The following is a 70,447-nucleotide window of genomic DNA, read 5'->3' on the forward strand; positions in this document are numbered from 1 at the left end:
AAAATTGTGGGGAGGAAAAAAGGGAATAATATTGTTTTGGATGAAGGAATGTCTTAACACAGGTTAACTGAGGTTGGTTGTGGCTGATGGATGGTACAGATTTTTGTTACACCATCAGGTGGAGCATTAGGAACAAATTGCATATTTGACACAATGTGTCAAATTAATTGAATAAAACCTGGAATTATACAGCATAGGAACAGTAAGGTGGCAGTTGCACATAGCAAATACAATATTAATTGTTTGACCCACGGTGCCCCTGGTAACCAGGACCACAAATCACCGTTCCAAGCGCTCCAGGTTTGAACAGGGACATGGGCTATTTTCCTGGTATCTTGGATCAATTGGAGAACTACTTCTCCCATGTCATCGTTTCTAGACAGCAGTTAGAGATATTTAATTTTCCACACACCCCTCCCTCCTCAGCCAGTAAATAATCTAAAACCATGCGGTGTTGAAGGATTGCCGTGCGCATTTGTTGAGATTGTCGAGTTAATAGGTATGGCATCAGCGGTTTTGGTGGTGATAATTCTTGAGATGTCCAACATAAATAGGTATCATTGGAAAGTTATTGGGTATATTTTCTTAAATAAGCACACACACATATACGTGCTTAGACATGCACCAGACAATTAGATGTCTTTGTACTATTGCATAAAGACTGTAGTGCACTGAAACATCTAATACTTAGCCTGTTTGACATAGATATTACATCTAGAATTATTCATAGAGCTGCAATGAAGTACAAACATGTATGCACACATATGGACCACCAATTATAAAAGCTGATATACACAGTGGAATATTCTAATGGGTTGGTGTCCCTGAGTTAAAATGATCCAAAGTAGCAGGTGCATCGTGGTCATATCACCGCCCTTAAAAAAACAGAAATGGGAACAAACTCGCTCCTTGGGTTAGAAGGAGGGAATAATCCATTTGGTGTGGATTTTGTCGGTTCTCCCACTGGTATCTTTCGCTTTCCATGTATATTTGTTTAGCGGGGGTATCTAATATGAGAGGCACAGCTCCCACGGTGGGAAGCTCGACCAGAACCGGCTGGCTGGGGGAGTAAGATGATGCACCAGGGCAAGTGGGGTTTCGAGAGACATGTACCATGGTTGGCGCCTGTGGACAAAATGCCACAATTTTCGGGCACCTGCTTGTACCCCAGCGATTATTGACATTGGCCACTGCCTCCCCCACCCGCTCGGCCCATCCCGGTTGGGGGTTTCGTAGATCTCCCTTATTATTACAGGTGAGTTGTCTGATAAAAATCCGCCCTCCGCCTCCCCCCTCACCCTGAGGGGGCGGAGGTCTTAGTTTCCCGCCACCCTTTCATCCCCCTTGAACTCCTCCTCCTTATCCAGTGCCGGCACGGAGGGCGCGTTTGGTTTGGGAGAGGGTCCTTGCCCGGACCACCTCCGCACCAGGAGCTCTAATTTTTTGGTGGGGAGCCCATCCATTAGGTCTCGGGGCACACCCTTTTGCAGTCCCTTCTGCCACAATTCTTGTCGGAGCAGGGGTTTTTCCCTTTTTGTTGGGTCGGGGCTTGCCCCCGAAAAAGCCAGTGGTTTATTTGCCAGCTCCGCTGCCCGCACGGCCCTAGTTTCTACCTTTTGGTAAGTCCTGCCTACTGGCCCGTATTTCCTCCCATAGTTTATTAGTTCCTGAGCTATCTCCCCCCAGGTCCACACCTTCCTCCCCCGCTGCCGCTGTTCCGGTGTTACCGTTCCCTCCAGGGCAGCTGCAATTCGCTCTTCGTGAGGCACATTTTGGATTCTCCCCTGTAATTGGATCCCGATAGGTTTTAACGAGTCGGGGAGCCCTCTTATTAGCGGTGTCAGCCGCTCGGGGTCTACCGGTAACAACATCGGAGAGCTTAAATTTGGTTTAAGTTCCCGGTCGTACATCATTTGCAGGCATGCTGCCTTTTGTACGTTTTCTAGTAGTTGCTCAACCAAACCAGTTATAGCCAGGGGATCCCCCCTTTCTAATGGGTTCAGCCCCCCTGCCCAATATGCTGCCCTCTGGGTCAGAGACCATGGGGCCCGGCGATCGCCCGTGGTGAGGAAGACGCTGGGGCCCCAATACCCCTCTGCTGCTTTTTCCGATAGCATGATCCCGTCCCCCCCCGACAGGGATATCCTCCACACATATTCGGTTTCGGACTCCCTTGCCGTCCTAGCAAAATCCTTTCGGAGTTTAGCCAATTCGGTGGCGGTAAAAGGGATTTCTTTGGTTACAACTTGGGGATGGTTGTCGCTATCGTCCTCATATATATATTCCGTTTTTACCAGCGGGCACATATGGGGGGGGTTATCCACCGTCTCCCTTAATTGCTTTAGGTCTTTCTGGGGGTAGATTTGGCGTACCCCTTTCTCCTCCAACATTACCTCCGCCTCAGTGAGGGTGTCTGCCTCCCTCAGGAGCTGAACCCTCAGCTCCTCCTTCAAAATCATATTTTGGCGCTTCTCCTCCTCTAGCGCCCGTTTGGTCTCTAGTAGTTGCTCTCGCAGCGGAGCTATTGCCGCTTGCAACGCAGCGGCCACAGCCTCCGCTTGGCAGGGCGCTCGTTTCTTGTCCTCCACCGCCGCTGCCAGACACGCTCCTAACACAGCACAAACAATAGCCTTCCCTTTTCCCTTCTTCGCTCTAGCTTCTTTATGCAAAACCGCTATTCGGTCCATAACACTTTGCAGTTGGAACCAGTGGTCCCGTGCCCAATCTCGTCCCGGGGGTGAGGGGCGAGAGCGGTATGTTTCTAAAAACTCATATAATTTCTCTGTCTTTTCACAAAAATCGCCTGCCTTTTGGGCGACCATATCCTACAAAGGGGAGTTCGTTCCGGGAGGGTCAAACCTTAAAAAACCCCCAAGTTTCCCCTATACTCTCTCAGGAGGCCAATCTGCACACTACTACAAGACGGAGACGAGCCTACAAAGGGGATATCGTCCTGAGGGGGTCACACCGTACAATCCAAACTTCCCCTATACTCCCCCAGGAGGCCAGACCATAAACTAGTATGAGACAGAGCAGAGCCTACAAAGGGGATATCATCCTGAGGGGGTCACACTATAAAATTCAAGTCTCCCCTATATGCCCTCAGGAGCTCAAATCACAAACCATGGGACAGAGCAGAGCCTACAAAGGGGATATCATCCTGAGGGGGTCACACTATAAAATTCAAGTCTCTCCTATACGCCCGCAGGAGCTCAAATCACAAACTGCTACGCGCGTTTCAGTGCAAAGGTCTCAACACCCACTCCTTCCTTGCGCTTCGTTCGGCTCCGGCTGCTTCCCTCGCGGGAGAGCAGAACCGCGGATCGGAACTCCGCACTCGCTTCGTACTTATTTGTACGTCTCGTTCACACACACTCACTCAGCACACCGTAAGGTTGTATGACACTCTCGTCTCAAGGGATCCTGTCCGTGACGCCAATTAAATGTCCCGATCCAATGTCAGGGGAGGTTTCGATACGGTCCCAAGGACGAGATTAAGACGCTGGAATCGGTCAGATGTCGTACAACCTTTCACTTTTATTGGAGGGGAGAAGAGAACGGAGGGAGGAGGGAGGGCAAGGGAGGAGAGGAAATGAATAGGGGAGAGAGAGTTAGAAAGAGAAGGAGAAGGAGGAGTTTGTCACCACCACTTCGAGTCCGAGGATCTTCCGCAGGGTCTTCGGTGGCCTCAGGCTTCGTCGGGGACCGAAGCGGGGGGGGGGGAGCCTTGAGGGTGCAGGAACGGAAGGAGTGGTCTCGCGCGCGCCGCCGCTGCCCCCGCCGAGGGGCACGTGTGCTTCTTATATAGGGGCTCCCACGCATGCGCGGATCACAAATGTGTACGTGCGGTTTGCCACGGACGTGCTGCCCCCGCCTCTGCTCTTTTCGCGCCTTTTTGTCCCCGCCTCGGCTCTTTTCTCACCTTTAGTCCCTGTGCAGGTGCACGAGGTTGTTTTTCTCAAAACTGTGGAGAAGATGGTCTTCTCGAAGCGCGACGCTGGATGGCGCTACAGCGGCAATGTCGAGACAAAACCACATTTGGTACCGGTTCTCTACAATAGTTTAAGTTCAGACCTAAGATTTTGACCTTAGTTTAGACTATTGCTTTCGGATTCATCTGTGCAGAGCACCTCTGATAAGTCACCCCCTTTCTAATCTTTTCTTCCATTGGCCAAGAGGACCATGTGTTCATCTGGAGGAAGAAAGATGGTCCATGGAGGAAAACAGGTGATTCTAGAGTGATTTCAGCTGTCCACATTAAATGGGACGAGTTATACTTCCTGAACACCTTTGGCGGTATTCCGGGAGTATTTCTTCCTCCTGAAGCAGAAGTGAGGCTAGATGATGAGGTCAGGAGGAGGTGCTGTAATAAAGATGTCTATACTTGGACAGAAGAGAACCCCTCTGTCAAGGAGCAGCAAGAGCAGAGCTGCTCCCTACAGGCAGGTGAGCCGGGAGCTGAGGGAGACACCATGGCTGGCAGCACAGGTGCCTCTCCAGCCAGGCCCCAGCCCTGCAGTATCTGAGCAAGGCAAGCAGGAGATGGTGGCCTGCAGTCAAGCCAGGAAGTCTGGCTTAGGGTGAGGTTCAGGTCCAGTGATCACCAAGCAGGCCCACAGCGATAAGGCAGTGCCAAGATCAAGCCAGGAAGTCAGGCTGCAGTTGGGGTCCAGATCAAAGGGCTCTGTGGCCAGACAACAGCATGGGCATGAACACTGGCATGGGCATGGGTATGGGAGAGTCAGAGGCCGATCTGGAGACCAGTACTCCTACAGCATAGGGTAGGGTAGGGACTTAAGGCCTGGAGCTCCTAGGCCCATGACTGTGGATGGAGGCCTCAGCTGAGGCTGATCAGGGTCATTTAGGTTAATTAATTGCCTCAGGCCTCTGACACCCTCCAGACTTCAAGAGGACTTGAACTGAGTCCATGTAGCTAAGCAGAGAACTAAGCCTGAGGGGAGATAAAACAGAAGGATCTCCTGATGTTTGTTTTGCTGAAGACTCGGAAGAAGACAAAGCACTTTTGACCCCCTGAGTAGCCAGTGTCACCTCAGTCTCAAGGCCTGGAGAAAGAGTCTCTCTGACCATTCTGCTCCTCAGAAGTCTTTGTATCCAACTTGGGACTTTATGGCCTGCATGGTGTACAAGACTGGATGAAAAACTGGCTGGATTAGTGGTCCCATTGGGCAATGGGGAATGGTCCATACTCTACCCAAAGTCCAGCTACAAACAGAACTCTTTGGGAGTCTGCTCTGAGACCTCTCCTGTTTAGTAGCTTTACCAATGACCTGAGAAGTGTACGGGGTTGACCTCATCAAGTTTTTGGATGACACAAAACCAGAGGGAGGCAGTCAATTTGTTCAACGGGCAGACTGCCATTTCAAGGGAGCTAGACAGCAATGCCAATTCCTCTGGTGTTTGAGGAACAGGCCAAAAAGAAGTGTCCCGATCTGTCCTGACAGAAGGAAACATGGGACAGACTAACCCTTTATAATGATGACAGAGGAGACTGACTGGCTGGGTAGAAACATCTGCATCTGGAACCCCACCACCCCATACAAGAAAGACACTTCTAAGCTTTCATGAACTCAGCAGAGACCACTAGAGCACCTGAGTTGTGAGGACAAGCTGAGGAAAGTGGCTCTTGTTTAGCTTGATGAAGAGACAGCTTAAAGAGAAGGTACTAGCAGCCTTCCAGCACCTACCAGGAGATTACTGAAAAGACACAGCTGGGCTGTTTACAGAGGTGCATGGCAAAAAGACAGAAGACATGGTCATAGCCTGAAACAGGGGAGATTCTGACCTGGAATAGGGAGAACTCTGACCCTGAGGACAGACAGACATTGGACCAAGTTGCCCAGGCAGGCTACGGAATGTCCATCCTTTGAGGTTTTCAAGACCCCACGGGACACAGCCCTGACCACCAAGTCTGACTTCACTGGAGACCATGCTCTGAGCAGTTGCTTACCACAAATGGCATACCAGGGTCCCTCTCTCCCTTTGCTTTCAGTGGAGAGACAAGGAAGCCTACTTGTCATGAGGTGCAAATCAACAGAGGTGGGAAGTGTCATGCCCTCTTGCTCCCCTTGACCTAAAGCCAGAGCAAAGGAGAACCCCGTGCAGCATTCCTTCAGGAGGGTGGAGTCCTAACTGGCAGTCTAGATCAGTAGCTGAGCTCACTTGAGCCCCCAGCAAGATAGGCACCTTTGTGGCTAGGAAAGGTTTGGGTTTCCTCTCTCCTCAACAGGCAGAGCCTGGCACCCCTGAGGGTGATCCATCCTGGCCCACATTACCAGCCTCCTCAGCTTGGAGGAAGTGCCTCCTTTCTCCCCACTGACCATTCAGGGAGCCTGGAAGGAGAAGCTGTGGCACATATCTCACTGTAGTTTTGCTCCATGAGTCTGAAGAGATCACGGCTCATTCCCCTGGCTCATTTCCACTCTTCCTAAGAGCACAGAGATCCAGGGGAGGGCAGCTCAGGGCTTTCATCCCCACAGGGCTTCAGCTGCACAGCGCTCACTTTCGGCGACACAAAGAGAGCCTTGAGCTGCAGCAGGAACCTTCAGGAGACTCTTCTATAAACCCAGGAGGCACTGCAGAGCTGGTGACATTCAGGAGCTCCTGAAGACTCACAGAAGGAGATGCTGATAGTGTGCAAGAGCAGAGCAATGACTGAGTCACGGGTCAGAGTCTGCAGGCAGAATTGGAAAGGGGAGGATGGAATGGGGAAGAGGCAGAGGATGGCACCCAGATCTTGCCTTTCATCCTCCATTACCCTCAAAGGAAAGGTTATCACATCCTGCTGGGGATTACAGGTAGGTGCTGGATTTGCTGAGGCAGAGATATAGGCAGCGTGGTTGTCAGTACAGTCAGAGCTGTGGGGGATAAGCTAATGGGCACTCACGCACCTCAGTGGACATGAAGAGGTTGGGGCAGAGTGTGTGGGGCCAGTGTGCCAATACATGTCCCTTATTTCCTCAGCTCTCTTCATCTCTCTCTGTCTCTTTCTCCTTCTTGCTTCTATCTTAGGGATCGATCTCAATCCCTCACCTCTCTCACAGCTGTCTCTCAGCCATCCACATGGGATGTGACTTACTGGGAGCAGTGAATCTGAGGCACCCTCCCCATAGAAGCACCTTCAGGAACAAGGCATCCCAGTGTATGCTGGGTGAATCACTGAGTAAAAGGGCTCCTCCATCCCAGGAACTCTCTGGGCTGCCTAGGTGCCTGCCTTGGTCATCTCCAGCTCTCTGTAAATGGTATAAAGTTTTGACACAGGGAATCATCAGGCACAGTGTTTTGTCTGACCTTAGCATTATGAAAGCCCAAGGAGGAGGCGTGGGCAAAGTGCTCTCTCTTTCAGCCACGGATGTTCCCTGGGCAGGCAATCAGGCATGTATCAGGCATGTACTGGAAACCTGTGCTTGATGATGATGCTGCACTGCCCCAGCCCCACTCACCCTCAGGACACTCCTGTGTCTTCATTGCAATGCTGAGCAGGGAGCCCTGAGAACTCAGATGGGAATACTGAGGTCCAGGTGCTGTGCTGCTGCAGGGAGGCAGCCCAAATGCATTCAGAAATTGAAGGTGAGGAGGAAAAGATGTTCAGAAAATGATCATAGAATCATGGAATCATAGAATTATAGAATCATAGAACTGTTAACGTTGGAAAAGACCCTTAAGATCATCGAGTCCAACCATTAACCTGGCACTGCCAAGTCCACCACTAAACCATGTCCTCAAGCACCACGTCACCCCTGTCCTTTTCCCCTCCTCCTCATGCAGCATCACTTTTCCTCATTTGGCTTAGACAGCTCAGGTACCTCGTCTCTGGAATTCAGTTTTCCCTGCCCTTCTCTCCCAAGTTCCCATCTGCTTGTACATCTCCTGTCTAACAGACCCTTTGCAGTGCCTTCAACTACCGAGCTGGTAACTCCTGGCCGCTCTTGGTCAGTGGAAAGAGATGGACTGTCCAGGGACAGAATTGTCTCATCAGAAAGCAACTGTTTCAGGGAGTTGAGACCACTAATCCTGTTCAGGGTCCATTCTTCCCCAGAGTGAAGAAACAGTCTATGGCACAATGTGTTCCCTTAAAGGCTTTTTCGCATGATGGGGCTTTTCTGTCTGGCCCATCTTTCTGTTGCTTGAAAGCAGGACTTGGCTAATGCCTATGCTGGGTACTACTGGGAAGAACTTCATGTGTCATCATCTAATGTGAGCAAATGAACATTCTCTTTTATTCCACAGAAAGAGGTGCCTCAATGCAGTAACTCATCTCCCTAATCAGAGGAGATTCTTCTAAGAAGAGCAGTTCGGGTCTCTTGAAGAACCTGTTCCTGCCCTTTCACTAGGAATGGAGCCCCTAAACCAAGTGGGAATTCAGTCAGATGAGGGAAAACCTCCATGTGGTCTCTGGCAATGACTTCATCCCAATTCCTTTTTACAACAAACACAGAAGCGCATGCCCTTCCTCAGGTTCCCGTCCTGCCAAGTGGGGAAAAGAAGGTCCTACAGCACTTCATGGAGAAAGAGGAATGGGACAACCAGACAACACCAGTGGAGTTCCTCCTGCTGGGACTGAGTAATGTCCACAAGCTTCAGATCCCTCTCTTTCTCCTCTCTCTCATGATCTACATGGTGACTGTGTTTGTTAACATCCTCATTGTTGCGCTGGTGGTGGCAGATCGGCATCTTCACACTCCCATGTACATCTTCCTGGGGAATTTCTCCAGTGTGGAAATCTGCTATACTTCCACTATCCTGCCCAGGCTGCTGGCCAGCTTCCTAACCAGGGACAGAACCATTTCTGCTCAAGGCTGCATGACACAATTCTTTTTTTTTGCCTGTTGTGCAGGTACCGAGTGTTATCTGCTGGCCATCATGTCCTATGATCGGTACTTGGCCATATGCCACCCCTTGCTCTATGCCAGCCTCATGAAGCAGAAGCTCTGTTTCCAGCTGGCGGCTGGGTCTTGGCTAGCAGGATTACTAATGTCTACCGTAGTCACTGGGCTACTTTCCAACTTACACTTCTGTGGTCCCAATGCAATTGATCACTTCTTCTGTGATTTTGCCCCACTGCTGGAGCTCACCTGCAGTGACACCACCGTGCTTAGACTGGTTACTTTCATCATCTGCTTTCTGGATGTGGTCTTCCCATTTGTGTTCACCTTAGTATCCTATATCTGCATCATAGCTGCGATCCTGAGGATCCCAGCCACCACGGGGAGGCAGAAGGCCTTCTCCACCTGCTCCTCTCACCTCATCATGGTCACTGCTTTCTATGGTACCCTCATCGTTGCCTATATGATACCCAGAACAGCCTCACTGAGGCAGCTCAATACAGTGCTATCCTTTTTCTACACCATCCTCACGCCCATGGCCAATCCACTCCTCTACAGCCTGCGGAACAGGCAAGTCAAGGGGGCTCTTGGAAATGCCCTCAGAAAGACTGTGGCCTGCATCGAGAGCTCCTACTAGTTGTGACCCACCAGGAATAAACAGGTTGCAGTTGTGTCAAGTGTGGACAACTCAGAAGGGCATATTTTGTGTACCAGGTATATCTTTAGAAGTGCAGAATCTGGGGACTGTTTGGGGAATGAGAAGCGGGAAAAGAGAATTTGTGTCTTAAGGAAATACAGGTCTGGTGTTGAAGAGTGTAAAAAACTTCCCTGGCTTTCTTCTGTCTTTAAAGTAACCACAATTGTGATCCTGCAAGTGGGAGCTGTTGAAATGCCACACCTGCCCAGGAGTGGCAGAAAACTTACTCTAAACATGCTGTTTTCTCTTCCATTACCCAGCCAAGCTGAGGGGTGGGGGTCCTGCCTGTCTGGGATTCCTCAGAACATCTTCATATTGTCAGTGGGAAGGGGGAAGTTGAATCAAGCCCTTCCACTGGACATGTCTGAATCTGAGTAGATGAATCCCATCCCTCCTGTTCTCTGCGCTGTCTAGCAGAGAACTGTGAAAGCTAGTCTGATAGGGCCAGCCCCTCTGGAAAAAAAAAAAAAAAAAAGTAGATCCTTCTTCAGAAGAAGGGTACATGAGCTGGGTCTCACCTTCCCAAATTTTTAACACAGAAATCATTACTTTCCATTTCTTTCCTTCTCCTAATCTGACCCCCCTCCAGCCCGCTTCCCTCAGTGTAATTACTTACTTGTTTCCCACTGGCTGACTTCAATATTGCAACCTGAGTCCTCCTGTTTTCTTCTTTCTTGCAAAAGAGAGCAAGGTCATGCTCATGGGCCATGACTGAGCACATCCACCCCCAGCAGCGGGCTTTCCCCATTTCCTAAGCTGAGGCACGCGCACAAGATGGAAATGTCTCCATCATCCCTGATTTGCGCAAGGGCCTTCAGCCCTGACATACTCCCACAACACACTTATTCCTCCTCCACCCACAGACGTAAATCCCTTCCCACTTCCAGGCTCAAATCATGGTTGCAAGAATTTGATGCATTTCAGAGGAGGCCTTGAGCTTCTTGGATCTTCTTGGTGCTTATGGCAATGTTCCTGGCTCCCTCCAGATTCAATGGACTTCCTGTCTATAACAAGGGCTTTCTGACAAGCTTTTATGAAATGTTTGTTTTTCTGTCATTCCTGTGTGTTGAAAGAGTAGACACACAAAAGAAAGAAATATCCACCAAAACAGATGCTGAGTGAAGTGCCAGTAAGAACCAGGTGAGGCACTCCCCTGGCTGTGGCTTCCTGGCAAGAAGTCTGTCCTGAGAAGGGGATCCAGCCTCTGCCACTCTGGAGTGGGGAATCAGCAGTGTCCATGCCACCTGGCAGAGACTGTCTGTCCAAGCAGAGTTACTGTCTTCTCAGCTTTGAGTGCGAGCTTGAAAATGCTTGGCTGCAGGGGTAGTGCCTGCAGGATTATCACTGCTCCAAAAGAGCGGTCCTTCCAGGTCTTTCTTGAGCAAAAACGGGAGAGTCATTGCTGAGGATGGGCTTTGGGGCCATGTGTGCAAAGCAGAATCGATGAGCAGTCCATCCCCTTAACTCCACTCAACCACTCCAGAAGGTCACGGTGACTGTGCTCTGGTTTTGATTCCCCTAAACCCTCTCTGCTAGGCAGGGGCCCAGCAGGGAAAAATCTATGGCACTGGGCAACACAATTGCCCCAGCTGTACCACCCTGAGGACACCATCCCTGCGTGTGGTCAAACTATCAACCTTTGGGTTAACAGCTGAGCACGCTCACCCACCCTGCCACAGGGACCCCAGCCAGGGCTGTCCCCGGGCACTGCTTTGCTGTCAGGACAGACATCAGTGCTGAAGGAATGGGAAGGTCCCTGAGCCCAACGCCCATCCCCAGCCCCATGGAGATGGAAGCCTGCTGTTCACCTCACCTGCAGGGCTGCTGGGGAACAGAGGGGTGCAAGGGGAGGCCCGGTGCCTGGAGGACAGGGTATAAGATTTCTGCCTCCATGTGCCCTCCACGGCATGCCCTGGGATGCCATTGGAGCCTGGGGGCACATCAGTCCAGGGAGGGCATTTCCCTCACCCTGTTGCACTGCTGCTGCTGCAGAGTTGGGGACAGATGTGGCACAGATGGCTGTTGCCCTGGGTGGCAGAGAACGCTCAGGGGAAGGGATTTTCTCCTCTCCATTGACCCATCCCGGAGTGGGCCAGAGTGTGGGAGCAGCACCTGCAGCAAGAGCCTCCTTCTGCCCCATTGCCCTGCAGAGACCTTGAAGGGGCAGCGCTCTGCAGTGCAGCCCTGTGCCAGGATCAGGCCCCAGCAGAGAGGCAGTCCCAACTTGCCCCACATCACAAGGATTCAAGTGCTGTTTGCTGCAGAGGGTCCCTGGGCACCCAGGGGAATACAGGACTTGTCACAGGCACATCACGGGAGGAGAGTGCCTCTCCTGCTGGCAGGTGTCAAGGGGATGTAGCTCAGTGGCAGAGCACCTGCTTCGCATGTGGGAGGTCCTGGGTTCAATCCCCAGCATCTCCAGGGGTACTTTTGCCCTGACTCCCCAGCCTCAGGCAGGTGCGGGCTGGAGCTCGGGCACTGGTCCTCTCCAGGCCCTGTGGGCCCGCCCTGCCCACCCAGGGCTTGCCTGTGAGGTGAGGAGGGCTGTGTGTGCTGCCTCTGCTGAGCCCCCTCTTGGAGGAGAAGCAGGCAGCTGTGCTGGACCTGAGCTCAGGTCACTGCCCTGCACCACAGACCCACCCCACCGCCCAGGGACAATGCTTGGCAGTGGAGTGTGGGGAGACCTCAGGGAGGGGATAGGTGTCAGCAGCACACTAGGAATCATTTCTGGCTGCACTGAGAGATGTGGTGTGAGGGTGCTCTGACATTGTCCTGTTTCCATACCACATGGGAAGCACTCCTCTGTGCCAGCAGGTAGGGCTGTCTGAGTTGGACGAGCCTGGGCAGGGCTGTGGGACTCCCAGCTGGAGGAATGACATTTCTTATCCTGACCCTGTCTCCAAGTGCTTCTGCTTCCACCATCAGCACTGGCTTAAGCAGAGCCTCAGCTCAGGGCATGTGGAGCTCCTGAGGCCAGACACAGCCCACAGACATGGGGCTGGTGCCCACCTCTTGTTCCTGGGGTGTTTGGTGTCTCTGTTGATGCTGCACTGGTGGGATCAGGGAGGCACAGGCCTGTCCACAGCCGTGCACAGGTGGGAAGGGCCAGATGGTGCCTTGGCTGGTCTCCCAGCTAAAACACCCGCAACCAAAACGGAGTGTGAGACACAGCCTTTCACTGCAGGGTGCTCAGCCCCCAGGAACAGTGAGCCCAAACTAAGAGAAATAAGGCTGCCCTCCTGTGGGCTTTCCACAGCCATGCTCTGCCCAGCGTGGGGCAGCAGTGCTGAGAGTTGGGGGTCTGACTGTAACCCCCCTCAGGTAGGTCCTCAGGAGCTGCAGGAGCAAGCACAGATCTGGGGCACAGTGACAATCCTGCTTTGCAGTAGAGAACGGACCCCGCCCACAGGGCCAGACTGTTCAGGTCCCAAAAATGCCATGAAATGGGCTCTTTCTGCTCAGGTCTGCTGCTCCCTCAAGCACACCAGGCCTGTAGCTTACCTCCCTGAGGAAGAGGAGGCAAACCTGTACCAGGTGCCAGAGTAAGGGAGAAATATGATACCTGTGTGAGGGCAGAGGTGGTGGGGAGGTGCCATGGGACAGGCACTGGGCTCATCTCCCTGATCCCCACTTGGGGCACCTTGAGTCTGCAGGTGAGTCTCCATACTGCCCATAGGACCCACCATCCTGTGTTCAGAAGATAACACTCCCCTCTTCTTCTTTACTTCACTTTTATACCTTATTTCTCTGAGATGCAAGGCTGGAGCTTATCCCAGTGGAAGTTCTCCAGGGGATGGAGGCCATGTTTGTCATGTCCATGCATATCACCAATCACTGTGGGAGTCTCGCCCTGGGAACACTGCTCTCCCGTGGCAGCTGCCAGGAGGAAGGCTCCAGGGTATGGAGCAGAGGGATGTGTGAGCCTGGGCTTCCTCCAGATTCCCCCAGGGTCCCCCCAGGGGTGGAGGAGCTCCCAGCAGGGAATGGGGCAATGCGGAAGTCGGAGAGGATGTTGGCGACAGCCGCCTCCTCCCCTCTTCTCCTCTAGGGCCAGATCCTGCTGTTGGCAGCAGTACTGAGCTGCAGCAACTCCCCACAGGGAGCCAACCCACCTTCCAGCCTGCAGCAGAGGAGCCTTTTAGGGAAGAGCTGGAGGGGCGTGGACACCCACCAGTGGGAGCAGGGAAGGCAGTCTAGGCTCTAGGTCCTGCCCAAGTTTCAAACCTTCTCCCCGCCTGTCTCCTGTGTAAGAGGTTTTTCTGTCCATGGGCGCAGGGGCTGGCAAAAGCCCCAGCCAAGGGAGAGGGACTCAGGCTCAGCTCCCGGCAGCACCTGTTTTAGGGGAGGGACACAAAATCTCCTCTGCCATGGGAATGTGCCCACATGAGCATCCTCCTGCATGGGCCCTTCTCCAGGCCAGGGGCCAGACCACGGCTTTTGGCTGCAGCACACGTTTCGTGGAGATCCTTTCTCCATCCTCCGCCCTCCAACAGTGCTGAGGGAAAGATGCCCTCATCCCTCCTGCCCCCATCCCTCCCGTACCTGCAGACAAGTACTGCCCCGACACAAATCCAAACTGACACCCCTGGTGAGGCAGCAGGAGGGCAGGGGTGGGGGCTGGAGGGGAGCAGGAGAAGGGGGTCCCAGGGCTGCCGTGGGGCCTTACAGCCCCTGCTCAGGAAGAAGGCAGCTCTGTGCCTGTGACAAGAGTGCTCGGGGTCTGCGAGGGCCCAAGGCAGCAGAAACAGCCCATGGAGACTGGGGTCCTGGCAGAGCATGAGGAGAGGGAATTCCAGCCCCGTGTGTCCCAGAAAGTGGCTCTGCACCCTGTGCTGGGGCAGTGTGGAGCAGAGCTGCCTCTTAACCATTGTTAGAGCCATTTTGACTTGAAACTGCCTGTGGCCAGCAGGATGGAAATGGCTCTGTCAGCAGGATTATTCCCCAGGCACCAGGGGCTCTTGCAGCCCCACAGCCTGACCCCGAGCCTGCTGTCCCTGAGACGCGCCCCTTCCCTACCACTGTGGCTTTGTTCTCTGCTCCCCTGATCAGCCTCAGGGAGATGACCCGACACCTGGGCAGGCAAGCAGCAGCTCTGGGTTAAAGCCCCCAGAGACTTTTAATAGGAACCAATATGGATGCACAGTGTGAAAATGGGAATAAAAATACAGGAAACTCCCAGCCAGTTCTGCTGCCCGTGGTAAAGGGAGATGGTTCCCTGGTGCTCACAGCTCTCCCAGCTGCACAGGCCTCTCCTCCCTCCTGCCTGCACCCAGCTGCACAGCAGGGATGGGCTCTCCTGGCCTGGGGCTCAGGGACTGTTGGGCACCAAGCTCCACTGTCACAGCCTTTGTGTCCTCACGGGGATGTGCCAGAGACGCCTCTTCAGCATCATCATAGCCCATGCTCCCCAGGGACACGGACGAGGTGTCTCCTTCAGCTCCAGGGACCCCAGCACTTCTCCGGGAGTGCAGGCTGCTCCCTGCAAACAGCAAGGCAGGACATCGCAGTTTGCCGCATGGGGTCTGTACATCACTTTCCTCCCCACTCCTCCCCACATTCAGCTCCTTCTCCCACCCCAGTCCCTCCAAGGAAAACTCCTGGGTCAGGTTTCCCCTTCCCAGGAGCTTTGGGTGTCAGTACGGTAGCGACTTGGGTGGCACCACTTGGGATGGTCCCCCAGGAACCAGCAGCGCTATCTTTCCCTCTCACCTCTGCATGTATTCCTGGGCCCTGCTCCGTCCTCTGGTGCCCCGGGCATTTCCCAAGCTCCCTGTCCAGGGGCACGATCCTCCCCAGGGTCAGAAACCTCCCTGGCATCATCATAGCCATCCACTGGGTCACCTCCGGGCAGGACAAGAACATCTGAAAGGAGAGGGCAGCTGGTGACAGAGAGAAGACACATCCTGCAGAGCAGAGGACAGCAGGATGCACAGGGACACAGGGCTGACACACTGGTGGTGGCAGCACCACAGGAGACGCCCATGTCCTCCCCATCTGTGATGGTGACACTCAGTGACACCTCTGTCCATCACATGGCTGCAGGGAGATCAGCCCCTTCCTGCCTCCATTACCTGGTGCTGATCCCACACCATCCTCCTCCTCCTCGCTGTCCCCAGGGGAGGGCTGCAGCTGGGTCAGGGACTCCTCTGAATAGGAGCCTGGCGAGATGCACAGAGGGTGTTATGGAGCGAGCCCCACGGACCTGTCTCATGGTCAGCGCTGCTGGGGAAGGGGGACCCAGAGAGCTGGGGCTGCATGGGGAGGAGGGCTGGGAATCTACCCTGCTCCCCCGGGACAAACACCGTCTCAAAGGTGCTCCCAGAGCTGCCCCAGCACAGCCCCTTCCCTCATTCCTTGGGTGTCACATGGGGTGCAGGAGCAGGAAGAGAGGGGCTGTCCATCTGGGATGGGCAAAGCTGGTTGGGAGGAAGCTCCTCTCCTGGGCCCAGGACCCGGATGCTCCCCCCACAGACCACACGGCCCCAGCGCTGCAGGGACCACGGGCTGGGAGGCTTCAGGGGATCAGCCCTGTGTTGGGGCCAGGGAAAAGGGTCCTGCAGATGGGCCTGCAGGGAGGACCCACACCCACCTGAGCGACCAAACCTTGCCTGCTTCTCCCACACTGGGCTGTAACCAACCTCCTCATACACGGCCTCGGGGAAGAGCTCCTGAGCCCTCCTGGAGCCTGGGGACAGAGGAAAGGCTGGCACAGGGACAGGCAGAGGGGCGATGGGACCCCACTGTGCTCCCCCAAACCTGTTCCTTTGGCCAGCCCAGGACTGGTCCGACAGCACAGCCCCATTGCACTGTCCAGGCACGGCCGCCACATCCCCAGTGAGGGCAACATTGCTGTGGAGATTATCTAGGGCAGCGTCACCCTCGCATCATCCTTTCGGAGACAGCGCTCATGCCCCTCTGGCCCCTGCGTCATTCCCCCCTTGTCTGACCTTGGAGCAGCTCCCATGTTTCCTCTCCACCCGGAGCTGCCCCTTATCTGCCCCATGGGCCTATAGCAGGGCCCCTGCCCTGCTTGGGGATGGGCGAGGATGGGCAGAGGGACAGCTTGGGGGCCTGACACCATGGAGATGGACTCTACTGCCCCATGCTCCTCCTGCCATCTCCCTTGCCCCAGAGCCCCCTCCAGCACTACCCAGAGCACTGCCAGCCTTGGCCATCCCCACTCTGCCATTTCTCTCCTCGCCCCATCACTACCTCCCCCCGCCTCTGGGCTCTCTCCACCCCTTGCTGCTGGTGCCCCATGGCCAGGCACTCAATGGGGTGGTGCATGGGACAGCTGGTAGCACACAGTCTCATCCCCCCAGCTCTGCCTGTACCCCTCAGTGACACCCCACAGAACCCCACAGCCCTTCCAGGAGGCATGGTCCCTGGGACTGCTATGGAAGGACCCACCTCTGCGCCCAGCCCTAGTGCTTAGCACTTGCCTGGCCAGGAGGGCCAGGAGCAGGCAGAGAAGGGCCCCCAGGATGATGCAGATGATGACGGGCACTGAGACTCTCCCGCTGCTGGTCAAACGACCCCGGGTAGGATCTGCATGGGCAAGAACATGGAAGGGGCAACACCAGGCCTGGGAGAGGTGGGGGCAGCACCAGTCCTGACTCCCATCGCTCAAGGCAGCAGAGGCTGGAAGACCCCAGGGCTGAGTAATGGGGAAGCTTCCACCCTGCTGAGGAAATTACAGCCCTCCCCAACTCTCCCACCACCACCCCAGTGCCTCCTCCTGGGAGCTTCACACCCCAGCAAGGAGCCCCTTCCATCCAGCTGTGGGTCACAGCCTGGTGCTGGGGATACCCAGCCTCGGGCGGGAGGACAAGTTACCTGCTCAGGGTGGGGATGGTGCTGTCCTGGCTGGAGCTGCAGAGGAGGAAAAGGAGAGCTGGGCTGAGAGGACGGGTGTGCGGGTACTGGGGAGCCTCCTTCCCAACACGCCCTGGGTGTGTCTGGAGATGTCCCTGACACACCCCACCCAAATTGCCCCTCCAGTAGTGCTAGAAAGGGAGGCCGGGACAGGGCCCACAGCCTCTGCTCTGGGCAGCAGGCAGGATGGCACAGGCAGCCCAGGGGACAGCCCTGGGGCTGCAGGGCCCCACAGGCAGTGGCCTGAGGACACCCAGCTCCACTGAGGCTGCTCCCCACCTGGCAGGCTCCTGCAGTCTGCAGGAATGGTCTCGCTCTTGGGAGGTCAGGGGCCATGCCAGGACCAAGTGGGTGAACGGCCTTCTCTAGCTCCCTGCCAACACCTGAGCAAGAGGTCCCAGCCCTGCCACTCACCTGAGCAGCGCACAGCAGCGTCTTCCTTATGCCGGCAAGCACCGCCATCCCCGGGACAGGCCCAGCCGTGCTGCAGGGACAGCTCTGTCCCCCGGCACTCCACCTGCTCCAGCCAGATGGGGCCTTGCCCCATCCCAAATGCGGACTCATTCAGGGCAGACACCGCAGGGCCACAGCCCAGCTGCCTGCAGGCCACCTCGGCATCCTGCATGTCCCAGGAGTCGTTGCACACCGTCCCCCAGGAGCCGCGGTGCCAGACCTCCACTCTGCCCGAGCACCCGTCCTCGCCTCCCACGGCACGAATCTTCTCCCTGTCTGGAGAAGGCAAAGACCTCCCATGGCACCCAGACAGCAGGCAGAGCCCTGCCAGACAAGAAGGGTACACAGAGGAGCAGCTCAATACCTGTGCAGCTCGTGGAGTTGGGGCATGGGGCCAACGGGGCCGGGGACATTTCTGGGTGTCGCCCTGAAGAAAGAAACCCTGTAGTGAAGGGGGCTGGGATTGTGCAGAAGAGAGCGAGGCTGAGCTCCACTTGTGCCTCCCTGTACCATCTTGGTCATGGCAGCATCTGCATCCCAGTCAGTCAGGGGACACGCGCAGGTCTAGGGGGACCCTGGCTGCTCAGCCCCTAAAGGTCCCTGGTTCACAGAGCAGCAGTTGTGTGTCTGTGGAGGGGAGACTCTTCTGAACCCTGTCTGCTCTCTTCTGAGACCTCACCTGGAGATGCCTCTGCCTTCCCCAGGCGCTGCTGGCAACCTGGGTGGCAACTGCTGCTGGACGTGTGTGGCTGGGGTCACATTTGTGCCACTGGCAGGAGTAGGGTCTGACATGGAAAGAAAAGCCCCTCCAAGCTCTTTCTCTGCCTTTGGCTGTGCCCAGCGGGGAGCAGGAGCTGGGGTGACACTGGTGCCCGAGTGTCTCAGGGTTACCATTGCAGGTGATGTGGATCTCATCTCGCAGGTCTTCACATGACTGTGGGTCCCAGGGAGTGGAAGGACACTGCCAGAAGGAGCTGGTTTTCTCCCCACACTGCACGTTATCCAGCCACGCAGGGCCAGACAGCCTGCCATAGGGCAGGCGTGTTTCCAGGGATCCTCCATCCCCGCAGCCCAGTTCTTTGCATGCCAGCGACACCGTGTCGAGAGTCATCGAGTTGGAGCAAATGCTCCCCCACGTCCCATTGTAGAAAACCTGCAGGCGCCCGGAGCAGCCGTCGCTGTTCTCCAGCCTCAGGGCCACGAACTCTGGAAGGAAAGGCACCAAGGGGAACAGGCTGGTCTGGGGCTGTGGGAGAGGGGACGCCTCTGCACCCCCCGTGCCCTCAGCCAGGCAGGGGCATGGCCAGCACATCCCTCTTGCACCCAGGGGCAGAGAGAAGTCCCTGATGCACTGACACCCCTACACTTCCTGCTATCACTCGGGGACAACTGAGCTCACCAGTGTCCCCCAGCGGGACTGAGGGTGCCCGTGCATGGGTGACTGCAGCATGGGCTCAGGCAGGAGTTCAGAGGCAGCCAGGGACAGCCTTGGACATGCCCAGCTCTCCCCACGTCCCGGCCTCCCCAGGAACCAGCGTCCCACCACAGACCTGAGCAGATGACTCCTGCGTCCTCTTTGTGCCCGCAGTCATGCTGCCCCCAGGGCCTGGCAGGGCAGTCCCAGAGAGCAGCTTCATCCCCGGAGCAGTTCGTGCCATCCAGCCAGATCTGCCCAGAGCCTTCCCCAAACCGAGCGGAGCCAGCCGCCTCCACTGCCCCTCCACAGCCCAGCTGGTGGCAAACGACGGCAGCATCAGACAGGTCCCAGCCATCGTCGCAGACGGTCCCCCAGCTGCCCTGGTAGTAGATCTCCACTCTCCCCGCACAGCGCCCAGCCCCATTCACCAGCCGGACCTGCCGGCTCCCTGCAGTGGGGAGAAACCCCAGTTGCTGTCAGGGGCTGGCTGCCCACCCACCCCATCATCTGGGGGGCCTGTGCAGTGCCGCTCACCCCAGCAAATGACTCCCACATCCTCCGCAACCCCTGCCGCCAGTGCACTCTCGGGCAGGGAGGTGTTGCATTGGGTCAGGTTGGCCTCGTGCCCTGCGCACCGGACCCCTCGCAGCCCTACGGGGCCCGTCCCTCGCTCAGGCTTTGGGGGGTTGTAGGCTGTCTCCGCCTGTCCACACTGCAGCTGCCGGCACACCACGTTGGCCTCTCGCACGTCCCACTGGTCATCCAGGACTCTGCCCCACGTCCCATGCTGGAAGATCTCCACTCGCCCGTTGCACCGGCTTCCTCCACCCACCAGCCGCAGGGATGCAAAGCCGGCTGAGCCTGGGGAGAGCAGAGATGCTACAGCCACTGGAGGCACCGGGGAACATGGCACCCTTCAGGGAGGAGGGCAAGGGGGAATTCTCCAACCACACAGGACAGGATTGAGGCTTGTGTTGACAAGAAGCAAGGACAGAGCCCTGGCCTACTCTGCAGCTCATACCCAGGTCTGCTGCTGCTGGGGGCACCCAGGCAGCTCCTGCCTGGGTGGTGGGAGGAGGCTCTGCAGGGCTCTCTGTGGGGATGGGATGTGGTTGTCTGCAGCTCGAGGGATGGAGCAGAGCCCTGCAGCCCTGTCCTGGGCTCATCCCACAGCAGAAAAACACAGGAGCCCAGGCCTGCCAGTGGCACCAGGGCCTAAGCCGCTGCCCTGGGGGCAGATGACTGCCTCCGTTCAGTCCCCTCCTCTCCCACAGCAGAGCAGTCAGTGTGAGCAGGCAAAGCCCTCCAGAAGGCTCCTGGGGAAGCAAGGGTTTCTCCAGGGAGAAATTCAGCCTGGTACTGCCATGGGACCCATGCTTCGGGTGGCCGTGTTGCACACAAAGGGCAAATGGAGTTAATGCAGCATTTTCCCAGCACTCACCTGAGCAAATGACAGCGGCGTTGTTCCCATGGGAGCACGGTGAGGCCCCCAGGGTGATCACTGGGCACTGTCCCAGGTGGGCTTCAGTCCCGTCACAGTGGAATGAGTCTCTCCAGACAGGGCCAGTCTCTCTCCCAAAACGCTCTCCTCCAGGAATGGACTCAGCAAACCCGCAGTTGAGTTGATGACAGAGAACGTGGGCATCCGAGAGATCCCAGCGGGAGGCACAGAGGGTCCCCCAGGTCCCCAGCACCTGGACTTCCACCCTCCCTGCACACGCCGTGCTGCCGTTCACCAGCCTGAACCCTGTGTACTCTGGGGACAGAGAAGGAGGACTGAGGGTGGATTGGTGCTCTTGTACCCTCAGTAGCTGGTGCAGAGGCCAGAGGGACAGCATGCCTTTCTTCTCTTGCACTATTTTCATGCTGCAGACAACCCATCACCCCTCCTGTCCTCACACCCGGCCCAGCACAGTCTTTGCTCTGTTCCCCGACCCCTAGCACAGCTCAGGTGTTCAACACCCCACCCTGAGTCCTTACGTGTGCAGGTGACAATAGCGCTGTTTGCATGGGTGCAAGGCCGGTCCCTGGGGGACCCCCTGGGGCAGGAGGCGAGGAGGGATTCATTCCCCACACACTGCAGCTCTCCATCCCACATGGGACTCATCCCTTCTCCAAAGTGAGCTGCCCCAGCCACAGGCAGGGCCACGCCGCACTGCAACTCCCTGCAGACCACGTCAGCAGCTTTGGGACCAAAGTGGGAGTCACAGACAGTTTTCCACTGGTCCTCGTCATGGATCTCCACACGTCCTGAGCAGTGGCTCTTCCCTTCTACCAGCTGGACAAATTCTGGAAAAAATAAAACAACTGAGAGGTCTCTGGCAGTTCCCACCGCCTCCAAGCAGGCTGTGACCAAATGACCCATTGCACATCCCAGGGGAAGCTGTTGGGGGAGTGTTGGTGACACAAACACATCCAGGCCCCCTGCACCTCTTCTCTACACCATCACAGCACTAGAGGGTATGTGTCTGTTGCAGACCCGCAGCAGACCCTGCAGACCATGTTGATGCCTTTGGGAACAAAGTGTGAGACACAGTTTTCCAAGGGTCCCCGTCATGGGTCGCTATACGTCCTTAGAAGGGGCTATTCCCTCTGACCAGCCAGCAAGATCCCTCAGCAACCAAAGACCCCCGAGAGTTCCCACAGCCCTCTGGCACTCCCCTGACCACGTCCCACCTCATCTCCAAGGTGGCCAAAGGCAAAAAGCCTCATGACCACCCCAGCTGCTCTCACAGGGTGCTGATGGCAAAAAGAGAGCAGGGCCCGCCTGCCGCTCCTCAGAAATCAGCCCAGCCCTTGTGGGCTTGCTTCCCTCCCAAACCCACTGCCACAGGCACTGCTCAGACAAACTGCTGCTGCCCCACAGACCTTGGGCTGCCCGGCACTGGTCCCTGGGCACTGCAGCACCCAGAGCACTTGGGGTCCAGGGAAATGAGCCCAGGCGCTCTTGGCTGCTGCAGCTCGCTCTGCCCCACTGAGCCCAGGGCCAGGCATGAGGAACCTCTTGGTGCCACCAGAAACATGGCCTGTTGCCAGGGGGGTCTTGGGCTGTTGGGGCACTGCTGTTAGATGGGACATGTCACAGGGCACAAGTGTAGTGAGGCTGAACCTGCAGTCGGTGTCTGTGCCAGACCCCTGCTCTGGCACCTGCTGGGGAAAAAGGTCCTCAGTCCTGGCCAGAGTGCACTGCTGGATGCTCATGTCCCTGGCCAACAGCCGGGCAGAGGGCAGGATAGCGGACAGAAGAGCAGCCCTGGGCTTACACAAGCTCCCAGTGCAAGGGCAAGCACAGAGGAGAGCCAGTCAATGCTGGCAAATCCAGAAGTGCAAGGCAGGCAGGGGCTGGGACAGACATGAGGCTGGGCAGCAGGTCAGCACTCCTGGATGGGACCGTGTCCCCACGGGCAGGCTCTCATGGGGTGACCCTGGGAGAGGTACGAGGTGCCACATGCCACCCTGCTCCAAAGGCCAGGCCAAGCACTCCTCCTCTCCGAGCAACCCCTTTGCTTCAGCCAAGGGACTTGTGCCTGCCAGGGAGCACAACCCCAAAGCAGCTACCATCCCATGCCCTTCCCCAGTACCGTGGGTGGCCACATGAGTCACTCTTGGTGCCCCTGTCTTGGAGGGACCTGGCCCCTGGCACTGCCAGGCAGGTCCTGGGTGAATATGAGGAGAAAGATGGGAATCAACAGACAATGCAGGGCAGGGTGGGGGATTCATCTGGGCCAGCTCAGGGGCCAGGAAGAGTGTGGGCATCCTTGGGTAGGTTCCCACTGGGCTTTCCTGAGGGGAAATGACAGTCCCAGCTCGGCAGTGTGACTGGCCACATTGGGCAATGCTCTGCTGCCCACTTGTTGCTCCCTGAGGGCACAGCCAGATCTCTTTCCCTGTCCCAGCCCCAGAGGTGGGGAACAGGCTGTCCCCTTACCTGAACACATCACTCCAGCGTCCTCAGCATGACCACAGTCATTTTCACCCCATCCTCCGTGTGGGCAGTCAGAGAGGGCAGATTCGGTGCCATTACAGTCAACATCATCCATCCAAATGGGGCCAGATCCTCGCCCAAAGTGTGCATACTGAGGGGCTCCAACAGCAGACCCACAGTCCAGCTGTTTACAAACCACTGCCGCATCGTTCATGTCCCAGTCGTCACTACACACGGTCCCCCACTTGCCCTGTTGTTTCACCTCCACTCTCCCAGCACAGGGTTTGCCGCCATCCACCAGCCTCACCTCCACAGCACCTTCAAACACTGACATAGGATGAGTCAGGACAGCGCCGAGCCCCAGCACTGTGGCTTTGGGGGAACCCCTGCCCGGGTGCAGTCAGAGGTGCCAGGGTGGGAGCCCACTCCCCTCCAGGCTGTCCCCGGGGCACTGCAGGGGCCCCTTCTATCCCCATGGGCTGTGTAAGGCTGGGGATGCCCAGCTCCGGTCCTGCTGGGTCATTTGTGGCCCCACACACTTTGGCACTTCCTTCTACCACAATGGCCCCTTGCAACCTGCCCCCGGCCCACACCCACCCAGGGCACACACCCCTCCCCAGACAGCACCCTGAGAAGAGACCTGCCCCCACCAGGGCTCCCCCAAGCACACACTGCTGCTTCTCCCCAGGGCCCCGAGATCCCCTGCACCACAGCCTGCCCTGGGCATCTCCCAGCTCATCCTCTACCCGCAGTCCTTTCTGTGTCCCCTCTGGTGCAACATGATGATCCCAGTGAGCGCTCCCAAGCCATGCCCCTTCCTTGTCCTTGGGCATCAGCCCAGCCCTGCCCTTGTCTAGGATCCCCCAGGAAGGTCACCTCTCTGCCAGCCCATGGGAACAGACACCCCAGGTCCCTTGTCTCCACAGGCACAACCTGCCCCCCTCAGGCTGGAGCTCACCCCAGAGCTCAGCACCCCACCCTTACGTGTGCAGGTGGCAACAGCGCTGTTCATGTGGGTGCAGGGCTGGTCCCTGGGGGACCCCCTGGGGCGGGAGGCGAGGAGGGATTCATTCCCCACACACTGCAGCTCTCCATCCCACATGGGACTCATCCCTTCTCCAAAGTGAGCTGCCCCAGCCACAGGCAGGGCCACGCCGCACTGCAACTCCCTGCAGACCACGTCAGCAGCTTTGGGACCAAAGTGGGAGTCACAGACAGTTTTCCACTGGTCCTCGTCATGGATCTCCACACGTCCTGAGCAGCGGCTCTTCCCTTCCACCAGCCTGACAAATCCTGGCAAAAAACAAAATAACTGGGAGTTCCCAGAGCCCTCTGACAGATACATGGCCACATCCTACATCACCTCCAAGCAAGCCGTGACCAAATGGCCCATTGCACATCCCAGGGGAAGCTGTTGGGGGAGTGTTGGTGACACAAACACATCCAGGCCCCCCTGCACCTCTTCTCTACACCATCACAGCTCTAGAGGGTACGTGTCTGTCGCAGCACCAGGCACTGCTCAGACAACCTGCTGCTGCACAAGGCATCCTGTGCTGCCCGGCATGGTCCCCCCAGCACTGCAGCGGTGCGAGCAGTTTGGGTCTGGGAGAACTGGCCCACATGATAATGACTGCTGCAGCCTGCTCAGCCCCTCCAGAGCTTGGGATCAGGCAGGACCATCACCTTGATGCAGCCAGAAATGCACCCCTCTCGCAGGGGAGTTCTGGGACATTGGGAGGTTCCTGTGAGGGGCAGATGTCACAGAGCACAGCAATGGTGTGGCTGTTACCATGGCTGGTGCCTGTCCAGACCCCTCCGATGCCTGCTTGGAGGGGGTGTCCTCAGCCAGGCACACAGTGCTCTGCCCAGAGGTGCAGAGGTCCCAGGCCAACGGCCAGGCAGAGGGACAGGAGACCCGCATGCCCCCCTGGGCTCATGCTGGCTCAGAGGGTAACAGCAGGCACAGATGAGAGTCAGTAAATGATGCCAAAGCCTCTGTTTCACGGGGCAGTGTGGGGAACCATGGGCAGGCAGGAGAGGCTGGGCAGCAGGTCAGCGCTGCCTGCATGGGGCCGTGCCCCTGTGGGGCTGTCACAGCCCCAGGCACCTCCCAGTACGAGCCTGTGCATGCCGTGATGCAGAAGGGAGCAGCCAGAGTCAAGCAGCTGCCAGGCTCCTAAGCCTCGCAGTGCTGGACCACACAGCCGAGCCCCGGGGACAGGCAGCGAAGGGCTGTGTGCCACCCTGCTCCTCTCCCAGGGCCCAGCACTCATGCTCTCCAAAAAGCCCTTTTGATTCAGTTGAGGTACTCATGCCTGTCAAGGGGAATGACCTGGGGGACCAGCCATCTCATGCCGTTCCTCCAAGGTGTGGAGTGCCAAGCAAGTCCCCCCTGGTTTCTCCAGCTCAGGGACCCTCAGCATTGTTGGCTGGGAACTGGCAGAATGGGTGGAGACCAGTGGAGATCAGTGGAAAACCCGGGGCAGGGATGGAGGATTCATCTGCAGCCCAAGACACTGACTGAAGAGGGGCTGAGACACTGTGGCCGGGTAAGTTCGTCCTGCGGTAGGCTCCCTCTGGGCTTTTCCCAGGGCCTGGGAACACCAGCAATGACAGTCCCAGTTCAGCAGTGCGACTGATCACATTGGGCAGTGATCCGGTGCCCACTTGTTGCTCCCTGAGGGCACACCCAAGGTCCCTTTCCCAGTCACATTCCCAAAGCGGAGGAACAGGCTGTTCTGTTACCTGAACACATCACTCCAGCGTCCTCAGCATGAACACAGTTATTTTCACCCCATCCGCCGTGTGGGCAGTCAGAGAGGGCAGATTCGGTGCCATTACAGCCAACATCATCCATCCAAATGGGGCCAGATCCTGGCCCAAAGTGTCCATACTGAGGAGCTCCAACAGCAGACCCACAGTCCAGCTGCTTGCAAACCACTGCTGCGTCACTCATGCTCCAGTAGTCACCACACACGGTCCCCCACTGGCCCTCGTGTCTCACCTCCACTCTCCCAGCACAGTGTTTGCCGCCATCCACCAGCCTCACCTCCACAGCACCTTCAAACACAAACATGGAACCAGTCAGGCACAGCACCAAGCCCCAGCACTGTGGGTCTGGGGGAAGCCCCTGCCCAGGCCATGTCAGAGGTGCCAGGGTGGGAGCCCTCTCCCCTCCAGGCTGCCCCCAGGGCAGTGTGGGGGTCCCTTCTATCCTCATGGGCTGCATAAGGCTGGTTGTGTGCAGTTCTGGCCCTGCTGGGTCATTCGCCATCCCACCACACAAGGCACCTTTTCCCACCCCAACGGCTGCCTGCCCCCTCCCCACACACACCTGCACACTGTGCCCAGCACAGGGCACCCTCTCTTCCCCAGCCCAGCTACCCCTGGACAGCCCCGTGTACCCAGGCCTGCAGCTTCCCATGCAAACCGCCAGCCCCAGCACCATCCATAACCACCCCCACCCCCAGGGCTTTCCAGGTTCCCACCGAGACAATTCCGATGATGCCCCCACCCACATCCCATCCTCGCCCCTGGTGTCAGGGCCACTGCACTGGGCCGGGCCCCCCAGGAAGGATGTCTCTCTATGCAGATGCCCCCGTCCCCTTCTCTCTGCGGGGCACAAACTGCCCTCATGGGGTCAGGGCTCCCCTGGAACAAGGGGGCATTCAGCAGCACACAAACCCTCCGGGGTACCCCAGAGGCTGGCAGTGCCCTGGGCATCTCTGAGTGCTGCCGTCACCAGCTAGGCCACCACCGCCTCCAGAGGCACAGTGCTGGGCAACAGGGGGTCCCAAAAGGGTGCCCTAGGACAGGCTGTCTATGAATCCAGCCAGGCACAGGCTGCCTTCAACACCGGAGCCCTGGAAAGGAGGTACTCTCCCACCCAGACAGGCAGGCACAGGGTCCATGGACTTGAGCACCTTCTGACCCTCATCTCAGTAGCACCTGCAAAGCAACCCCATTCCCAGACAGATCCCGACGACCATGCGGGTACCCACTGGCCCTGGGCTGTGGGACAATGGAACTGGCACTTACCTCTGCACAGCTGTACCCAGAGGAGCAGCCACAGCATCTGAGGGGACAGGAGTCCCTCTGGGCCCACCCGGAGCCTCCTGCCCTGCCAGCACATCCCTGCCGCGCCACACTCCCTGCCACAGCTCCTGGGGACTCATGGGGACAATGATGACGGGAGGGCAATATATCTCTGCAGATCCCAGCCCAGCTACAGGACAAGCCAATCAAAGCAGCAGGACCTTTTGAGACATTATCGGGAGCTATCTCCCCTCCGACACAGCCCAGCCCTCCAATGAACTTCTCCAGTGCCATTCATGACCATATATGAGAGACGGCTCTGCTGCAGGTGTCACGTCACTGTGGTGGGGGGCTGTCACAGGACAGGGCTGGTTGTGGGCGGGGGGAAATGGGTTTTTCACCCCTTGAGCCCTGCTGTGTTGACCAGGAGCACTGGGCATCTCCTATGCCAGGCACATCCAAGAGTCCAAGGTGAGAGTGTCCAGCCACGCCCGTGCTATGGGAACCACAGGGCTGGGACTGCACCGGAGGCTGTGTCAGGAAGGGAAAGGAAGAGCCCCTGACCCTGCTACAGACCCCGCTATGCTGGGAGCAGCAGCTGGGAAAGGGCCTTAGCCCAGGCCAGAGCCCCATCCCAGGAGTGCTGGCTCACCCATCCTTCCCTGGAGAGCCCCTTGGAAGGTCCCTCGTGTCCCTGCCCTGGCAGCAGACCCACAGCCCAGAGGCTCAGACATGTCCCTGACTCTCAGCCTGTCACCAAGGGGCTGTTATTCCCTGCAGGCGGATCAGGAGCTCCAGCCTGCAGGTGCACAAACCACAGCCCACGTGGCCTCGCAGCGCTCCCCGCGCTCCCCGCGCAGCGCCCGGGCAGGAAGTCTGTGGTTTTCTCCTGGCACCGTGCCCAGGCACATCCCGGCGGTGCCCCCGAGCCACCCCACCCCGACTGCTCCAGCCAGGGCTGCAGGGGCTGCTCCTTCGGCCTCGCAGACACGGGGCCCGGCAGCTCCCATTCCCCGTGATGCCCTTGGGACAGCACACGGCCGCTCTGCACCGAGCCCCACAGCTATGGGGTGCCATTGGTGATGTGACCATTGCCACCCTCCTACTGCCACCTCTGTGTGCTCATGGGTTATACTGACGGTGACCTCACACCCTCCTACTGCCAATGCTGCGCATGCATGAGTTATGCTATCACATGTGTGTGCGGTGTATGGCCTTCTGCTGATGATAGTTCTTTCAAAAAGTCGTATTTGGGCGTGGTCTAAATATTATTTTGGTGCCACCAGAAGCATCTACATGAGCTATGTGCCAGCTCCTGGCCTATCAGCTACTCAGGCACCAGTGACATCGCAAGCTCATGCACAGCCCCTGGCTTATCTGCTACTCAGCCACAGATGATGTCACAGCATCTGCCTCTGATGTTGGCCTGCTCCTGGCCTATTGGCTATTTGGGCACCAATGACCTCAGAACCACCTACAGAAACTGTGGGCCTGCTCCTGCCCTATCAGCTACTCAGGCAGCAGTGACCTCAAAACAACCTACACATACCTGTTGTCGTTTAACCCCGGCCAGCAGCTAAGTCCCACACAGTCGCGCGCTATTTCACTAAATAGAAAGGTAATTCTACCCCAGCCAAAACCAGTACAATGCCAGATGCCTGCTCCTGCCCTGTCAGCTACTCAGGCACCCGTGACCTCACAAGAACATGTACACCTATTTGCCATGTACTCGCTGTTGAGGTACTCAGCCTCCGGCGACCTCACAAGCACCTATCAGGGCCATGCACCTGGTCCTGACCTATCAGCTATTCAGCCAAGAGTGACATCACAAGTACATACCCAAGCCATGTGTCTCCCTCTTGCCCATCAGCTACTCAGGCACCGGTGACCTGACCACCACATATCCACCTACTTGCTATCCACTCGCCTATGCGATACAAAGGCACAAGTGACCTCACAAGCTCCAACACAAGCCACGTGCATGCTTTTGGCCTATCAGCTACTCAGGCATCAGTAATCTCACAACCACTTACACAAGCCATGTGCCAGCTCTCAGCCTATCATCTACTCAAGCACATACCAACCTATTTGCTATGTGCTGACATGGCGGAGTGACCTCATGTGGCAGCCCCCACCCAGTCACTTGCTCACTCCCCATCAACGGGATGGAGGAGGGAACGGGAAGGGCAAAAGCAAGAAAACACATCTCATGGGTCGAGATAAAGACAGTTTAATAAGTGGAGGAGTGGATCTCACAGCAGGAGATCGATGCCCGGCCTGTCTCTGAGCAAAGGACACTTTGGAGAACACCCCCTCCTCCCCAGTTTTATTGCTGACCATGACATCATATGGCGTGCAATATCGATTTGGTCAGTTGGGGTCAGCTATCCTGGCTTTGTCCCCTCCCAGCCTCTTGCCACAGCCAGCCTCCTCGCTGCTGAGGCAGAGCAAGAAACAGAGAAGGCCTTGATGCTGTGCAAGCACTGCTCAGCAATAGCTACAATGTCGGCTTGCTGTCAAAGCTGTTTTGGCCACCAAGGCAAAGCACAGCACCATAGGGGCTGCTAAGAAGAAAATTAACTTCATCCCAGCTGGACCCAGTACAATCTCCACCCCTTATTCCATACCGTGTGCATCCTGCTCAGGTCCTACAGTATTCAACACATTTCCATCCACTACCACCACTCCCTTCCCCATCCTTTGACATGACATAGACACAGCGTACTGGGTTTGCCTGGTGTGGGTCAGGTGGACCTGGACAAGTCCCAGCACACTCCTGACTTCTCCCCTCACTCAGTCAGCCAAGGCTTTTTGAAGCAGTCAACCAGGTTATCAACCTCAGGACAAGGAATCACATGTATCACCAGCCCACATCCTACACTGGTCTTATAGGTAGCTGTGAGATCCCCCACAACCCTGGGGAAAGGGAGTTTCCCACCAGCACCCTTCCCCTCTCTTTGGCACCTCAAAATCCAGTTTGCTGTTCATGGGCTCATTGGCTAGTTCCTCTCGTTCACATGGTCTTTGCTCAGATCCTCTGTGGGTCTTTTCCATATGGTCCCCATGCACATATTCTTCTGAAGTTGGCATTTTGTCCTGTTTTTTTCATGTTCGCAGACAGCATTGCCTGTGTCTTGCAGCACAAGGAAAATCTGAGAGTCTTCCCCAGTTCACCCTGCGTGGCCATCCTGCTGGGCCGGGCTGGGATGCAGGAGCCTCCTAGGCCAGTTCACAAGACTGGGCTCTTCTTTGTATGCTGACAGGATTTGGGCCAAGGGCCCCTTGGTGACCTCCTGGGAGGGGGCCATAGCCCTCGGGCATGTTCCAGCTTGGCTGTGTCCTCCCCACCCTCTTGAGGTTCCCCCCACCCCAGACATGTCTGGGCTGCTTCTGCAGCCTGGTAAAGTGGGGGACCTCGACCCACCCTTGTACTTTGCTTTCTATTCACATTTAAACTCTGATTATTCCTTCCAGTAGCTCTTATTAAAGAAGGTTTTATCCATTTGATACCTATGTTGCAATTGCTATATAGATTCAATTTCTCTGCCTTTATGAATGTTTACATATATCTATATATAAATGCATACACATCTATGTGTATGGAAGTATATGTATTTAAAATACTGTCTCTAATCATAAATAAATAAAAATATTGTTATACTTATTTGTACTCTCAGTTTTAGATATCTTTTTAAAATGTATCTATTGTACATAAATGTACATATTTTTCTATCCGAGCACTTCCTTGTCCAAAGGAGGCAGGCAGCCAATCAAAGGGATGCATGGGAACGCATGGGTCTGACGGTGTAAAAGAAATGGCTGCCAGCCAACCACAGTGCAGTATGAGAACACGTGGGGAATGAGGCTGTCACAAGTGGCGGCCACCCTGTACATAATGACAGGGGCGATGGTGCCTGTGCTCCTGGCGTGTTCCAGGGCCATGACCCAAATGAGCACAAGGAAGGCTCATGGTGAGGTAAAAATGCTCCTTTGGAACCGCTGTCAGAGAACGGGTCACTGCGGTGTCAGAGCTTCAGTGTCTGCGCCTGACGTGAGAACTTTCCCGCCTCCCTGTGCTTCCAGGCTGCTCAACCCTTCTCCAAAAAACCGCTGCGGGACCCTCCAGGGTCTCGTGGGAAAATGTGCACGACTGTGCTGAGGATCCCCTGGGAGCAGGGACAGCACAAAGCCTTTTCCGCGTGCCTCCTCCCCTGGCCGTGGTCTCCCTCTTTATCAGCACCTGAAGGCCCCCTCCATCTCCTCCCAACCCCTGGGTCTGGTGACGGCGGCTCTGTACTCAGTGGTGCCTCCAGCAGTGACCCCCCCTCATCTACAGCATGAGGAACCAGGAGCTCAAGGGTGGAATTAGGATTACATGAAAGTTTCTGCAATAGTGATCAACTCTCCATCTCTCTCCACAAGCGAATCCCAGGATATCCCATCCAAACCTGGTGCTTTGGTGTATTATCATTATTTTTACCAATACAATTATCATTTAACTTTACCGTTATTGTTACTTGTGGTTATTGTGTTCCTAGAGAAATGTTTGGATTTGTCTCGCTTCTCCAGAGGCATGAACCTGCTCTGTCTCACCTGGAGCCTGGGTAAGAGTGTGTCTAAAGCCGGGGCGGAGCTGACTGCCCCATAGCCTCTCTGTAATAAAATGGGATCTCCCCTGTGCAGTGGGGAGACGAGCAGCAGCCATCCCCATCCAGCTGGAGCTGCTCCACACCCTGAGCAGCAAGGCCAGTGTGGAGTCGCCCTGTGACCCCAGGCACCACAGCCAAATCACCCTGCAGAGCAGCATCGCCAGCTCGGGGCCCTGCAGGGGTGGTGGGGAGGGGGCGAGGAACGGCCAGGTAGATGAGAGGAGGGTTAGGGAGAGATCAGAACAGAGGTGACCTGCCTGAAAATTGCCTCAGAGACAAAAACAGCAGCGTTCACCTAATCCAAGACAATGCCCAGAGTGTGGGTCCCCTAAAGCATGGTCATGGTGCAGAGCCAGAAGTCCTTGCTGTCCGGGAGCTCCACCAGGCCTGGGAAGCGGATGAAGAAGGACTGGTGCTCACGACTGCGCATCCCTTCGTGCCATCGCCCCTCCTCAAGGGTGGCATCGAAAGGGAGGCTGGGACCCTGCGTCAGGGCTTGCACTGAAGGAAGCATGACTCAACCCAGAGTTCCCCTCAGTCCCTAGCCAGGCAGGGCTGTCACCCCAGTCAGTGCAATTGCTCTGGGGAACCAAGAGACATGCTGGGTTGGGAGATGCAGGGCAGCCAGGATTGACCGCAGCACTCCCAATAGCCTCTCTGTAGCCAGAGCAGCTCTCCACAGCTGGGAGGAGATGCGCTGCTGCTTTCTCCATGGTCAGGGCTCTTTGGCGGCTGTAGCCACTGGCACTGCCTGCTGGGAAGCCCAGACCTAGTTCTGAGCCCCGGTGCCCTGCACCACAGCTCTTAGTACCTCCCCTCCCATGCCACCATCGTCTCTCAGAAGCACCACCAAGTGCATTACTCCCTTGGCAGGTATGCAGAGGAGCTGCTGGAGGTCTTCTCTGCTCCCCCATGCTGGCCCCAGCTCTGCCTCAGTGTCAGCCCACAGGCACTGCCACATTCCCTCTCTGTTAGGTGCTGGGTGTCTCCACATGCCCTCCTCTGAGCCCATGCAGGGATCCCCAGGGTGTCTCTCTCCTTGGAGCTGTCCACCAATGCCTGGCGGTGCAGTCGCAGGGGATCCCGGTGTTGCCACACTTGGAGAGAAGGTTGTGATTGTCCTTGGTCAGAGTAGGCGTCAGGATCTGTCTAGCGGTCAGGAGGGAACAAGGAGGACAAGAGACAACGAGGACAAGAAGCAGGAGGGGGATTTTCAAATGAGGTTTAAGGAAAAAAGCCCACACCTTTATAGTTGCTTAGTGTTGGGACTGGGGCCCAGAGATTTTCAAAACTCAAGTGGAGAAAACACTGACCAGCCTGATCTAAGGGACAAGGTCTCCCTACTCAGAGCAGATTGTGGCACTAGAGACCTCCATTGGTTCCTTCTGACTCTTCTTCGCAGTATCTGTGGAGATTGCCTAGTCTGGTCTAGACTAGGGCACCTCCTGGGGTTGCCCAATACAGGGTGCAGCTGGGTTTGGAATATCTCCATGGACAGAGGCTCGACAACCTCTCTGGACAATCTGTTCCAGTGATCCACCACCCTCACAGGAGAAAAGTGTTTTCTTGTGTTGAGACGGAAGCTCCTGTGCTTCCGTTTCTACCCATTGCCTGTCACTGGGCACCACGGAGAAAAGTCTGGCTCCCTCTTCTTCATTCTCTCCCATCAGGTGTTGATACACATTGATAAGATCCCCATGAGCCTTCTCTTCTCCAGGCTAAAAAGTCCCAGCAATCTCAGCCTCTCCTGAAGGATGCTTGTGTGCCTTCATCATCTTTGTGGCCCTTTGCTGGACTCACTCCAGTAAGTTGATGTCTCTCTTGTACAGGGCAGCCCAGCACTGGACGTAGCGCTCCAGATGTGGCCTCACCAGCGCTGACTAGAGGGGCAGGATCACCTCTCTCGACCTGCTGGCAAACCTCTCCTGAATGCGGCCCAGGAGGCTGTCGGCCTGCTTTGCCACACAGCCACACTGCTGGCTCGTGGTCAGCTTGCTGTCCACCAGGACCCCCTGATCCTTCTCTAGAAACCTGCTTTCCAGCCAGCCGTCCCCCAGCCTGTCCTGGTCCATGAGGTCCTTCCTGCCCAGGGGCAGGACTCTGTGTTTCCCTTTGTTGAACTTCATGAGGTTCCTCTCTGCCCGGTTCTCCAGCCTGCCCAGGTCCTTCTGAGCAGCAGTGCAACCAGCCGGTGTATCAGCCACTCCTCCCAATTTTAGATCATCCACAAACTTGCTCGGGATGCCCTTGGTCCCACCACAGAGAACTGTAATGAAAGGCTGAATAAAATGGGACCCAGTATCAACCCAAGGGCTACCCCACTGGTGATTATCCTCCAGCTGGACTTTGTGCCACTGGACACAACCCTCTGGGACTCAGTCAGTTTTCAGTCCCTCTCATTTTCCACTTAGCCAGTCCATACTCACTCAGCTTGTCTATAGGGGTAGAATGGGAGACAGGCTGACAGCTCCCTGCATCCTCTTTCTTGCTCTGCTCCAAGATGAGGTTTCCATTTGCTGTCTTCCAGTCCTCAGGAACCTCACCAAATCCCCTTGACCTTTCAAACATGATTTCAAGGGGCCTTACAAGGACATCAGCCATCTTCCTCAGCTCTCATGAGTGCATCCCCTCAGCTCTCAAGGACTTATGCATGTGCGGTTTGTTTCCATGTTCCCTAAGCTGAGACTCCTGCACCAAGGGTAAGTCTTCCTTGCTCCTTGCCTCTGGTCTTGGGGGCCTGGGATTCCTGAAGGTTGGTCTTACCGGTAAACGCAGAGAGGAAGAAGACATGGAGTACCTTGGCCTCTTCTGTGTTCTCTGTCACCAGGGTCCCACCCCATCTAGCAGCAGGCCCACATTTTCCTGAGCCTTCCTTTTGCTGCTGGCATCATTGTTAAATCCTTTCTTGATGCCCTTCATGTCCAGATGGAATCACCAGATTGAGATCGAGATGGGCTTTGGCTTTCCTAACACCCTCTCTGAATGCTCGGGAGGTTCTTGGTGCCCTCCAGAAACCTCCTGAGTGTCTTGTGCCCTGCTGTGCTGCCCCTCCAGCAGATGTCCAGCTGGGTAATCTCTGCCACGAGGACCAGGGCCTGCAAATGAGAAGCTGCTTCTACTCATCAGAAGAAGGCCTCATCTGTTGCTTCTTCCTAATACAGTTGGTCCACATCAGACATCAACTACAAAATTACCCATCGTAATGTTGCTCTGCCCACTAATCCTGATCCGTCAGCTCTCATCTGGCTCCTCACCTGTCACTAGCAGAGCTCCATGCTTTCCTTCTGCTCACCCACAGACAGGGCACCTTCCCCTCCTCACTGACCTGCCCCATCCTTCCTAAAGAGGCAGCTTCCATCCATGGCCAAGCTCCAGTGGTGTGAGCTATCTGACCACGTCCCTGATACCCAAGTGAGATTTCAGCTCAAGAACTGCCCACAGACTCCTAATTCCTCCTGTTTGCTCCCCAAGCCGTCTGCATTCCTGTGCAGGCCCATCAGAGGTGTGCCCAGCCATGCTGATTCCCTGCTGAGATTGAGGGCTACTTGACAGGTGCCCACAAACAGCCCTGGTTGTACCCTTTGCTTCACCTCCAACTTTCTTATTCCCTGTTTCCCTCTTCCCGAGTTCTTCCCTTTGGTCGTCCTCAATCCCTCTCATTCAGGAAGCCCATCCCTGGTTTCCCTTTACCCGCTGGCCCTGGCTTTGCTTGCCTGTTGCCCTCCTTTGGTGTTTCTGGGCTGGCAGCATTGGGAATTCCTACCTTGGTCAGCAAGGCCGTTAAACTACTACCTCCTTTTATTATCCATCATGGCCTTCAATTCCTCATGCCGTCATCTTGTTAGAGGCACCACAGGACGGGGTGAGCCACCTACACGCACACGTGAACAGCTGACACAAGGAAGATTCAGTTCATGGGGACCCTGGGAAACTCTGGGATTTGGCCAACAGAAAGCTCATCAAGTTTGACAAGGAGAAGTGGCCAGTCCTGCATCAGGGGAAGAATAACCCCATGTATCAGGGCAAGCTTGGAGTTGACCAGCTGTCCTGGTTTCAGCTGGGATAGAGTTAATTTTCTTCTTGGTAGCTGGTATGGGGCTGTGTTTTGGGTTTAGGATGAGAACAATGTCGAGGATACACTGATGTTTTGTTCTTGCTAAGTAGTTGCTAAGTGGCGCTCACAGTGGTAAAGGACTTTTCAACTGCCCATGCTCTGCCGGGTGCAGGAGAAGCTGGGAGGGGGCACAGCCAGGACAGCTGACCTAGACTGGCCCAAGGGCTATTCCATACCATGTGACGTCATGCTCAGTATATAAACTGGGGGAGCTAGCCAAGGGAGGGGGCAACGATCGCTGCTTGGGGGACGGGCTGGCCATCGGTCGGAGGGTGGTGAGCAATTGTAGAGTGTATCGTTTGCTTTGTATTACTATTGTACTATTATTACTTGTTATTATTATTGTTATTATTATTATTATTACTGTTCTATTTTTATTTTACTTTAGTTATTAAACTGTTCTTATCTCAACCCACGAGTTTTCTCCCTTTTACCCTTCTGATTCTCTCCCCCATCCCACTGGTGGGGAGTGAGCGAGCGGCTGCGTGGTGCTTAGTTGCTGGCTGGGGTTAAACCACGACAGTCACTTTTGGCGCCCAACGTGGGGCTCGAAGGGTTCGAGATAACAACAGATTTAATTGGAATGCGCTAGATCGAATTTATAGCTGTTATTGCTGTTTAGCTGTTAATCGGCAGGCTTCTGTGCTTGCCATGGGGCTTGCTTGCCTTACTGTATGTTAGAGTCATCTTACTGTGTTGTGCCTGGGAACATTTTGATAACAGCAATGGCCACGTGCCTGGGCTGGCAGATGGCCAGGGCATCGCTGTTTTTCTGTGCTGCTGTACTGGACAGGCTGGAACTCCAGTGTCAACTCGAGTCGAAGGGACTGTGACCTGTGGACGAGTTCCTGCGGGAGCACGACACCCCAAAGCGTCTGTGGACGTGGATAATCCCATGTCAGAGCAGACCATGGAAGTTAAGAGTGGAGACAATTAGCAATTATACCTTCTCTTCTGAGAGTTTTTTTACGGAGGAAATACAGGATGGCATCTTTGTTACTTTCTTCTATGATGTTTTCTCCTTCATTACAACAATTTTTCATTATCTTGAGCATCCTTGGGTAGTTAAGATATATCCGTTGATAGTTCTTGGGAATTTTGTTTCAGTTTTATCTAAGGTTAATAAGCAGCTTAAGAATATCATCCAGAGATCTCCTCGAAGGCTGGATAGTTATGAGTGGCAGGGTGTGAGGGAGAGTATGGGCAAGTACCTAGGACAATGGGCACCTCCAGTGTTTTGGAACTTCACCCCCGAACAAGTGCAGAATCCTGAGAAACTAGTAAAGTATTTGGAAAATGTATGTTGTCACCCTGGCAACTCCAGAGAGACACAGATCACTGCAACGTGCTGGGGCCTGGCCCATGCCTACCGAGCCCTATTCAACACTATTCAGTACCCTCAAGGGAAAGAGAAGGTCTCTGGATCGGACGACAAAATGACGGCCCCCATGGCTGTGCCAGTCCCTGCCACAGGCACTGCGGCTGCGCCAGCCCCTGCGCCGGCCCCCGTGGCTGTGCCAGCCCCCACGATAGGCACTGCAGCTGGACCAGAGAACCAATCCGTGCCAGTATCACTTGCCCCTATACAGAAGAAAAAATACACAAGGAAATCAGCTCGTTTAGTAAGGGCTGATGATGAGCCAGGGCCATCAAGAGAACAGAAGGAGGAAGAGGCGGAACCCATAAATGAGATGGTAACCACCCGATCCCTCTCCCTGAGTGAGCTGCGAGATATGCGAAAAGATTTCGGTCGTCGTCCAGGTGAGCACATCATCACCTGGCTGCTCCGATGCTGGGATAATGGGGCCAGTAGCCTGGAATTAGAGGGTAGGGAAGCCAAGCAGCTGGGATCCCTTTCTAGAGAAGGAGGCATTGACAAAGCAATTGGAAAAGGGGCAAAAGCCCTCAGCCTCTGGAGGCGACTCCTGTCAGGTGTGAAGGAAAGATATCCCTTCAAGGAAGATGTTATATGTCACCCAGGCAAGTGGACCACCATGGAGAGAGGTATCCAGTACCTGAGGGAATTAGCTGTGCTGGAAGTGATTTATAATGACCTGGACAATGAGCAGTTATCCAAAGACCCAGACGAAGTCCAATGCACACGACCCATGTGGCGGAAGTTTGTACGGAGCGCACCATCATCACATGCAAACTCATTGGCAATAATGACCTGGAAAGATGAAGAGGGACCAACAGTGGACGAAATGGCTGGCCAGCTCCGACAATACGAAGAAAGTCTCTCTTCCTCCCTACAGGCCTGCGTATCGGCTGTGGAGAAACTGTCCCAGAAGGTCCAGCAACTCGAAGAGGATATATCCTACTCCTCACCTGTACGGACCAGTATCTCAGCCATTAGGAGTAAGCGTCCCTCTGTTCAAGAGAGAAGATACAGTGGATACACACCACGGGGCACCCTGTGGTTTTATCTGCGTGACCACGGAGAGGACATGAGGAAGTGGGATGGAGAATCTACCTCGACCCTGGAGGCACGGGTACGTGAGTTGCAAGGAAAAACAACTACAAAAGGTGGTTCTCCCAGGAGAGTTGTGGCTCCAGTTTCCAGCGAGCAGTTCCTCAGATAGGGTAGAAGGGCTGATTCTGTTTCCGATCCTAATAAAGGGATTTTTGACTCGCATTTACAAGAAGTGAGTAACGAGTGCTATGACCAGGACTAGAGGGACCCTGCCTCCAGCCAGGTGGAGGAGAGGGACAATCGGGTGTACTGGACTGTGTGGATTCGATGGCCTGGCACATCAGCCCCACAGGAGTATAAGGCTTTAGTAGACACCGGTGCACAGTGTACCCTCATGCCATCAAGCTGTAAAGGGGCAGAACCCATCTGTATTTCTGGAGTGACAGGGGGATCCCAAGAGCTGACTGTATTGGAGGCCGAAGTGAGCCTAACAGGGAATGAGTGGCAGAAGCACCCCATTGCGACTGGCCCAGAGGCTCCGTGCATCCTTGGTATAGACTACCTCAGGAGAGGGTATTTCAAGGACCCAAAAGGGTACCGGTGGGCTTTTGGCATAGCCGCATTGGAGACAGAGGAAATTAAACAGCTGTCCACCCTGCCCGGTCTTTCGGAGGACCCTTCTGTTGTGGGGTTGCTGAGGGTCAAAGAACAACAGGTACCAACTGCTACCACAACAGTGCACCAGCGGCAATATCGCACCAACAGAGACTCCCTGATTCCCATCCATAAGCTGATTCGTCAGCTGGAGACCCAAGGAGTGATCAGCAAGACTCACTCACCGTTTAACAGTCCCATATGGCCAGTGCGAAAGTCTAATGAAGAGTGAAGACTAACAGTAGACTATCGGGGCCTGAATGAAGTCACGCCACCACTGAGCGCTGCCGTGCCGGACATGCTAGATCTTCAATATGAACTGGAGTCAAAGGCAGCCAAGTGGTATGCCACCATTGACATCGCTAATGCATTTTTCTCAATCCCTTTGGCAGCAGAGTGCAGGCCACAGTTTGCTTTCACTTGGAGGGGGGTCCAGTACACCTGGAATCAACTGCCCCAGGGGTGGAAACACAGCCCCACCATTTGCCATGGACTGATCCAGACTGCATTGGAACAGGGTGACATCATTGTGTGGGGCAACACAGCAGCAGAAGTTTTTGAGAAAGGGAAGCAAATAGTCCAAATTCTTCTGGAAGCTGGCTTTGCTATAAAACAAAGTAAGGTCAAGGGACCTGCACAGGAGATCCAGTTTTTAGGAATAAAATGGCAAGATGGGCGTCGTCAGATCCCAATGGATGTAATCAACAAAATCACAGCCATGTCCCCACCAACCAGCAAAAAGGAAGCACAAGCTTTCTTGGGCGTTGTGGGTTTTTGGAGAATGCATATTCCACATTACAGTCTCATAGTAAGCCCTCTCCATCAAGTGACCCGCAAGAAGAACGATTTTAAATGGGGCCCTGAGCAACGACAAGCCTTTGAACAAATTAAACGGGAGATAGTTCATGCAGTTGCCCTTGGGCCAGTCCGGGCAGGACAAGATATTAAAAATGTGCTCTACACTGCAGCTGGGGAGAACGGCCCTACCTGGAGCCTCTGGCAGAAAGCACCGGGAGAGACTCGAGGTCGACCCCTGGGGTTCTGGAGTCGGGGATACAGAGGATCTGAGGCCCGCTATACTCCAACTGAAAAAGAGATATTGGCAGCATATGAAGGAGTTTGAGCTGCTTCAGAAGTGGTTGGTACTGAAGCACAGCTCCTCCTGGCACCCCGACTGCCAGTGCTGGGCTGGATGTTCAAAGGGAGGGTCCCCTCTACCCATCATGCAACTGATGCTACGTGGAGTAAGTGGGTCACACTGATCACACAGCGGGCTCGAATAGGAAACCCCGGTCGCCCAGGAATCTTGGAAGTGATCATGGACTGGCCAGAAGGCAAAGATTTCGGAATATCGCCAGAGGAGGAGGTGACGCATGCTGAGGAGGCCCCACTGTATAATAAAGTACCAGAAAATGAGAAGCAATATGCCCTGTTCACTGATGGGTCCTGTCGTCTTGTGGGGAAGCATTGGAGGTGGAAAGCTCCTGTATGGAGTCCTATAGGACAAGTTGCAGAAACTGCTGAAGGGGAAGGTGAATCGAGTCAGTTTGCAGAGGTGAAAGCCATCCAGCAGGCTTTAGATATTGCTGAACGAGAAAAGTGGCCAATGCTCTATCTGTGTACTGACTCATGGATGGTGGCAAATGCTCTGTGGGGGTGGCTACAGCAATGGAAGCGGAGCAACTGGCAGTGCAGAGGCAAACCCACCTGGGCTGCTGAATTGTGGCAAGATATTGCTGCCTGAGTAGAGAACCTGGTTGTAAAAGTACGTCACATAGATACTCACGTACCCAAGAGTTGGGCCACTGAAGAACATCAACACAACCAGCAGGTGGATCAGGCTGCTAAGATTGAAGTGCCTCAGGTGGATCTGGACTGGCAACAGAAGGGTGAATTATTTCTAGCTGGGTGGGCCCATGACACCTCAGGCCATCAAGGAAGAGATGTAACATATAGATGGGCTTGTGATTGAGAGGTGGACTTGACCATGGACACTATTACACAGGTTGTCCGTGAATGCGAAACATGCGCTGCAATCAAGCAAGCCAAGCGGTGCAAGCCTCTCCGGAATGGAGGTCAATGGCTGAAATATAAATATGCAGAAGCCTGGCAGATTGATGATATCACACTCCCACAAACCCGCCAAGGCAAGCGCCATGTGCTTACAATGGTGGAAGCAACCATCGGATGGCTGGAAACATATGCCGTGCCCCATGCCACCGCCTGGAATGCTATCGTGGGCCTTGAAAAGCAAGTCCTGTGGTGACATGGCACCCCAGAAAGAATGGAGTCAGATAACGGAACTCATTTCCGAAACAGCCTCATAGACACCTGGGCCAAAGAGCACGGCACTGAGCGGGTATCTCACATCCCCTATCGTGCGCCAGCCTCTGGGAAAATCGAACGATACAATGGACTGTTAAAGACTATACTGAGAGCAATGGGTGCTGGGACATTCAGACATTGGGATACACATCTAGCAAAGGCCACCTGGTTAGTCAACACCAGGGTATCTGCCAATTGAGCTGGCCCTGCCCAGTCAAGACTTTTACGTACTGTAGAGGGGGATAAAATCCCTGTAGTGCACCTAAAAAATATGCTGGGGAAGACAGTCTGGGTTACTCCTGCCTCAGGCAGAGGTAAATGCATTCATGGGATTGCTTTTGCTCAAGGACCTGGATGCACTTGGTGGGTGATGCAGGAGGATGGGGAAGTCCGATGTGTACCTCAAGGAGATTTGATTTTGGGTGAAAATAGCCAATGAAGTGAATTGTATCATGTTAGTTGCTATATAATACTGGATGTCATCACTTCTATGATTACTATGTGCCATATCTACAGTATACAGTAAGAATCACCCAAATTAATGAAGAATGAACTCTGAGGAAACCGAGCAAACTGCAGCGGTGATGGAACCAGAACCAGCTTCAGCATGCAACAATCCAACACCGCACACCATCTCTCCTGCCCTGAAAGACTGTTAGGACAGATGGAGCTCAAAGTCATGGACTAAACGAACTCAACAAACATTTTAGAGGGATAGCCCATAGACTAGGGAAATTATATCTATGTGTGTGTGTATATCTATCTATCTATCTATCTATCTATCTATCTATCATCTATCTATCTGTCTGTCTGTCTGTCTATCTATCTATCTCAAAAGACTGGAAAAGTGGTGGTGATGAATTGGAATGTATTGGAAAGTGTAAGCCCTGGGCATGACGTAGATGGTATAGCATAAGGGGTGGATACTGTTCTGGTTTCATCTGGGATAGAGTTGATTTTTCTTCCTAGTAGCTGGTATAGTGCTGTGTTTTGGATTTAGGATGAGAATAATGTTGAGAACTCACTGATGTTTTGGTTGTTGCTAAGTAGTGCTTACACCAGTCAAGCACTTTTTAGCTTCGCATGCTTTGCCAGCTGCACAAGAAGCTGGCAGGGGGCACAGCCAGGACAGCTGACCCAGACTGGCCAAGGGGCTATTCCATACCATATGACGTCAGGCTCAGTATATAAGCTGGGGGGAGTTGGCTGGGGGGCAGCAATTGCTCGGTGACATGCTGGGCATCGGTCGGCAGGTGGTGAGCAATTGTATTGTGTATCACTTGCTTTGTATATTATTATTGTACTATGTATATTATTATTACTATTACTACTATTCTATTTCATTTTACTTCCATTGTTAAACTTTTCTTATCTCAACCCACGAGTTTTCTCACTTTCACCCTTCCAATTCTCTCCCGCATCCCACTGGGGTGGGGGGAGTGAGCGAGCGGCTCTGTGGTGCTTACTTGCTGGCTGTGGTTAAACCACAACATCAGTAAAGACTCAGACAAAGTCAACATTAAGTCCCTCAGCCCCACCTGTATCTGCTGTTATGAAATCCCCCTCCCCATTGAGTGGCAGCCCTGCATTTTCCATGTTCAGCCTTGCTCTCTCACCAGCGATCGAAGTTCTTTTTGCTCTTCACTTTTCTTACAGCCTCCAACTCCAGGTGAGCTTTGCTGTTCCCCAAAGCATACCTCCACAACAAGGTAACTTATATAAATCCCTTCTGTGTAACCTGTCCTTGTTGTCACCTCTTGGCAGCTGCTTCATGGTCCCTCTCGGCGCTTTTTCCCTGCACTGTCCCAGCACCACTACCCCGCTCATGGCCTCACAGCCCTGTTGTGAAGGCACACCACACAGCAGTATGCATTCAGGGCTGGGTAAAGGTCCCCCACAACATCCCCATGACAGTCATCTTTGCCCCTTCTCTCCATGGCCATCATGTTTTGGAAGCCCCAGCCCCAGCTATGTCCCATGTGGGGATTCGCCGACAGCCCTGTTCTGGGGTCTGCTGCAGTCTGGGCCAGGATGGAGCCCAGGCAGGGCTGGCCATTTTCCCCGATGCAGGCACTGAGTCCAGCAGGAGGATGGAGATGGCCTCACAGCGAGACTTACCCATTAACCTGGGGTGAACGGCCAGGACTGGAAATGGCTGGTGAGAGAGGCTGGGGGGTGACAAAGGCTCTGGGCCACCTTCCCGGTTTGTCCATACATAAAGGGCACAGACTGGCCTCCTCTCTCCTGCACCTGTTGTCTTTGATCCCTTCCACAACCCCTGGCTCGGCACCACAAACCCCTGGTATGAGACCTCACCCTGCAAGGTCACACAGTACAAGCTATACACTGATGTTTTTCACTCCTGGGCACTTTCCAGCACAACCCAGCTCCCTCCAAGCTCTTCCACCTTCCCTGCCCAATTCCTAGCACTGCTCAGCCTGGGCTGGCCCCACGGCAGTGCACACCGCAGGCCGCTGCAGAGCTCTGGGTGCTCACCCCACAGCCACAGCCCCTCTGAAGGGCACAGCAGCTCCTGGGGGACAGAGAAGGCTCAGCCCCAGAGATGGGGGACACCTGTGGTGGTCAATTGGACCCAGTGACCTCCTCTCCAGGATATTCTGAGAGGTCTGCAGCCCCTCTGGGCCATCCCCTCTCCCCAGGCCAGCACAAGAGCCCAGGCCGGGGGTCCTCAAGCAGCTCCTGCTGCCCCAGTGACAGAGTGGCCTGCCCCAAGCTGCTGCAGCCAGAAAGGTCTTTTCATTTCCTTTTCATTCATAGTCTGATGATGATGGATCTCAGACAAAGAAGTTGCTGCAGGTTCATTTATTTTGCTTAAACACACAGAGACACTGACTCCCCATTTACACAAAGTCACTGGATCACACAAGACAGGTGGATTCTTAAGTAGGAGGGGATGAATAATGACATTTCGTTGCAGACAACATCATCAGAAATGGAAAAAAGAAAAAAAGAAGGGAAAAAAAGAGAAGGAATGACAGGCTTGGCCTGCCACAAGATACACTGGCAGTCATTTGCAGAGGAAGGTATGCAGTCTATGGCTGCTGAAAAAATGTCTAATCAATGTCCTCAGGGCATCCTTGAGCTCTTGGTTCCTCATGCTGTAGATGAGGGGGTTCACTGCTGGAGGCACCACCGAGTACAGCACTGCCACCACCAGGTCCAAGCATGGGGAGGAGATGGAGGGAGGCTTCAGGTAGGAAAACACTGCAGTGCTAATAAACAGGGAGACCACGGCCAGGTGAGGGAGGCACGTGGAAAAGGCTTTGTGCCATCCCTGCTCAGGGGGCATCCTCAGCACAGCCCTGAAGATCTGCACATAGGACACCACAATGAAAACAAAACAGCCCAAAGAGAGAAAAGCACTAACTGCAAGAAGCCCAGCCTCCCTGACATAGAAGTGTGAGCAGGAGAGCTTGAGGATCTCCGGGATTTCACAGAAGAACTGGTCCACAGCATTGCCTTGGCAGAGTGGTAGTGAAAATGTATTGGCAGTGTGCAGCACAGCATTGAGAAACCCACTGCCCCAGGCAGCTGCTGCCATGTGGACACAAGCTCTGCTGCCCAGGAAGGTCCTGTAGTGCAGGGGTTTGCAGATGGCAATGTAGCGATCATAGGCCATGACAGTGAGAAGAAAATACTCCGCTACAACTAAAAAGAGAAACCAAAAGACTTGAGCAGCACATCCCCAGAAAGTGACGGCTCTGGTGTCCCAGAGCAAGTTGGCCATGGCTTTGGGGACAGTGATGGAGATGGAGCCCAGGTCAAGGAGGGAGAGGTTGAGGAGGAAGAAGTACATGGGGGTGTGGAGGTGGCAGTCGCAGGCTATGGCGGTGATGACGAGGCCGTTGCCCAAGAGGGCAGCCAGGTAGATGGCCAGGAAGAGCCAGAAGTGCAAGAGCTGCAGCTCCCGCGTGTCTGCGAATGCCAAGAGGAGAAACTGGGTGATGGAACTGCTGTTGGACATCTGCTGCCTCTGGGCACAGGGACCTGTCCAAGGAAGAGAAGTCATTGACAGGTTAGGACAAACACCTTGGCATAAAACTCAATGTTTCTCATAGAAATGCTCCAATTGTCTTATTCCTTGGTAACGTCTTCGTTCAGCTCCTTTTCTGGAGTTCCTTTGCTGTCTGTTTGAATGTGCTGTGAGGAGCAGGGGATCTGCTGTGTGCTCCAGAGTATGCAGTCCTGCCATACAGTGCAGCAGGGAGGGGAATAAGCTTTCCTGCTCAGAATTTAGGTCAGATATTACCCACTCGTAAGTTTACCAGGGGAGTGTTCTTTTGGAGCAAAAATTGTCAGCATTTTTACTGCACTCATTTTAATTTCTCATTCATCACCCAGCTAACCAAGAGTAGAAAACTCAAAGCACAGTCTCCTTCACTTTCAGGTAACCCCCACATAAACTTTCCTCTTGAAAAGTCACCTCAGAAGCATTCTGGGGGTGATCTGGATCTGAGAGCACTCTGGACGCATGCAGCAGCCTCTCAACAGCAGAAAGACCCTGCCCTGCCCTGCTGGGAGCGACTGCTTCCACCCACAGCTTCTCCCCGCAGTGCCATGGGGAGCTCCCCGGGCAGGCTGAGTGCTGACCCTGGCAGGGGGCAGAGTCCCTGCCCAGCACACAGCCCCCTGGGGACATAGGGACCCTGCTCTGAAGGACTGCCCTGGGCACCTCCAGCTGCACACCTGGATTTACACCTCTGCAGCTGTTCCTGGGAGAAGGCAGCCATCATGCCCTGTCCCTCTGATGGTGCAGTAGGGAATCCCTGCTCAGGAGCATGTCCTCCTTCTCCTCTACACTAGGAAACCTGTGAGTGTTCTTAAAGATTCTACAGGCTGTGTGATGTACCAGCTTCAGGAGATCCCTCCAGGAACCACAGCTTCACTTCCCTTTACCCAGAGACTTACCGTATAGACGGCTGTGAAGATTTCTCCCCCAGTCAGCTCTCAGCATTCTCCCATTCCAAACTGCCTTTAAGCTCTCTCTGCTTCACTCCTCTCTCTTTGTCCCTGCAGGCAGTGCCCTCAGCCCTGCTGTGCTTTGGAGAGGAGCTGCTCTTGGGCAGAGTTGTCTCTCTCTGTCCAGGAGCCCGGCCCAGCTCAGGAGCTGAGGACCAGCCCAAGGCATCACTTTCTCTGCCCCCTCGGGGCTCCCTGCAGGTGTCCCTGGGGCTCCAGGGGAACCTGCTGTGAAACAGGCTGAAGGAGTCACTGATGTTCCCTTCCCCAGCCAGGGAGAGACACTTTACTCCCAGCAGTGGCATTTCTCTTCTCAGAAAAAGATTTATGTCTAAGAATCACTTCTTCTTGTCACAGTGTTAGACAGGACACCCAGGCAGTGACAGATCTCCTTTACCCCTGCTGAGGGAAGGGATTCGGCTGAGGCAATGCAGGCATCTCACTCTGGGTCTCCTAGGGCTAGAGGGGGACTCAGCTTCCCTCCATGCCTTCCACAGTCCCACAGGAGGTGGGATTCCTCTTGCCTCAGTTCAGGTGTGCACCAAATGGCCACCTGCATGTGAGCTCCTTGTTTCAGCTCTGATGCTAATTAATGAAGCTGGAGGATGCAGTGAGCTGCTCAGACACAAACACCTGGTGAAATTTGAGGTTCAGGAGGTGGTCCAAGATACCTGAAGGTAACTGCAAGCTCTAATGGAGCAGTTCATAGCGACAGGGCAGAACCTGGGAGCATCTTCTTATAGGCTGGTGGGGAACCCCCTTCACCAGCAGAAATGAAAGAAGATGCCCACATTTAGGACAACTGACCTGACCCTAATTTGTTAGTACTGCACAGAGCTGTCTTTGAAAAACAGCGATGAACAGGTTGAGAGGTTATGGGTAAAAATTAGGGGCTAAGCCGAGAAAGGAAACCTCGTGGCTGGTGTTTACTACAGGCCACCCGACCAAGAGGAGATTGTTGATGAAGCGTTTGTACTTCAATTACAGGAAGCATCGCACTCGCAGGCTCTGATCCTGCTGGAGGACTTCAGTCCCCTGCACATCTGCTGGAAAAGTGGCACAGTGAGCTGTAAGTGGTCCAGGAGACTCTTGGAGTGCATTGAGGATAATTTCTTAGGCCAGGTGGTAGACATCCAGAGCAGAGGCGATGTGTTACAAGACCTGTTGCTTACCAACACAGATGAACTACTTAATGATGCGAAGACTGATGGCAGCCTGGGCTGCAGTGATCATGCCCTGGTGTAATTCACGATCTCAAAGGATATGGGCTAGGCAAAGAGTAAGGTCAAGACCCTGAATTTTAGGAGGCCAAATGTTTGATTGTTTAAGGAATTAGTGGATAGGAGGCCCTGGGACACTGCCCTCAGGGATACAGGACTGAACAGAGCTGGCAGCTCTTTAAGGAAATCTTTCTTGGCACAGAAGAGCTCTTGATTCCGATGTGTAAGAAATCAGGCAAGAAAGGCAGGAGACCAGCATGGCCCAGTAAAGACCTCCTGGTCAAACAAAAGTGTAAGAATGAAATGCACAGGCAGTGGAAACAGGGATGTGTATCCTTAGAAGAATATAGGGATGCTGCCTGGATGTGTAGGAATAGGATCAGAAAATCTAAGGCACAGTTGGAGGTGAATTTGGCAAGAGACGTGGAGAATAATAAGAAGGGTTTCTACAGATATGTTGATCAGAAAAGAAAGATTAAAGAAAATGTATTCTCCTTTCCCCTTCCCCTTCTCCACGCCCAACCCTCCCCGCCCCCCCAAATAAGACAGGACAACTAGCACCAACTGACATGGAGAAGGCTGAGATAGATAGAATTTTTTTGCCTTAGTTTTCACTGGCCATCACCCTTCCCACCTCTGTGAAGTCCCCGAAACTCAAAGCAGGGACTGAGGGAATGAAGTCCTTCCCATTGTAGGAGGTTCAAGACCACCTGAGGTATCTGAACATACTTAAGTCCATGAGATCCGACGAGATGCATCACGGAGTCCTGAGGGAATTGGCTGATGTAGTTGCCAAGCCAATCTCCATCATATTTGAAAAGTCATAGCAGTCAGGCGAAGTGCCCGGTGAATGGAAAAAGGGAATATCACACCCATTTTTAAAAACTGGTAAAAAGGAGGACCCTGGGAACTACCAACCAGTCATTCTCACTTCTGTGCTGGGTAAGATCATGGAGCAGATCCTCCTGGAAGATCTGTCAAAACATACGGAAGACAGGGAGGTGGTTAGACAGCCATCATGGCTTCACCAAGGGCAAATTGTGCCCGACTAATCTAGCGACCTTCTGTAATGGAGTGACTGCATCAACGGGAAGAGCTATGGATGATATCTATCTGGACTTCTGTAAGACCTTTGACACGGTCCCCCACAACATTCTTGCCAGTAAATTGGAGAGATATGGATCTGATGGATGGACTATTAGATAGATAAGGGATATGCTGGATGGTGGTGTCCATGGCTCAATGTGCACGTAGTAATCTGTAACAAGCGGTGTCCCTCAAGGGTCCGTACTGGGACCAATACTGTTTAATATCTTCATCAACGATATACACAGTGAGAATGAGTGCTCCCTCAGCAAGTTTGCAGATGATACCAAGCTGAGTGGTGCAGCTGATTCACTAGAGGGAAGACGTCATTGAGAGGGACCTTGACAGGCTGGAAGAGCAGGCCCATGTGAAGCTCATAAAGTTCAACAAGGCCAAGTGCAAGGTCCCACACCTGGGTTGGGGCAATCCCCAGTATCAATACAGACTGGGGGATGGAGAGATTGAGGGGAGCTCTGCAGAGAAGGACTTGGGGATATTAGTGGATGAACAATTGGACATGGGTCGGCAATGTGCGCTTGCAGCCCAGAAAGTCAGTTGTATCCTGGGTTGCATCAAAGAAGCGTGGCCAGCAAGTCGAGGGAGGTGATTCTCCCCCTCTACTCCGCTCTCGTGAGACTCCACCTGGAGTACTGTGTCCAGCTCTGGGATCCCCAGTGCAAGAAAGGCATGGACCCATTGGAGCAGGTCCAGAAGATGAGCATGAAAATGATCCAAGGGCTGGAACACCTCTCCTGTGAAGAAAGGCTGAGAGAGCTGGGGTTGTTCAGGCTGGAGAAGAGAAGGGTCTGGGGATATCTTCTCATGGCCTTTCAATATATAAAGGGGGGTTACAGGAAATAGGGAGAGAGAATTTTTACCAAGGCCTGCAGTGAGAGGAAAAAGGGAATGGTTTTGAACTGAAAAAGGTTAGGTTTAGATTAGATATAAGGAAGAAATTTTTTACGATGAGGGTGGTGAGACACTGGAACAGGTTTCCCAGAGAAGTTGTGGATGTCCCATCATTGGAAGTGTTCAAGGTCAGGCTGAATGGGGCTTTGAGCAACCCGATGTAGCGAAAGATGTCCCTTGACATTGTATTGGAATTGTGTGGCAAGGTTTTGGTAGCAGGGGGGCTACAGGGCTTCCAGTGTTTCACGACCCTCATCGTAAAAAATTTCTTCCTTCTATCTAGTCTGAATCTCCCCTCTTTTACTTTAAAACCATTACGCCTTGTCCTATCGCTACAGACCCTATTAAAAAGTCTGTCTCCATCTGTATTGGGTTTCTGTGGCAAGGTTTTTATAGCTGGGGGGCTATAGCGTTGGCTTCTGTGAGAAGATGCCGGAAGTTTACCCCATCTCCAATACAACCAATGCCAGCCAGCTCCAAGACAGACCTGCTGCTGGCCAAAGCTGAGCCAATCAGCAATGGTGGTAGCGCCTCTGTGATAACATATTTAAGAAGGGGAAAAAGCTGCTGCACAACAGCAGCTGGAAGAGAGGAGTGAGAAAATGTGAGAGGAACAACTCTGCAGACACCAAGGTCAGTGAAGAAGGAGGGGAGGAGGTGCTCCAGGCCCCAGAGCAGAGATTCCCCTGCAACCTGTGGGGAAGACCATGGAGAATCAACTTGTCCCCCTGCAGCCCACGGAGGTTAACGGTGGAGCAGATATCCACCTGCAGCCTGTGGAGGACCCTGTGCTGGAGCAGGTGGATGCCTGAAGGAGGCTGTGACCCTGTGGAGAGCCAACGCTGGCGTATGCTCCTGGCAGGACCTGTGAACCCGTGGAGAGAGGAGCCCACTCTGGAGGAGGTTTGCTGGCAGGACCTGTGACCCTGTGGGGGACCCACGCTGGAGCAGTCTGTTCCTCAAGGACTGCACCCCGTTGAAAGCACCCATGCTGGAGCAGTTCATGAAGGACTGCAGCCTGTGGGAAGGACTCATGTTGGAGAAGTTCATGTAGGACTGTCTCCCGTGGGAGGGACCCCATGCCGGAGCAGGGGAAGAGTTTGAGGAGGAAGGAGTGGCAGAGAAAACGGGTGACGACCTGACCACAATCCCCATTCTCCATCCCCCTGTGCTGCTCATGGGGGAGAATGTAGAGAAAATCAGGAGTGAAGTTGAGCCTGGGAAGAAGGGAGGGGTGGGGGGAAGGTGTTTTAAGATTTGATTTTATTTCTCATTACTGTATTCTGATTTGATTGACAATAAATTAAATTAACTTCCCCAAGCTGAGTCTGTTTTGCCCATGATGGTATTTGGTGAGTGATCTCTCCCTGTCCTTTTCCTGACCCGCAAGCTTATAGCCTGTCGTTATATTTTCCCTCCCCTGTCCAGCTGAGGAGGGGGAGTGATAGAGTGGCTTGGTGGGTACCTGGCATCCAGCCAGGATCAACCCACTACAGCCATGACAGGGGAGGGGTTGACTAGATGAGCTTTAAAGGTCTCTTCCAACACAAACCTTCCTGTGATTCTATGATTCTGTACTTGAGGTGAGCTGTATGTGATGGTGGATGAGCCACCGCCATCCTCTAACAGCCTGTTTGGATTATTTTATGTGAAGAAAATGACCCCAAGAAGTTGCATGAGAAATCACAGTGCTGGACTTGGATTTCTTTTTCTGATCACACCAACCAGCTTGCGCTTCACGCTCTTCCTGATCATCTACCTCATGGTCCTCATAAGGAATGGCCTGATGGTGCTCATCACAGTGGAGGACTCAAGCCTTCACAGCCCCTTGTACTTCTTCCTGAGGAACTGTCGTGGTTTAACCCCAGCCAGCAACTAAGCACCACGCAGCCGCTCGCTCACTCCCCACCAGTGGGATGGGGGAGAGAATCAGAAGGGTAAAAGGGAGGAAACTCGTGGGTTGAGATAAGAACAGTTTAATAATTGAAGTAAAATGAAATAGAGCAGTTAAATAGGCAAAGCAAAAACCGTGCACGCAAACAAAACAGAACAAGGAATTCATTCACTACTTCCCATCGGCAGGCAGGTGTTCAGCCATCTCCAGGAAAGCAGGGCTCCATCACGCGTAATGGTTACTTGGGAAGACAAACACCATCATACCCAATGTCCCCCCTTCCTTCTTCTTCCCCCAGCTTATATACTGAGCATGACGTCATATGGTATGGAATAGCCCTTGGGCCAGTCTGGGTCAGCCCTCCCCCCCGGCTGTGCCCCCTCCCAGCTTCTTGTGCACCCGGCAGAGCAGGGGAAGCTGAAAAGTCCTTGACCAGTGTGAGCGCCACTTAGCACCTATTCAGAGACAGCTTAGCACTACTTAGCAAGAACCAAAGCATCAGTGTATCATCGACATTGTTCTCATCCTAAACCCAAAACACAGCCCCATACCAGCTACCAAGACAAAAATTAACTCTATCCCAGCTGAAACCAGGACAGGAACTTATCCTGAGGACTTATCAGGTGTTCACTTTGCCTTTGGGCATTCCATGACCTTCATCACTTTTTCTGTGATGCCCCCCTCTCTGCTAGAACTCGCCTGTGTCCTGTGAGATTTTTCCTCAGTTTCCAACCTGAAGGGGAAACTTCTCTCTGATTTTTGTAGATTCTGGAATGTAAAGAGCTCAACTTGGCCATCTCATCAATACATTGCCAGTGTTGCAACAATTCATCTAACGGTGACCTCTTCACTATACTTTGCCTTCCATTATTACAAAAATCAACTCTATGCTGCCAAACAAGATCCACAGTTCACTACCGCCATGCCTGAGTATCTCAAGGGGAACTCACCCACAGGCCGGCAGTGCAGATCATTGGGGTCGGAAGGCAGCCATCTTCTACCTTCCCTGTGTTTCCTCTTCATGCTTGCTTTTTGCCACGAGCTCCTTTTTCATCCACGCCAGCCTCCTGCCACCTTTGCTTTACTTCCGGCATGTCAGGGTGGACCATTCTGGAGCTTGAAGAGGAGATTCTTGACCATCAAAGAGCTCTCTGCACCCCTCTTCCCTGCAGGGCCCTATCCCATGGGATCCTTCCAAGCAGGTCCCTCAGCAGGACAAAGCCTGCTCTCCTGAAGTCCTGTTCTTGGCCCTGCTCCCTTCTCTCAGGAGCCTCAATTCTACCTTCTCATCCCTGACTTTCATGTTCGTGACCAGCTCTTCCTTGTTTGTAAGTGTGAAGTCCCAGAGGGGACCTCACCTCACGGGCTCCTCAGTCACTCTTGTCATGAAGATGTCATCAATGAGCTCCAAAAATATTCTGGGTGGTTTGCACCTCACTATGTTGCCTCTTCAGCAGATATTGGGGTAGTTTAAGTCCCCCATGAAGACCAGGGTCTTCAAACATGATGCTCCTTGCAGTTGTTTGAAGAAGGCCTTACCTAAATCATCCTCCTGATCAAGAGGTCTGGAGCAGACATCCACCCACCATGGTGTTGCCCATGTTCTTCTGACCCCTCAGCTCTCAGCTGACTCATAGTACATCCCCAAGCAGAGCTCCATGCTGCTCTCTCACATCAGGGCAACTTCCCCTCTAGGTCCAGACCCACGGTCTTATCAGTACCAGACCCCCCCAGTTTCTCCAGGAGGTGATATTTCTAGTGCCCTGCAACTCCCCATGCTGTTACCCTGTTAAGAGACACCCCAACAAGGATGAGCCATCTGCACGGAAACAGTAACAGCTGACCAAGTGGAGCTCCAGTCCAGGGGGACCTTCAGAAACTCTGGGACTTGGCCAACAGAAACGTCTGTAAATGTCTCAAGGAGAAGTGTCCAGTCCTGCATCGGGGGGAATAATAACCCTGTACATCAGGGTCACCTGGGACCTGACATGCTGAGCCGTAACCCTGACGAGAAGGGCCTGGGCACTACAAGGGACACCATGTGAGCCAGTGGTGTGTGCACACCATGGACAAAGCCAGCTGCATATGGGGATGCATTAGGAGGAGCGCGGACCACTCACACAACTTGAGTTATCATCTTGTTTGATTCAGCACTGGTGTGGCCCCACACACATGGGTGCGTTGCACTGTGCAGCTCCCCATGTTGGAGAAGTAGGGAGGAACAGGAGAGTGTCCAGTGGAGGTAAGCTAGGGTGGGGACTTAGCGCAGACGACCTCTGTGCAGTGGCTGAGGGACCTGGGCATCTTTGGCCCAGTGGCAGAGACAGACATGCTCAGGGCAGTATAGGAGTAGCCTGAGAGCACCTGAAGGGTAGTTTCAGAGGTGGCAGAGCTTTTCTTCATAGTGGGAAACAGCATGTGAAAGAAATAATGCCACAAACTGTAGCTTGGAAGGTCCATACTGGACAAGAGGAGAAAGAAGGAATGTCACTCAAAAGGCAGCGCTGTGGTGGAACAGGTCACCCCGAGGGAGTCCAGATCAGCCCAAGGCTTTGTGTTTCAAGGAATGGCTAGGGAGGACAGAGAGAGATCAGTAAAGGAAGGAAGATGGTCTGGTGAGAGCAAGGTGGGTTAGCAGGGTAAAAGTCTGCAGCCTGCAGGGAAAGAGGCGTGGGTGATGCAACGCCATAGGACAACCTGTGGTGGAGATGACAGAGGAATGTGGCAATGCTGAAAGCTCCCAGCGCAGCCGAGGTCTTCATCACTTTGGCTATGGCTGTTGTCTCTGCCACTGATACCTGTGAGGAGACACCATACCCTTAATTCAACAGGGCCTCATGGCCTCCTTGTCCATACCCAGGAGCCTAGGAGGTGTCGTACCATAGTCCTGCACTTGACATTGCACATTCCCACATCATACTGCCCCAGGAAGAGCCCTGGGCAATGTGTGAGGGACAGGATCTCCCTTCTCAGGGGCTGAGGGTAAGGGCTTGGCCCTTTGGCTTTATATAACACATCCACGTTTACTCAACATCAGAGCCACCTTTTCCTTGCCTTTGCCTACCTGTCATGAGTGTCTCCCGTTTTCTGCTCTAATGAGCCCCAGGGAGGCTTTGTCAGTAATGTCCCTCAGTGGGACCCATTAAAGCTCCAATAAGGGAGTTTTCATCTGACTTTGACTTGTTGAGAGATTTCTTCAGCTTCTTCTCAGTGTCTGAGGTTCTTTGACTCAGCCCCAAACCCACCAGAGGGGTCATTAAAATGCCTTGGGTTGGTCCTTTCTGCTGAGCTGGGCCGGGCTCCTGGGACGGAGAGAACTCAAGGCAATGGGGCACTGGTGCAGAGAGAGAGCTCTGCCCAGGAGCAGCTCCTCTGCAAAGCACAGCAGGGCTGAGGGTGCTGCCTGCAGGCACTGAGGGGAGACGCGTGAGCCAGAGCGAGGTTAAGGGCAGTGAGGAGTGGGAGGATGCTGAGAGCTCAATGGAGGAAGAATCTTCTCAGCCCTTGATACGGTAAGTCTCCGGGTACAGGGCAATGCAAATTAGCTTCCTGGAGGGATCTCATAAAGCTGCCATAGCCCACAGCCTGTGGGATCTCTCTCTGATGTAGAGGAGGAGGATGTGCTCCGGAGCAGGGATTCCCTGCACAGACAGGGCATGATGGCTGCCTTCTGCCAGGGATGGCTGCAGGGCTGTGAAGCCGGGTGTACAGCCAGGGGTGCCCGGGGCTGTCCTTCAGAGCAGGGTCCTGTGCCGCAGGGGGCTGTGTCCCAGAGCAGGGAGCTCCCCACGGCACTGCGGGGAGAAGCTGTGCGTGGAAGGAATGACCCCCGGCAGGGCAGGATCCTTCTGCTTTCGTGAGAGTGCTGCATGGGTCAGGGTTGCTCACAGCCTCAGATCGTCCTCAGGATAATTCCAAGGGAACTTTTCAAGAAGCACATCAAGGCAGTGCCTACTTGAAAGGTAGGATCATGTTCTTTCTGTCTTCTGCTCTTGCTTGTCTGGATGGGCAATGGGACATAGAAATTCACATCTCTGGGAGGAGGCACTTAAACTCCAAATCTGTTTCTCTTAGAGATGAATAAACCTGGGAGTATCAGAAATCAACACCCTGTGCCTTACAGACAGCACCAGTAGCACCTTTTCAGCCTTGTCAGGGTTGGTCTGACATTCCCATCAGAGCCTGCAACCACCGAGCTGCCCCTGGGCAGTGCCCTGCTTCCAGGAGGGGTCTGCACAGCTGAGCATACAGCCGGTGGGACGGCATCTGTGAGCACTGACAGGGAGGAGATGTGGGGACAGAGAAGCAACTGCCAGCAGGGACAGCTCCAGGCAGCAGAGACATGGGCAGGGAGTGAGACTGAACTGCTACCATAAAGGTCTTGGGAAGGGGATTCTGGCACCTCCCTGCCGTCCTGTGCAGTGCAGATGCCTTCTGTTGAGCAACCCCTTGGTCTCCTCTCCCACCCAGCAGAGCTTCTGCCGTCAAGGCCATGGGTTCTCAAGCTGAGTTGAATTCTCTGCAGGTTGATCCCCAGGAGGATAAACTCCCAAGTGCTCCCTTGGCAAGAGCATTGAGGCATTTCTCCATCTTCCCCTCCTGTCCATGCTTCCCTGGTTCTTACCCTTGGACTCTGTGGGAACACGGCAAGTTCAGGTGCAGCTCACACACCAATGCTGCAGGTCCTGAGATGCAGCTGTGTCCATGGGAGCAAAGCCCCTCAGTTCGTTCTGACCTGTGGGGCTCTGGACAGTGCAGTGTGTGGGGCCGAGGACTGAGCTGGCTCTGCTCACATCACTGCATTTTTAGCACATCCAGGAGTTTCCCTAGCGTTGCCCTGCTGGAAGATGCTGAGCAGCATCTCTCAGCTCCTCTATATTACAAGTGGGTTACAGATATAATCTGTGTGTTAGGGCTACTGCTTCCCTGGAGCTGCTGGCCATGGACACCAACTGGATGTGGTCTTCTCAGTGCTGGTCCGTCCAGCTTGGCCCTTTGGCTTGATAAAACACATACAGGTTTACTCAGCATCAGAGCCACTTCCAAAATATTCCGCTGTGTCCTTAGGTTTGTGTAAGCCCTAATGTCTGTCACCCACTTTCCCACGTGCCCAGTGCTGTAGAGCAGGGATGACTCGTTCAGAGTTTGTGGGCAAAGCCCTGCTCCTCCCATCAGACTCAGCCAGCACAAACCAGAGCTCCAGCTTGGGGGATGCACTAAGGTCCTGAAAGAAAGGAGAAAAGCAATGTATGCTGGGGAGGTGGGGTGGCGAGCTGGAGGGGGCAGGGAATGGGAATAGCTTTGCTCAGAGCAGTCCTAACTTGTGAGCGTGTTTTCCTCCTTTGGCAGTACCTCATGAACAAAGGGATCAGATGTCCAACAGCAGCTCCATCACCCAGTTCCTCCTCTTGGCATTCGCAGACACGCGGGAGCTGCAGCTCTTGCACTTCTGGCTCTTCCTGGCCATCTACCTGGCTGCCCTCCTGGGCAACGGCCTCATCATCACCGCCGTAGCCTGCGACCACCTCCTCCGCACCCCCATGTACTTCTTCCTCCTCAACCTCTCCCTCCTCGACCTGGGCTTCATCTCCACCACTGTCCCCAATTCAATGTCTAATTCCCTGTGGGACACCAGGGCCATCTCCTATGCAGGATGTGTTGTGCAGATATTTCTGCTTCCCTTCCTGATCGTAACAGAGTATTTTCTTCTCACTGTCATGGCCTACGACCGCTATGTTGCCATCTGCAAACCCCTGCACTACGGGACCCTCCTGGGCAGCAGAGCTTGTGTCCACATGGCAGCAGCTGCCTGGGGCAGTGGGTTTCTCAATGCTGTGCTGCACACTGCCAATACATTTTCACTACCACTCTGCCAAGGCAATGCTGTGGACCAGTTCTTCTGTGAAATCCCGCAAATCCTCAAGCTCTCCTGCTCACACTTCTATGTCAGGGTTCTTCTTGCAGTTAGTGCCTGTTTGCTCTTCGGGTGTTTTGTTTTCATCATCCTGTCCTACGTGCAGATTTTCAGGGCCGTGCTGAGGATCCCTTCTAAGCAGGGACGGCACAAAGCCTTTTCCACGTGCCTCCCTCACCTGGCCGTGGTCTCCCTCTTCGTCAGCACCTCTTATTTTGCCTACCTGAAGCCTCCCTCCATCTCCTTCCAGTCCCTGGATCTGGTGGTGGCTGTTGTGTACTCAGTGGTGCCTCCAACAGTGAATCCCATCATCTACAGCATGAGGAACAAGGAGATCAAGGATGCCCTGAAGAAAGTATTTGAACACATACTATTTCAGCATCCTTAAGGTACCCATCATCCTTATAAAACTCCCAGGTTACCTCAGGAAAAGTCACGACTATCTTTTGTTCTGTTCTTTATTTTATATTTCTTTTTTATACCTGTGGTAATATTAATTGCAAATAGTGTTATTCATCCCACTTCTTGGCATTCAGCTTTTTTTTTTTTTTTCTGAGCTACTATCTTATTGTGCCTTCAGAACCAGTCTCCTTGCATAAATAAAGAAAACAGCAGAAAAGAATTTGGCTGAGCTCCCATCTCTTCAAATCTGCTCCGGAGCTGGGGGCACAGTGCCAGCATGCAGAAGGGGTAAAGGAGCCAAAAGTCCTGATGCTGCATGGAGTAGCAGCTCTGTGGCCCTCAGAGGTGCCCTTGCTGCCTCGGCAGGCACTCCCTCTCTGCTGCCTTTGAGTCAGGGCTGCTGCTTCTCTGGAGCCACGGCCATGGACCTCTTGGAAACCCCACAGGCTGGATCTAGGGCAGCTCTCCCTCATCTTTTGTGCCATTAGAGAGACCCCATCGTCCTGCTCAGCCCCATCCTTGGCTACTGAGCAATCAGGGAAGATGGAAAAGGGCTCAGCAGAAGCGATCCCCATCCAGCTGGGTCTGCTCCCCACCCTGACCAGTATGGTTAGTGCACCACAGCCCCCTTGCTCCGCAGAGCAGCACTGCCAGCTTGGAGCCCTACAGGGAGCATGGAGAGGACCCAGGAGTTGCCGTCCAGGCCAGCACAGACACGCTCGCCTGCAGAAAGGCTCTCTGAGGAGCAGGGGTGACTCCAGAGAAGAGCAAGGGAGCATTTCTGTGCCTGCAGGGAAGAATCAATGAAAAAGAGAAATCTCTTTCTCCAAGCACCCACTCGAGGCAGGCTGCTCTGTCGCTGCGCCAAGACTCTTGTTCTGGCCTGGGGAGAGGGGCTGGAGCTGAAAGGGCAAAGGCAGTCTGTGGTGAGGGTCTCCTGGAACTGAGACCAGGGGTCTTGCAGTTTCACTGACCCCCATTTACTCATGCCATGGGGAGCCTCCAGCCCTGGGGCTGATGGGGAGGCTGAGACCCCTCCCTGCCCCCCCAGCAGCTTCTGTGCCCTTAGAGAGGCCAGGGCTGGGGGGTTAATGCCCAGAGCTCTGCAGCACCCTGCGGCAGGTACTGCTGTGGGGCCAGCCCACACTGGGCTGCTCTGCTGGGCTGGGGAGTGGGCAGGGGACATGGAAAGAGGTGGGGAGGGGTTGGACTGGGCTCAAAAGTGCCTGGGAGAGGACAACACCAATGTTAGCTGAGCTGTGTGACCATGCAGGGCGAGGATATGTTCCAGTGGGTGTGTGCTGCAGAGCCCAGTCTCTTGGAAGGGAGCTGAGACATGCAGGTGCAAGAGAGAAGAGACTGGTCTGCGCCCTTGGTGGCATGGACAGATCAAGAAAGTGCCCCAGGGCATTTAGCAGCCAACCAGCCTCTCCCATCAGCCATTTCCAGCACTGGCCACTCACCCCAGTTTATCGGTGTTTTTGCTCTGTGGCCATCTCCTTCCTCCTGCTGGTCTTGATTTCTGTGCTAGGGGAAAAGCCAGCCCTGCCAGGCCTCTCTTCTTGCCCAGACCTTGGCAGACTCCAGGGCAGGGCTGTCTGCAAACCCTTGTGTGGGACACGGCTGGGGCTTGGCTGAGGCTGAGCACTGGGGGGCTGCAAAAGAAGGAGGGCTGGTGGGGATGCACACTGAGGTCTGGCATGGGGACTCTGGTGGGGGACGTTTCCCCAGCCCAAACACACCCTGTCCTGCGCAGTGTCTGATGATGGGGGCCCTGGGGGCAAGTGTTGGGCAGTGGGGCTGTGCTGCTGCAGGGATGGGTCACAGATGGGAGCCACAACACAACGATCAGGGGGTGGAAGCAGGGACAGGCTACGAAGGAGGAATTTAGGAAATATGACCTAAGCGTTGCACGTATGTGTTTAGGAAAACCAAAGCTCAGCTGGAGCTGATAGGGGCTGCAGGCAACAACAAGAGCAAAATGAAGAGCTTCAGTCACTGTGTTTGCAGTAAAAAGCTGAACAAGGAACATGCCGCTGAATGATGGCGGCGGGTGCGTGTCATAACATCAGACAGATGGGGCTGAGTGACTCAACGCCTTCTTTGCCTTAGACTTTGCTAAGAAGGTCGCCCAGGCCTCTGCTCAGTGAAAGGGCTCAAGGAGGAGAGGAGAGCACGTAGTGACAGGAACCTCATGAAATCCCACAAGGACAGATGCCGGTTTCTGCCCCTGCAGGGGACTAACCCTGCAATGGCACAGGCTGGGGGCTGCCTGGCTGGGGAGCAGCTCTGTGGGAAAGGTCTTGGTGGGCAGGGAGCTGGACAGGAGGCAGCCGTGTGCCCTGGCAGCGAGGGAGGCCAGCAGCACCCTGGGCTGTATGACCAGGAGCACGGCTAGGAGATGGAGGGGAGGGACTCCTCCCCTCTACGTGGAACTTGCTAGACCACATCCAGAACACTGTGTCCAGTTTTGGGCACCCCAAGAATGGAAAGCGGTTGGCAAGCTGGAGTGGGCCCTGAAGATGGTCAGGGGGCTGGATCACTTTCTCTGTGAGAAGGGATTCCAACAAGAAGGGATGGATGAGGCACACCTCACAGCAAGGAGGGCCTCACCTTTTTCACCAGGAGGCTAGCCAAGCATTGGAACAAGCATTGGTCACCCTGCTAGCTTGTGAAGTCCTCCGTCCTTGCAGGTTTTCAAGACCCAGATGGACCAAGCCCTGAGAAACCAGGTCTGACCATATACCTGACCCTGCTTTGAGCAGAGGGTTTTTCTATAGACCTCCCAAGGTCTACTCTGAAGCTCAATGATCTTATCATCCTAGGATCTCTTGTCCGATAACTTAGCAGCAGATGAGAGAGCAGATGTTTATGGGGCACAACTCCTCCTGTGTTTTATGTGACCAGCAAAGACCAGTCAGGTGAACATCTCCACTCCACTGACTGCAAGGGGAGCCTGAGAGGCACTGCCTCAGACAGCTCTACATTGCCCCTGAGGCGCATTGCATCCTACTTTAAGCACCTCAGAGGCCATGGTCTGGACCCTGAAGCTCCTACACATAGGTTGTGGGAATCAGGGAAGCTGAATGCCACCTGTAACTATTAAATGCATTCCTAGTGTTCATAAACAGCAAAGAGTTTCTCTTTCAGGTGCAGTCCCATATCACACGGACTCCACCTGGGATCTGTCTCACCTTGCTTTAGACAATGGCTCTCTGGGTGTCTTTCCACTCGTTCTTGTTCAGGCTCCTCTTACAGCTGACAGGGGGTCTTGACCCTCCCCAGTGGAATTTAAGCTCACAGCACTTTAAATCACCTGGTTCCCTTCATTGTCCAGCAACCTGATCAGCCCACACACAGCCTGGGTATTCGCTCACTCCTGGGCTCTTCTTTCCAGGTGAACCCCATCCAAGCTGAATTCTCAGGTCTGGTTCTGAGCCTGCTTTGGCCCAAGGCAACCTCCTGACAGCATGGATAAAACCAAGCAAGGTTCAATTACCTCTGCAGTATGCTCGTGCTGTCCCAGAAAGCTCTGCAGTGGTTGACACACCCACCCATCTCAGGCCGTACCTTAGTGCACACACTGTGAACTCTTTTGCAGCACGCTATGAAAAACCTTCTGGTTGGTTATAATATATCATGTGCAACTTTTGGGAAGGTTGAGTGGCCAAAGCAAGCCTGCAGATGATCCCTGTGTTGTGTCCGGGCATCAGGGGCAGAACATGGGACTCAAAGGAGGCCTAGGCAAGGAGCCACATGCGGCTTCCTGACAGGTCTGCTCCAGAGGAGATAGGGCCGAGCAAGGTGTCCGTGAGCATGGCCTGCCCTCCTGCCTGCTTCAGCTGGTCAGATGGCTCTAACAGAGGTGTCCTCAGAGGCAGCACAGAGACAGGTCCCTTTCACCTGCCTTGCCCCTCTCTTTTTTGACACAGGCAGTTGATGACTGACTAGGGCTGGACTCTCTTACTTGCAAACAAGGCAGAAGTGGATGAGGATGTCAATGCTGAGGGCAGCCATGGCTGCAGTGACGACGGCAGAGAAAAAAGACAAACAGCAGAATTGCAGCCTCGGACTGCAGGAGAGCAGATTTCAGCTTGTTCAAGACCTGCTTGGCAGGATCCTGGAGAGCCAAGTTACATGGAGCCCCCTTGGATCTCTGGGGAAAACAACATGAAAGCCCAGTAACACATCAGTCTGATATTCTGGGAGTAGAGCAGGGCCTAGCTGGAGGCTGGTGTGGATGAACAGGGATATTCTGGCTGAAGAGTTGAAACACCAGAAGGCATTGCACAGAGGTGGAAAAGGGAGCAAGTTGCCCAGGAGGAAGATAAACAGGTTATGCAGGGAGGAAATTAGGAGGGCCAAAGGCCAACTGGAGCTTGATCTGGCTTCTGCTGTAAAAGATAATTAAAAATATGTTTCCACAAATACATTAACAACAAAAGGAGGGCTAAGGACAATCTCCATCCTTTAATGGATGCAGGGGGAAACACAGAGACAAAGGATGAGGGAAAGGCTGAGGTACTTAATGCCTTCTTTGCCTCAGTCTTTAATAGTCAGACCAGTTGTTCTCAGGGTACCCAGCCCCCTCAGCTGAAAGACAGGGATGGGGAGCAGAATGAAGCCCCCATAATCGAAGGGGCAATGGTTAGCCACCTGCTACACCACTCAGACACGCACAAGTCTGTGGGGCCAGATGGGATCCACCTAAGGGTACTGAGGGAGCTGGCGGAGCTGCTCACCAAGCCACTCTCCATCATCTATCAGCAGTCCTGGCTAACGGGGGAGGTCCCAGCTGACTGGAGGTTAGCAAATGTGATGCCTGTCTACATGAAAGGCCAGAAGGAGGATCCGGGGCCTACAGGCCTGTCAGCTTGACCTCGGTGCCGGGGAAGGTTATGGAGCAGATCGTCCTGAGTGCCATCACGCAGCGCGTATGGGACAACCAGGGGATCAGGCCCAGTCAGCGTGGGTTTATGAAAGGCAGGTCCTGCTTGCCTGACCTGATCTCCTTCTATGACAAGGGGACCCGCTTAGTGGAGGAGAAAAAGGCTGTGGATGTTGTCTACTTGGACTTTTGTAAAGCCTTTGACACCATTTCCCACAGAATTCCCCTGGAGAAACTGGATGCTTATGGCCTGGATGGGCGTACACTTCACTAGGTAAAAAACTGGCGGGATGGCCAGGCCCAGAGAGTGGTGGTGAATGGAGTTAAATCCAGTTGGTGGCCAGTCACCAGTGGTGTTCCCCAGGGCTCAGTATCAGGGCCGGTTCTGTTTAGTATCTTTATCAACAACCTGGACGAGGGGATTGAGTGCAGCCTCAGTAAGTTTGCAGATGACACCAAGTTGGGCGGGAGTGTTGATGTGATGGAGGGTAGGAAGGCCCTACAGAGGGACCTGGCCAGGCTGGATCAATGGGCTGGGGCCAACTGTGTGAGGTTCAACAAGGCTCAGTGACAGGTCCTGCACTTGGGTCACAACAACCGTGTGCAACGCTACAGGTGTGGGGAAGAGTGGCTGGAGAGCTGCCTGGCAGGAAAGGACCTGGGGGTGCTGGTCGACAGCCAGCTGAATATGACCAGCAGTGTGCCCAGGTGGCCAAGAAGGCCAATAGCATTCTGGCTTGCATCAGGAATAGTGTGGCCAGCACGACCAGGGCAGTGATCGTCCCCTTGTACTCGGCATTGGTGAGGCCACACCTCAAATCCTGTGTTCAGTGTTGGGCCCCTCACTCCAAGAAGGACATCGAGGTGCTGGAGTGTGTCCAAAGAAGGGCAACGAAGCTGGTGAAGGGTCTAGAGAACAAGTCTGGTGAGGAGCAGCTGAGGGAGCTGGGGTGGTTTAGTTTGGAGAAGAGGAGGCTGAGGGGAGACCTTATCGCTCTCTACAGCTACCTGAAAGGGGGCTGGAGCCAGGTGGTGGTTGGTCTCTTCTCCCAGGTAACAAGTGATAGGACGAGAGGAAATGGCCTCAAGTTGCACCAGGGGAGGTTTAGGTTGGATATTAGGAAAAATTTCTTCACTGAAAGGGTAGTCAGGCATTGGAACAGGCTGCCCAGGGAAGTGATTGAGTCTCCATCCTTGGAGGCATTTAAAAGATGGGGAGATGTGGTGGTTAGGGACATGGTTTAGTGGCGACCTTGGCAGTGCTGGGTTAATGGTTGGACTTGATAATCTTAAAGGTCTTTTCCAACCTTAATGATTCTATGACTCTATGATGCATTAAAATGCCTTGGGCTGGTCCTCTGCTGCTGAGCTGGTCCAGGCTGCTGGGATGGAAGGAGCTCCTGGCACCCGGGCTGCGCTGCAGAGAGACAGCTCTGCCCGGGAGCAGCTCCTCTGCAAAGCGCAGCAGGGCGAAGGGCCCTCCCAGGGTCTCTCAGGGAGATGAGCAAGGCAGACTAAGAGCTTAAAGGCGGTCAGGACTGGGAGGATGACTGAGAGCTCAAAAGAGGAGAAATCTTTGCAGCCCTGGACACGGTCAGTCTCTGGGTGCAGGGCGATGCAGCTGTAGTTCCTGGAGGCATCTCCTCAAGCTGGCACAGCCCACAGCTTGTGGCATCTGTAAGGAGGGGGCTCTTCTTAGGCAATTTTGCATCGCTGTGAAGCCACAGTGTGCAGGTGGAGGTGCCCAGGGCTGTCCTTCCGAGCAGGGTCCCCGCACCCCAGGGGGCTGTGTGCTGGGGCAGGGACTCTGCCCCCTGCCAGGGTCAGCACTCAGCCTGCCCGGGGAGCTCCCCATGGCACTGCGGGGAGCAGCTCTGCGTGGAAGGAGCAACCCCCGGTGGGGCAGGGCAGGGTCACTCTGCTGTCGAGAGGGTGCTGCATGGGTGAGGGCTGCTCACAGCTCCAGATCACCCCTGGGACATTTCACAGGGCACTCTTCAAGAAGAACATCAAGGCAGGGGCTACCTGGGAGGAAAGGCGCTTGCCAGGGTCGGTGCTTTCACTTCCCAGCTGTGATGGTAGGTGGAAATGGTGATGGAGCTGTCAGGTTTGCACAAGAGACAGAGACTCCTACAGCATTACAGTGAGTGATGAATAGGCTTTTCAAGGAACCTGATGAAGTCACTTCGCACATCTCAGCCTACAGAAAGCATTAACATCAGCTTTGTGGTCTCCTCAGGGTTATCCTGATATTCTCTTTAAGACTTGCCAGCAGGAAGATCCCCCTGGGCAGTGCCTTGCTGCCAGGAGGTGTCTGTAGGGCAGAGCTGAGTGCACAGCGCGTGGGATGGGATCTGTGAGCAGGGACAGGGAGGAGACCTGGGGAAAGAGAAACAGCTCCTGGCAACTCCAGCTCCCACCAGCAGAGACATGGGCAGGGAGTGGGAGGCAACTGCAAAGAAGGACTGGGAGAGGCTGCGTTCAGGCAGCTCTCTTTTGGGCCTTCACTGGAGATGTCTGCTGGGCCTTGTCTGCTGGGCAATGAGCTGACTCTCCATTTAAGACACCCCATCCTCAGGACACCCAACTGTCTGTTTTGCCCGTCCTGCTGGGCTTGCGTGCTGCCCCCCAGAAAGGCACGGCTCTCCTGTAGGATCCCAGGGAGGGCTGAGCCATCCCTTGTGGGTCGCCAGTCTCCTCTCAGATTCCTTTGCTTCTCTCTGGGAGGGGTCGTGTCCTGCCCTCTCCATCACAACTCCACCTCTGTGCTGGAAAAAGAAGAGTTCGCAGATCTGCCTGTTGAAACAGGACTCCCCTGCTTTCATCAAAGTCCAGTTACTTTTCTTTTTTTCAAGAGTAACGTGTTTGCAGTCATCCTCGAGGTAGCAGAAGTGAAAGCAGAGAGCAGCTGGGAACAAGACTGATGGACACTGCAGCTCCCCTGACTCTGCCCTGAGCCACAGAGAGCTGAGCCCTTTGGCCTGTCTTGTCTCAAGACTCCACACTTTCAGTCATAAAAATGAGGATTTCTACCCCTACAAATAGTACTCGCCAGATGTGATGGTGGAAAATAAAAGACACAAAGAAAATTATCATCAAGACATGCTAAGCCTCTCTTCTGCAGCCCAGAGGCTTAGGAGTCATGAGTTCAGATATTGAACATTTCCATTAAGGGATGCCCTCTGAGCAGGGACACCACAAAGCCTTTTCCACGTGCCTCCCTCACCTGGCCGTGGTCTCCCTGTTTATCAGCACTGGCATGTTTGCCTACCTGAAGCCCTCCTCCATGTCCTCCCCATCGCTGGATCTGGTGGTGGCAGTTCTGTACTCAGTGGTGCCTCCAGCAGTGAACCCCCTCATCTACAGCATGAGGAACTGGGAGCTCAAGGATGCAGTGCGGAAACTGATGACTAGATGGTTTTTTAGAAGCAATATACTGCCCATCTTTTTCTACATATCACTCGTAACATAACTCATTACAGGCCCAACTTGTCTTTTATATGTTTTGTAGTTGTTGATGTTACTGGTTGTTTTTTTTTTTTTTTTATTTTGTTTTTTTTTCACTTCTGATAATGTTGTCCATAAGGAATTTTCATTACTCATACCATTTCAAATTAATTCTGTACCTGTCTGGTTTGACCCAGAGACAGCATAAATGAATTTCCACACCCTCTGTGCATTTAAACATTAAGAAGGACCCTGCAGGGACTTTTTTTGTCTGAGATTTTTCCTCCAAGACCTTCTCTGGAGCTGCAGAGGCAGCTCCTGCGTCCAGAGTCCCTGCACAGCAGATCTGTGACAGAGCTGGCCTCTCTAGCACCATTTCCATCAGGAAAGGGGATCTCCTCAGGGCAGTGCCTGAAGGCTGAGGTCTTTTTCCAAAGTTCTTCTCAAGAACGTGCCCAAGGAACAGAGTCTCCAGAGGACTGTTGCTTTGCTTGTTTCTCCCTGGGCTCAGTGGGATGGGTCCCAGTATGGTCTTCCAGGGACTGAGCAATGTCTCAGGTGTTACTGGTAGGGGGACAGCACCCACACAGATGGGGAAGGGTCTCCAATTAACCTGCCTGGGGCTCTACAGCATGTGATAGGGCTGATGGCAGATGGGTGCTTTTCTGGAAGGGATCAGGAGCTGCCAGCAGAGCACAGGGGATCTGCAGGGACAGCGTGTGCCAGGAGGCCAGCAGTGAGTGGAGCCCACTGAGCACAGGTCTGTGCAAGGTGGAGGGACCCAGAGATAAAGTGCTAAATCTGGGTGTGAACCGCCAAGCGAGGGCTCTGCAACCCCAGGGGATGCAGCAGGCACAGGGAAAGGAGCCTGGTGAGCGATTCATTTTACCGTCAGTGCACTTTTGTAGACTGGATCCAGTGCAGCATGCAGACACATCTTGCAGTGTTGGCAATAAGGCAGGGTACCTCTGAGCACCCTCCGTGGCCACAGAAGAGCTTCTGTGGGAGGCAGGCAGTGGCAGCGATGTCCCTGAGCTGGGTCTGCCTCCCAGCCTGACCAGCACAGCCCTGTGGAGTCCCCCTGTGACCCCAGGTCCCACAGCCCACTTGCTCTGCAGAGCAGCACCACCAGCTCAGGGGCTGTGGAGAGCATGGGAAAGGGGTGCAGAAATGGCCGGCCAGGCCAGCACAGATGTGCCCACCTTGAGGAAAGGCTCTGTGGAGAGATGGGATGTCCTGGGAGAAGAGCAGGACACCATGTGTGTGCAGGGGAGAGATGGGAAGAGAAACCCTTTGCTGTGGGAGCCAGCCAGAAGAAGGTCCTTCTCACCTTTCAGAAGGCGCAGAGCACATTTAGGGATTAGTAACACACCCAGAAGTGCACACCTCCATGTTTCACCTCTCTGAACTTCATTCAGCATTTCTTTAAGCAATGAACAAAGAAGAAAAAGGTTCTTCCTCAGAGGTGTCCTACTAGGAGAGAGCGGAAAAGAAGGACCTTAGCCTTCCATGGTGTCGCAGAAGAGTGGAATGCACCCCACTCAAAAGAGAGAAGCAGCAATAGGTTATACTGAGGTAAAATAATAATTTGAAAAAGTTCAATAAGTTGGACGGAATTTAACAAAGTTATGAGTGGTTTACCAAGGTTCAATAAGTTTGATGGCATGGTTCACCTTGTTAATTACTGCATGGAAGAAACATAGAAAGGAAAATTGAGTTGGAATTGAGTGAGAATCATTCAGACAGAGATCGGAGACACAAAGAGTAAGGAGAAGCCTCCTTTTGAGTCACGAGGTTCAGAGTGGACCCCCTTGCTTTCTAAACTCCTTTTTGGAGCCTTGGTGCGGCTGGATTCAGTCAGTCTCAGACTTGATCAACAGTTCATGTCTAACAGAATACAATGTTTATAACATCTGAGTAGCTACATGGATTAGTACTGTTTCATAGTATTAATTCAACATGCTCTCAGTCACTTACCAAGGATGCTGTCACAGGTGAGGAATTACTTTCCATCATTTTTCAGCAGTCCTGGTCAACCGGGGAGATCCCAGATGACTGGCAGTTAGCAAATGTGACACCCATCTACAAGAAGGGTCGGAAGAAGGATCCGGGGAACTACAGGCCTGTCAGCCTGACCTTGGTGCCAGGGAAGGTCATGGAGCAGATCATCCTGAGTGCCATCACACAGCAGGTATGGGACAACCAGGGGATCAGGCCCAGTCAGCATGGGTTCATGAAGGGAAGATCCTGCTTGAGCAACCTGATCTCCTTCTATGACAAGGTGACCCACTTAGTGGATGAGGGGAAGGCTGTGGATGTTGTCTACATGGATTTTAGTAAGGCTTTTGACACTGTCTCCCACAGCATTGTCCTGGAGAAGCTGGCTGCTCACGGCTTGGATAAGTGCACTCTGCGCTGGGTTAAAAACTGGCTGGACGGCTGAGCCCAGAGAGTGGTGGTGAATGGAGTCAAATCCAGTTGGCGGCCGGTCACCAGTGGTGTTCCCCAGGGCTCAGTGTTGGGACTTGGTCCTGTTCAATATCTTCCTTGATGATCTGGATGAGGGGGTTGAGTGCACCCTCAGTAAGTCTGCAGATGACACCAAGTTGGGTGGGAGTGTTGATCTGCTGGAGGGCAGGAAGGCCCTACAGAGGAGCCTGGCCAGACTGGAACGATGGGCCCAGGCCAACTGTATGGGGTTCAGCAAGGCTCAGGGCCGGGTCCTGCACTTGGGTCACACCATCCCTATGCAACGCTACAGGCTTGGGGAGGAGGGGCTGCAGAGCTGCCTGGCAGAAAAGGACCTGGGGCTGTTGGTTGACAGCCGCCTGAACATGAGCCATCAGGGTGCTCAGGTGGCCAAGAGGGCCAATGGCATCCTGGCTTGTATCAGGAATGGTGTGGCCAGCAGGACCATGGAGGTGATGGTGCCCCTGTACTCAGCACTGGTGAGGCTGCCCCTCGAGTACTGTGTTCAGTTTTGGGCCCCTCACTCCAAGAAGGACACTGAGGTGCTGGAGCGTGTCCAAAGAAGGGCAACAAAGTTGGTGAAGGGTCTAGACAACAAGTCTGGTGGGGAGCGGCTGAGGGAGCTGGGGTTGTTTAGTTTGGAGAAAAGGAGGCTGAGGGGAGACCTTGTTGCCTCTACACCTGCCTGAAAGGAGGCTGCAGCCAGGGAGGGTTGGTCTCTTCTCCCCAGTAACAAGCAATAGGACAAGAGGAAATGGCCTCAAGCTGTGCCAGGGGAGGTTTAGGTTGGATATTAGGAAAAACTTCTTCACTGAAAGGGAAGTCAGGCATTGGAACAGGCTGCCCAGGGAAGTGGTTGAGTCTCCATCCCTGGAGGTATTTAAAAGACGGGTAGACGTGGTGCTCGAGGACATGGTTTAGTGGTGGACTTGGGAGGGATAGGTTAACAGTTGGACTCGATGATCTTAATGGTCTTTTCCAACCTTAACAATTCCATGATTCTATGAATCTCTCCATACTGGCTAAGGAAGGATCTCTCAGTCTCAGGAAAGGGATCTCAAACCCTGAGAGGCGTCCCCGCTCGAGGGGAGAGTCACCTGGCCTGCCGTCCAGCTGCCATTCAGGGAGAGCTCACATTGGGCCCATTTTGATTGTAATATTTATAGGGTGAAATAGTTGGCTGCTAGTAAATATTATAGACAAGACGTCTTCATTAAAGGTCTGGCATCTTGTATTTTTGGCTTTCGAAACCACCTTTTGAAATCCCTTGTACGTCAGCCCGGGGCTTTCTAGCTCACACGTTCACCCCAAGGACGTGAGGGCTGTTGCTCCTGCCTCAGCCTGAACCAAAGTGTGACTCGGAGTCAAGTGTATCCGTCACATTGACCAGATGCAGGAACTCTGAGGGTTTTATTCCTTAAATCTTTACCTCTCTCCTCATCCTCTTTTCCTAGGGTGTTTTGCAGTTTAAGGGGGGATTTTTTGTTGTTGGAGGTGTTTCTGTAATTATTTTGCTGAGGAAGGTGGCGCAGCCTTGAAGCCCTGGGAGGCGGGGAAAGGTCTTACGTCCGGCACAAAGCCGGGAGCTCTGACCCCACCGTGAGCCCTTCTCTGCCCACGGCTCCCAAGAAGCATTTTCACCTCCCCACGGGCCTTCCCGGTGCCTGTTGGGATCCCTGCCCTGGAACACGCCAGAGCAGGGGCACCGCTGCTGCGGGAGGCACGACGGGACAGGGGCCCCGCCCACCCGCTTCCGCTGGAAGCCCCGCCCCCTCCCAGCACCCGCAGGGGCCCTGTGCCCCGGAAGTTGCTCTCCTCTGCCGGCCATGTGCTCCGCT

At 54.2% G+C, this 70,447-nt stretch overlaps 4 protein-coding genes across 4 annotated transcripts; 2 read left to right on the top strand and 2 right to left on the bottom strand.

The window, feature by feature from the left end:
- Positions 1-8,520: 8,520 nt before the first annotated feature.
- LOC309600796 (olfactory receptor 8A1-like) lies at positions 8,521-9,480 on the top strand (the record flags this gene model as incomplete). Its single annotated transcript, XM_082333383.1, has 1 exon — positions 8,521-9,480. One exon carries the CDS (start codon positions 8,521-8,523, stop codon positions 9,478-9,480), a length of 960 nt encoding a protein of 319 aa, XP_082189509.1.
- A 7,900-nt stretch (positions 9,481-17,380) lies between these two features.
- Positions 17,381-26,286, bottom strand: LOC309600797 (scavenger receptor cysteine-rich domain-containing protein SCART1-like; the record flags this gene model as incomplete). The annotated part of the gene is made up of 6 exons (XM_082333384.1): positions 17,381-17,412; positions 18,952-19,074; positions 19,419-19,733; positions 19,820-20,140; positions 20,727-21,041; positions 25,956-26,286. 6 exons carry the CDS (start codon positions 26,284-26,286, stop codon positions 17,381-17,383), a joined length of 1,437 nt encoding a protein of 478 aa, XP_082189510.1.
- An 18,142-nt stretch (positions 26,287-44,428) lies between these two features.
- On the bottom strand, positions 44,429-45,385 carry LOC309600798 (olfactory receptor 14A16-like; the record flags this gene model as incomplete). The annotated part of the gene is made up of 1 exon (XM_082333385.1): positions 44,429-45,385. The coding sequence occupies one exon, from the start codon at positions 45,383-45,385 to the stop codon at positions 44,429-44,431; it is 957 nt and encodes a 318-aa protein (XP_082189511.1).
- An 11,590-nt stretch (positions 45,386-56,975) lies between these two features.
- LOC309600799 (olfactory receptor 14C36-like) lies at positions 56,976-66,165 on the top strand (the record flags this gene model as incomplete). Its single annotated transcript, XM_082333386.1, has 2 exons — positions 56,976-57,568; positions 65,907-66,165. Exons 1-2 carry the CDS (start codon positions 57,030-57,032, stop codon positions 66,163-66,165), a joined length of 798 nt encoding a protein of 265 aa, XP_082189512.1. The 5' UTR covers positions 56,976-57,029.
- Positions 66,166-70,447: the final 4,282 nt, after the last annotated feature.

The sequence above is a fragment of the Platalea leucorodia genome (genome assembly GCF_965183815.1).
Source record: "Platalea leucorodia genome assembly, chromosome: 25".
Lineage (NCBI taxonomy): Eukaryota > Metazoa > Chordata > Aves > Pelecaniformes > Threskiornithidae > Platalea > Platalea leucorodia.